This window comes from Phoenix dactylifera, chromosome 4, assembly GCF_051530095.1.
Source record: "Phoenix dactylifera cultivar Ajwa chromosome 4, Ajwa_hap1_PhDact_Kaust_v1.1, whole genome shotgun sequence".
NCBI classification, from domain to species: Eukaryota; Viridiplantae; Streptophyta; class Magnoliopsida; order Arecales; family Arecaceae; genus Phoenix; species Phoenix dactylifera.
The window spans coordinates 29,134,023-29,206,111 of NC_143193.1; the positions used below are offsets into that span (position 1 = coordinate 29,134,023).

General features: G+C 40.9%; 1 long non-coding RNA gene and 1 other non-coding gene across 2 annotated transcripts; both read right to left on the bottom strand.

Moving 5' to 3' along the window:
* Nucleotides 1-15,828: 15,828 nt before the first annotated feature.
* LOC149753773 (uncharacterized) lies at nucleotides 15,829-19,156 on the bottom strand. The gene is made up of 3 exons (XR_016400423.1): nucleotides 18,735-19,156; nucleotides 16,178-17,021; nucleotides 15,829-16,073 (listed from the first exon to the last, which is right to left on the bottom strand). It is a non-coding gene; the product is annotated as an uncharacterized LOC149753773 (long non-coding RNA).
* Nucleotides 19,157-41,078: 21,922 nt separating this feature from the next.
* LOC149753774 (small nucleolar RNA R71) lies at nucleotides 41,079-41,184 on the bottom strand. The gene has a single exon (XR_016409268.1). It is a non-coding gene; the product is annotated as a small nucleolar RNA R71 (small nucleolar RNA).
* Between the last annotated feature and the right edge of the window lie 30,905 nt (nucleotides 41,185-72,089).

Below are 72,089 nucleotides of genomic sequence, written 5' to 3' on the forward strand. Positions count from 1 at the left end.
CTCAAGGTATTCTTCTTCTCTCTATTATTTTCTCTATTGTCTCTCATATATAGTTTTCTTGCATTTTTTTACATTGAGGACAATGCAATGTTTAAGTTGGGGGGAGGAAAATATTTTGATCAAAAAAAAAAAAAAAACTTGTTTTTGCATTTGATTTATTACTTTCTTTTCTGAGCAAATGCACATGTATTTTCATATTGAGTTTGTGCAACTATTAAGGCAAGGAACACATGCATACTATGATTGATCAGAGACCTATTATTAGATCCCCACACGTGCACTTAATGATAATAGGAAGGCCTCAGGAGTTCATATTTGTTAACTGCATTTTTGTTAGCCTTATCCATAAAAGAAGTATGAGTGTCCTTGTTCGTACCATAAGGTTCATGATTTGGTTTTCATATAAAAATAGAGGTTGAATATCCCGACTAGATTACTTAGGTGCCTTATGATCCGACCTTGGTTGACCTATAGTCACAATGCAGTCACATATATAATAAAAATATCTATATGGTTCAGTCTACCATCTCTTTTCTTGCACAATAAAAAATTAATATTTAAAAAAAAAAAAAAACTTATGATGACAAGTCTGGCCTCGTGGCGTAGTCTGGTTCGAGTAATTAAGTCCGAGGGGTGTTTCACCTAATGTCTTGAGCCAACTGGATCGGGGGTCATTGACTGAAAGCTCGCTACATGGACCTTACTAGAGCCTAATGGGGTTGGATAGCTATAGTTGTCATGTGTATTGAAAAAAAAAATGAAATAAAAATAAGCATGAATGAGTTGGTTAGGCTGAACCTAGTGACAGGTGGTAATGACTGGTTTGACTCCATTGTTTTGGACCTCTATGTACCCGGGTTATTTAGTTGGGATTGATAGCTCTTTCTTTATATGCGAACCATTCTTGACAAATTTAGACAATATGTGATATTCTGAAAATTTGATGGATCAGGTTCTAATAAAATGTAGAAAATATTTGTGGACTTGAGTAGTGCACCTAAAACTCAGGCGGTGCTCTGTTGTGGTGGAGGTATTAGTACTCTGAGAAAGTCATATGATTTGATGCACACTACACTTTTATATTCCTTGCTTTGACGGTTGCCATACTTGAAAATATTTGTCAATTAATTACATGTGTATTAGCTTAGGGTTTATTTTTATTAGAATCTCATGTCATATCATTCATGATGTTTGTGGGTAGCATCCCTGAAAACCCTCACGAGACAACACTCGTCCACTAGGGTAACCTAGGGGTTTAACGGCTTGTTGCACGTGCTAAGTGCAATCGTGATTCCTACGAAAGTGAGTACTTATCTTAATTTTATGCAATTAGTTCTAATAAAACATCAAAGGACCAACCAACACTTTTTGTACTCTCATTTTATCAGTTGCTTGTTAATTGCTAGAGACTAGCAATAAGCTAGTTGGGGGGTGTGATGAGAGCACAAAAGTGCGATCTACACATTACTTAAATTAGCATTATTGCTAACAAATAATGATAACAGTGTTGCATTAATATTTTATTTTTGTTGGGTGCAGGTGATCGGAAATCAAAGTTAAAATGCACATTGGGTTCAAAAAGATGCATTATAGTAGGTGATTAGTCAACCACATGGGGTCGGTCCCAGTTGCACACTAGAAGGAGCATTAGCCGACTAGGTGCAGCCACATCCAAGCTTCAAGCTCCAGCACACCATCCAAGTCCCGACTTCATCCCAGTTTGCCTCATCCGCGAATCCCCCATCCAGCATCCGAGATCAGTCCAAGCTTCCTCCAGTTTCTCCCGAGCTCCAGCTCCCATCCCGTGTTCGTGCGATCATATCTCCCAAGCAACCTCCCGTCCGCACGTCTGCCTCCCAGCTCCGTGATCGTGATCCACCCGTGAAGCTTCCACGTCCACATCCCGTCCATCCAAGCGCCAGCAGTCCGATCCTCCTGCGACCAGCCGTCCGCATCCAAGATTCCAGCAAAGATCTCAGCTTCCTTCCGCTTCTCCCGCGTGCAATCTTCTCTGCATATGATTCAGCAGTCATCCGCGAATCTCTCCATCGCGTCCGTTTGCGAATCTCCCGCGTTCAGCCCCCAGCTCTTCCGTTCGCCAGCATCTCCACGCTTCAGCCCTTCCCAGATCCCGCAGGCGTTCGTGATCCCAGCTCCCTCATCCGTCCGCGTGTAGGTCGGCATCCCGTGATTTCAGCATCGGCGACCAAGCTTCCGCGCGAGCATCTCCGCATTCCAGCCGTCCCTCCGCGTCCGAAGATGATCAGCATCCCGGGATTTCCGCGATCAGCTCTCATCCGAGCGTCGACCCCTCATCCAGCCGTCCACGTCCGAGCTTCCTCTTCCGCATCCAGGTATCCTGCAGCTGGCATGAGAGATCCATCAAGGGGGATATATAAGGTCTCTCTCGGTGGGGGAGGGGGCTCATTCTTCCCATTGAACGAAAAAAAAACAGAGAGAAGGGAAACAGGGGATGCCCTGTTTCCGAGAATAAAAAGAAAAAAAAAAAAGAAGAAAGATGAAGAGGGGAGATTTCTTTTATGTGATGGCCGGCTAATCCCTTTGGTCTAGGGTGATGGGAGAACCCTTGACTTGTTACTTTCTTGGAGTAAACTCTAAACTATTGTTCTATTCAATTCAGATCTTTTGATATGTTTTGGTTTCTTGCTTGCCTATGTTGTAGATAGTTCTTTAATGGTTTATATCTATTGATGCATGGATTACTTTATTATTTGATTTGTCGTAGACATAACCGGCACGACGAATGCTTAGAAATTGAGTTCGTGTGTTCAAACAATATATTCCATGATTAGATCTATCCTACATTTAAACTTTTAAATCAGAAACCGTAGAGTTTATATCTTGAATGTATTATTGTCAAGGGGGATTCCGGATCCCTAACCATCTCTTTATTATCGAACTTAATCTATTAATTAGTTTCTCTAAACTTCAAAATATCATCTTAATCCACATATTTATTCAACTGAAAATTACATCTAAAAAAATTACGCTAATAATCTATAGATCGTTCCCTGAGGATTCGACCTCGGACTCCCGAGATTTTACTACTTGTACGATTCTCCTGCACTTGGGAGAACAATTTTATTTTTGCATCAGATTATACCGAAATCGTTTAAACAATTATGCTAAAACTTTATGCATGATTAACTATCAGATCTGAAAGGTAAACACTCTATTCTGATTAATCTCCGTATATCCATCGAATGGATTCTGGAGATAACTCCGTGAAGAGCCCCAAAGGAGGGTAAAACCTCGGAGAATCGGACCTAGACCCTGACTCCAAAATAAAAGATTAATATAGAATTAATACCTTTTATGATGGAAGAAACTTATGGATCTGATCCTTGACTTCGCAGCCACGCACACGAATGGCCTCTACGAGAAGTACACGCAAAGTTCTTGGAGAGATCTAATCCTGCGGAAGTGCTAGCTTGCGCAAAATTTCTTAAGGCTGAAATTTGATCTTCCCAACGCTATCAACTTTTGATCCACCTTCTTGGAAGAACATGGAGGAAAGGTTTAGAGGGATTGAAAAGGACTTAGATCTGATCTAAAAGCTCTTATCAGGGACCCCTAACACTAATGGAGTGAAGGACTTAGTGGAAGATCAAATGGCGAGTTGGAAGATGAACTAGTTTCTTCTTCCTTTCTTTTTTTTTTCTGTTTTTTTTCCTTGAATTCGACCACCATCTGATAACCCCCTCTTATACTCTAACTCCACTCCTCTTCACACGCCAACCACCAGGATTTTGGGGAGTTAAGTTACTCTAAACCATTCATCACTTCCCTCTTTCAATTTCGAAATTCCTATGCCCCAAATCAGATTAGAGGGTCACGTGGTGATTTTATGGTGATTAAATTTGAAATTCAAGCTTAATTAGAAGTGAGATAAAGATAAGGATGACATATGCCATGAAGAGAGAGAATTTAATCTTATCCAATTCTTTTCATAAATTTATCTCTCCATGTCACCCCATCTGATGATAAAAGAGACCCCTTATGTTGCCAAGTGTCCCATGGCACCATTAAATAAATTAAATTAATTTTTAATCACATTAAAAATTAATTTATGGCACCATGCATGGATATGTGACATGTGAACTTCGAGATCCGAACGGTTTCAGATCAAACCCATTTAGTTTAATTAAATCCTAACAATTAGAATGGTCCAATTACCTTGGGTTGAACCTAATCCAATTAGGTCAATCCCTAATTAAGCACAAATTTAATCTAATTTAATTTGGTCAACCTAAGCCCTCTTTTTTCAGACCTAATCCAATTAGGTCAAAAATCCTGATTGAGCCCATAATTGAATCTAATTCAATTTGGCTCATCCTTAGTCCAATTACTCAATCCAATTGAGTTCATTAGCAATTGAATTACTAATTAAACCTTTGATAATTACTTTAATTATTTTATAAGATAATTTGTCAATCGAATTGACCAAATTACCTCTGAATGATTCTTAATCATTCATCAGCCTTCTTGATCAATTAGGAAACTTCTATGCGTGTGATCTCATAGATTCAAACCTAAGCTGGTAGTATAGGAACGACTTTCTACACTAATCGATGTGACCATCTAGCAATGGTACCCAACGTTCAGATAGGCTGAATATATGCGAAGCAAATATTCTAAAACCCTAAACTATGGTTACTGTATAATTCAATCCCTTTGACTCCTAATGCCAGGATGACTTAGAGTTCACTGTCAACCCTATAATTAGTACATCCATTATGTGATTAACTTTAGATATTCCGTGACTCCTCACTAGGATTATCCTGATCAAGGTTTTGCTAAATTAATCACAAGACATTATCTCCTATTTCCAGGAGGGGTCAATTCCATCTCGACTCACAACTGAATACGCAAGTACTTGACTGCACCCAGTGACCTTCCGTCACTGAATTAGAAATTCAGGTAGTCCGGTACCAAAGTATAATGAGTTGCTTGCTAGTCACAGGTTGCGGTCTCAGGTCAGAGAGCCAAACTTATACCCATATCCACTCGAAATATCTCTTGACAGTAGAGCGTTCCGGAATTGATCACGTTCAGTGAAACGTACTCTTACACTTCACCTGTATGGCATACCAGTGTCTCCATACTCCTTGGTTAAGAGGACAACCAACGTATATATCACACAATGACCTAATCTCGATAATGCTGTTGTCCTTGTAACAACATATCATTTGGTCGCGAACTAGTTTAAGGACTCGAAGATAAATCCTCCTTTATCATTAATATATCCTAAAGACTTCATTATATAAGAGTTCATTTGAAGATGTAAAATAATGAATAATGCCAAAAAATACTTTATTGATTTGTCAATTCATTTACAAAATTCAATCATCAACATGCTGATGATTGACATTTAGGATACAATTTCCAATAGCTTGCAAGTCACCGTGACAGTCTCAGGTCTAAGAGGTACTTATGCCCATACGCTTTGCTAGCTAACTTCCGACAGTGGAGTGCTACGCAGGTGAGTCACTGTTCAGTGACGATGTATTCCTACATCTCACCTGTATGCCATACAGTGTCTCCACACTCCTTTGTTTAAGAGGACAACCAACTAAATGGCATACAACGACCTATATTTGACGTAGCTATTGTCCAATTGACAGCTCATCATTTAGTTGCGAACTGATTTAAGGACTAAATGATAAAACCTCATTTATCCACTAAATTAGTCCTAAGGACTTTATCACAATACACAGGAGTTCAATTTGAAGATGTAACACTTGTGATGAATAGAAAAATGCCAGAATAAATTTTTATTCATTTTAATAAAACATATACATACACCAATTTCTTACAATTAAAAAATTGGCTTTGGGCCACAATTCTCAGCACTTTAAATTAATCCCTAGACTTGAGCTCCTAAAATTTAGGAGCTCAAGTTTATCTCTAAGAGAGGAGGGGCGTAGCCCCTCCTTTCTTTGCTCACATAAAGCCTAGGAAGGGGCGTACGCCCCTCCCTCTTATCCCCGATAATCTCATGCCCCACTTAATCAAATTATGTGGGGTGGGGTCAATTACAAGGTGGGTCTAATCCTCTTCCAAAGAGGATTAGGTGAACCCATTGTTAGATGTATGCCCTAGAAGCCAATTTTAGCTGACACATTATTAATTCTAGGACATAATTTGTACTTGACTTTATTATTATTGAATAAATGAAAGGCATCTTTTTCATTCAAATTGTTATTGTGTCTATGAATCGTCCAAGAAATTAATAAGATGATGATGCATATTTTCAAGAGTTGAGAATTTGAGCCATGTATCATTAGTGATTAATTTCTAAACGCTCCTGATCGATGGATCATCACGAGGGCGGTGATCGATCCGATGAGATCAGTGCACACATTACTTTCCTTATGGATGGATGAGACTCGAGTCCACGGTGTGGGGACACTGAAGTAATAGTGCAGGTGCTTGTTAGAGAACAAGGATACTGAGCTTGACCAATACAAGAAGTCACTTGGATGTCTATCCACTCGTCAGTGACTTGCTTGATGTTGCAGTAGTGTGACTGGTCCTTTGACCTGCGATGCTTCGGCTACTCACAGTGAGGTTATTGTAGTTTGACTGCACACATACATGGTCTCTAGCCATATGGGTCCATGCAGTGTAGATTGGTTGCAGTAGGTTCACTGTAGGAGTAGGGTATGTACCTATAAGGAATCTATCGACCTTGATAGATAAGGAGAGATCCTATGTGATTTATAAGATTGAGTTCGTAAGACCTCGGCCGGGGCAGATTGCACAATGGAGAAAGAGTTCTCCGCTCTCGAACTTAAGTTGAATAAATCTTCACATATGACAGATGATGGGGTTTGACGAGTTATCCATGACCTCCGTCCTGTAGGGATCCACGATAGTAGGACTGTATCACATGATAACTGCACCTAGAGGTTCATCATTCTATTCTGCTGGGTAGCCACTACATGCTGCTAGGTGTCACTGGTGGATGGTGGGACTCATAGGGATTATCTTGATGATCGATAAACCCTAATGAGTAGAGTTGGAATCGTTCCGACCCATTGAAAGGAGTTTTCAATGATATTGTGATAGAGATCACAAAATATCTCACTACCAGTCAGAGTAGAACCTATGGGGTCACACACACTAGAAGTATTGACTGATCCGATGGTTGGAAAGTGATTATGAATCACGAGTAATCAATTCGATTGATAATAAGTTGAAGAAAGAATGGAAATTGATTAATTAGACTTAAAACATGAATCCTACTTCGAGTAGGATTCCTAGAGTCCTAATTGGATTAGGACTGGAAATCCTAATTGGAGTAGGATTGGGATTCCTACTTGGATTAGGATTCCTACGTTTTTGTGTATGACTTTTAACATATCATGTACAATCCTAATTAGATTAGGAGATTTGAATTAAAATTGGATTCCTACTTAGAATAGGATTCCTAGAGTCCTAATCGGATTAGGACTTCGAATTCAAATTAGAGTCCTAATTGAATTAGGACTAGAATTAAACAAGTCCTAATTGGATTAGGATTTCTTAAGTCATAATTAATTATTAATCTAATGAATCAACATGACTCCTAATTGGGTTAGGATTGAAGAGTTCAATAGAGTCATGGTTCATTCAAGTTCTAATTGGATTAGGACTAGCATAGATTGAACCCGATTGATTCATGATTTGGTTAATCCTAATTAGATTAGGACTAAACCATGAGAAGGACACCTAATCCTCCTTGGAGGAGGATTAGGTTAACCAAGTAAGAGGGGCATGAGCCCCTCTCCTCTTGATTGGTGCGGCATGAAGAGAGGGGGCCGGCGCCCCCTCTTGGAAATAAGTCAAGGGCTCCTAACTTGTAGGAGCCCTTCATGACTTTAAAAAGGGAGGTGGGCGGCTGACCTAGGGAATCATTAGAAGCCCTCCTCTTCTCCAATTCATGGCCACCCTTCTCTCCTCTTGGATCAGCCGCAAGCAAGAAGGAAAAGGGCCTTGATAGTCTTCTTCTTCCTCCTTCGTTTGGGATTCAACACAAGGAAAAGGAAAGGCTGCATCTAGCCTTTTGGATCTTCTTCCTTGATCCCTTCATCTTCTTCCTCCTCCTTCTATCATTCAAGAGTTGAAGTAAAAGGAGGTGATCAGCCATCAAAGTAATCTCTGCAAGGGAGCTAGCACCCCGGGGAGATAGAGAGCTTGGATTGGTCCTCTGCTTCGTGTGGATACCCGTAGAGGCCGGACGCTTGTGCGGCTTCAAGCGAACCTTCATCCTAAAACCACGAACTCCAGTTTGCGGTGATCATCTACCCGCACAAGGTGAAGATCTGATCTTCCTAAAGATTTTAAAAGTTTTAATCCTTATCTATCTATGAACGGTTTCTTGAAACACGTTCATGCGATAAACGTCGATCCCGCTTATGCCGATTCCGCTGCCATCTGAATTTTTTGAAATATCAGCGGCATGGGCGGGTTCCCAACATGGGCGGGTTCCCAACACCCAATGCCTTTCTTCCATATCCTAATCTAATTAGGATTCATTACTCAATTGGACTCTTCAATCCTAATCCAATTAGAAGTCATCTTAATTTATTAGGTTAAAATTAATTAGGACTTATTTAATTCTAGTCCTAATCCAATTAGAACTTTAGCAATCCTACTCCAAGTAGGAATCTAATTTAATTTGAAGTCCTAATCTAATTAGGACTCTAGGAATCCTACTCCAAGTAGGACTCGTATTTAATATGATCAAGTCCAATTAATTCAATTAAATTGCAATCCAATTGTAATTATTTCTTTTTCAATTCACTAACTCTTAGTGGGTTAGACCATAGTCAAATTGATAATTATGAAATATTTGTGATTCCAAATTACAATTCAACAATCGGATCGGTCAATATCTCTAATGTGTGTAATCCCATAGGTTGTATTCTGTCTGGTAGTGAGATATATTACGATCTCTATCATAATATCATTAAAAAAAAATTTCAATGGGTTGGAACAATTCCAACTCATCTCACCAGAAATCATCGATCGTCAAAATAGTCCCTGTGAGTCTCACCATCCACCAGTGACACCTAGCAGCATGTAGTGGCAATCCAGCAGAATGAAATGATGAACCTCTAGGTGTAGTTATCGTATGATACAGTCCTTCTATCATGGATCCCTACAGGATGGAGGTCATGGATAACTCCTCAAACCCCATCGTCTGTCATATGTCTAGATTTATTCGACTTAAGTTCGAGAGTGGAAAACTCCTTTTCCACTGTACATACTACTCCGGCCGAGATCTTATAAACTCAGTCTTATAAATCTCATAGGAACACTTCTTATCTACTAAGGTCGATAGATTCCTTGTAGGTGCATACACTACTCCTACAATGAACCTACTGCAGCCAATCTACACCACAAGGACCCATATGGCTAGAGACTATGTATACGTATAGTCAAACTATAGCATCCTCATTATGAATAGCCGAAGCACCGCAGGTCAAAGGACCAGTCATACTACTGCAACATCAAGTAAGTCACTGACGAGTGGATAGACATCCAAGTGACTTTTTGCTTTCGTCACGCTCAATACCCTTGTTCTCTAACAAACACCTGCACTATCACTTCAGTGTTCCTACACTATGGACTCGAGACTCATCCATCCATAAGAAAGGTGATCTGTGCACTGATCTCATTGGATCGATCACCGTCCTCGTGATGATCCATTGATCAGGAGTATTTAGAAATTAATCACCAATGATGCATGGCTCAAATTCTCAACTCTTGAGAATATGCATCATGATCTTATTAATTTCTTGGATGATTCATAGATACATAAACAATATAAATGAAAAATATGCTCATTTATTAATCAATAATAATACGGTCAAGTACAAAACCATGTTCCAGAATTAATAATGTGTCAGCCAGATTGGCTTCTATGGTATAAATCTAATATTCAATTCCCCTCTTGTGAACCAAGAACCCCAAGAAATTATCTGCAATAGCTCTGAAGGCACACTTCAGTGGATTCATCTTCAATCAATAAACCATCATCCTTTAGAATGATTTTTTCTGGTAAACTAAATATTCAGGTATACTATGCCGACCCTACCACCACCTCATCTATGTAAATATCTATAAATCAACCTAATTTATCATGAAAAATTGCATTTATAGTTCTCTGGTAAGTAGCTTTTGTATTTTTTGGGCCAACAGTTATCAACACCCATTCCAAGATTTCAATTGACCTTGTGCACCGGAAAGCCATTTTGTGTACATCTTCCTTAGCTATGAAGATTTGGTTCTGACCAGAATGATCATCCATAAATGATAGTATTCTATGTTGGCTTGCCGCATTGATCAACATGTCCACAATAGGAATAGCATATTCAATTTTAGAATGACCTTCTTCAAATCCTTGAAATGAATGCATGACTATAAATTTCTATTTGTTTAATGACTAGTATAATATTTGCTAGCCACTTAGTATCCCTGCCTATTCTTATAAACCCGGCTTTAAATAACCTTTCAATTTCTTCTTTTACTTTTAGGTCACCTCGACTGATATTCTTCTCTTAGATTGCTTGTATGGATTGAGCCCCTTCTTGATTGGTAGTCCGTGCTTAACCAATATTCGACATAGGCTTAGCATTTTCACATAATCCCATGCTAAATAGTCTTGGTATGTACCTTTTGAGCAGATCCACCATTTTCTTCCTATCATATGGGCTTAATAGTCCACTGATAAATGTCGATCCATCGTTGAGATTTAGTGCCTAGCTAGGTTGACTTCCTATTGGGATCCCTCGCACGCCGCAAAAAAATTCTGAATGCAGCAGAAGGCATGCGCGAGATGCTGTTCATCGCATGAGCAATATTTAAAACCGTTGTTCGTAGATAGATTAGGATTAAAAACTTTTTACACCTTTAAGAAATATCAGATCTTCACCTTATGCGGATAGATGATCACCGCAAACTGATGATCATAGTATTTGATGAAGGTTCGCTTGAAGCCGCACATACGTTCGGCCTCTATGGGCATCCACACGAAGCAGAGGACCGATCAAAGCTCTCTTGTCTTCCTGGGGTGCTAACTCCCTTGCAGAGACAACTTTTGATGGCTGAAATCCTTTCTTTGAATCAACCCTTGATTACCTTAGGAAGGAGGAAGAAGAACACAAGCACTTGTAGCCTTTTTCCTTTGCTTGGCGTTGGAGCCAAAAAAGAGAAGGAAGGATGCCGCCAAGCCTTCTTTTTCTTTTTCCCTGCTTGCGGCTGAAACAAGAGAGGAGGAGAGGAGGGGTCACAGTTGGAAGAGAGGAGTACCAATATGCCCTAGGTCCCGCCCCCTTCATCTCCTTTTAAAGGCATGTGGAGCTCCTAAAAAATAGGAGCTCCATCCTTATCTCCAAGAGGGGCGCTGACCCCTCTTTGCATGCCGCACCAAAAAACCCAAGAGAGGAGGGGCGTACGCCCCTCCTCCTTAGCTAACCTAATCCTCCTCTAAGGAGGATTAGATGGCCCCTTATGATCGAGTCCTAATCTAATTAGGCTTCTACTAAGATATGAACCAATTTGGATTTTTCATGCAAGTCCTAATCCAATTAGGACCTAATTGAATTATGACTCAATTGAACTCTTCAATCCTAATCCAATTAGGAGTCATCTTAACTCATTAGATCAATAATTAATTAGGACTTAAGAAATCCTAATCCAATTAGGATTTATTCAATCTTAGTTCTAATCCAATTAGAACTTTAGAAATCCTACTCCAAGTAGGACTCTAATTTAAATTTGAAGTCCTAATCTAATTAGGACTCTAGAAATTCTACTCCAAGTAGGACTTGTATTTAAGTTCAACTAACTAAATCCCATTATTCCTTATTCAACTCACTAACTCTTAGTGGATTAGACCAATTATCAATCAGATTGATAATTATAAATTATTTATGATTCCTAATCACATTTCAACCATTGGATCAGTCAATACTTCTAATGTGTGTGACCCAATAGGCTCTATTCCATCTGGTAGTGAGATATATTGCGATCTCTATCACAATATCATTGAAGACTTCTTTCAATGGGTTGGAACAATTCCAACTCAACTCACCAGGGATCATCGATCATCAAGATAGTCTCTGTGACTCTCACCATCCACCAGTGACACCTAGCAGCATATAGTGGCAACCCAGCAGAATAGAATGATGAACCTCTAGATGCAGTTATCGTATGATACAGTTCTTCTATCATGGATCCCTACAGAATGGAAGTCGTGGATAACTCGTCAAATCCTATCGTCTGTAATATGTCTAGATTTATTCGACTTAAGTTCGAGAGTGGAAAGCTCTTTCTCCACTATATGTATTGCCCCGGCCGAGGTCTTACGAAATTAGTTTTATAAATCATATAGGATCACTCCTTATCTAGCAAGATCGATAGATTCCTTGTAGGTGCATACCCTACTCCTACAGCCAATTTACACCACAAAGACTCATATGGATAGAGACCATGTATACGTGCAGTCAAACTGCAATAATCTCACTGTGAATAGCTGAAGCACCGCAGGTCAAAGTACTAGTCATACTATTGCAACATCAAGCAAGTCACTGACGAGTGGATAGACATCCAAGTGACCTCTTGTCTTGGTCACGCTCAGTACCCTCGTTCTCTAATAAGCACCTGCACTATCACTTCAGTTTCCCTACACTGTGAACTCGAGACTCGTCCATCCATAAGGAAAGCAATCTGTGCACTGATCTCATTGAATTGATCATCATCCTCGTGATGATCCATTGATCAGAAGCATTTAGAAATTAATCACCAATAATACATGGCTCAAATTCTCAACTCTTGAGAATATGCATCATCATCTTATTAATTTCTTGGACGATTCATAGACACATATACAATATGAATGAAAAAGATGCCCATTTATTATTCAATAATAATAAAGTCAAGTACAAAACTATGTCTCAGAATTAATAATGTGTCAGCCAGATTGGTTTCTAGGGCATAAATCTAACAATCTCCCACTTACACTAAAGCCAATCAGTCATATATCTAAGTCCCATCTTCTCAAGGTGGGCTTCCGTCTTCTGCTGACTTAGTTGCTTAGTGAACGGGTCCACCACATTGTCCGCGGAGTCTACTCTCTGCACCTCAACATATTTCTTCTCGAGGTAGTCGCGTATGAGGTAAAAACGGCGCTCTATGTGCTTGGACTTCTAATGGAACCTCGGCTCTTTAGCGAGAGCTATAGCGCCATTATTATCGCAGTAGAGTGTTATGGCATCTGATGACATTACATCCAACTCTGCAATAAATTTTTTGAAGCAGAAGACTTTCGTTGCTGCTTCAGAGGCGGCGATATATTCAGCTTTCATAGTAGAATCAGCAATGATCGATTGTTTGGAACTCTTCTAATTTACCGTACCACCATTGCACAAGAACACATATCCAGATGTAGACTTTCTATTATCAATATCGGTCATGAAGTCTGAATCTGTGTATCCTTCTACCTTTAACTCTGATGCTCCTCCAAAGACCAAGAACAAATCTTTAGTTCTTCTCAAGTACTTAAGAATGTTCTTCACAGCTGTCCATTGCTCTAAGCCTGGATTTGACTGATATCTGCTAGTGACACTCACAGCAAGGGCTATATCAGGTCGTGTACATAGCATGGCATACAAGAGGCTTCCTATTGCCGAAGCATAAGGGATCTTGCTTATGCGTCGAATCTCTTCAGATATGTTGGGGCACATCTTCTTGGAGAGATGAATCCCATGCCTAAGGGATAAAAGATCCCTTTTTGAGTTTTCAATGCTGAACCTTTTCAGCACCTTCTCTATGTACATCTTCTGTGATAGGCCAAGTATCATTTTAGATCTATCTCTATAGACCTTAATCTCCAAAATATAAGATGCTTCCCCAAGGTCTTTCATGGAGAACTCTTTTGACAACCAGACCTTGACCGAGGTTAGCATGGAAATATCATTCCCAATTAAGAGGATGTCGTCCACGTACAATACGAGAAACACGACAGCACTCCCACTAACCTTCTTGTAAACACATAGTTTCTCTTCATTCTTGATGAAATCAAACAATTTGATCGCATCATTGAAATGAGTATTCCAACTCCGAGATGCTTGCTTTAGTCCATAAATAGACCTTTGCAGCTTGCAGACCTTGTGATCTCCATCATTGGAAGTGAAACCCAAAGGCTGCTCCATATAGATATCTTCATCAAGATATCCATTTACGAAAGCAGTTTTCACATCCATCTACCATATTTCATAATCATGAAATGCTGCAATGGCAAGCAATATTCGAATAAATTTCAGCATGGCTACAGGTGAAAAGGTCTCCTAATAGTCAGTGCCTTCGCGCTGACTATACCCTTTTCCCACTAGCCTTGCCTTATAGGTCTCTACCTTTCCATCCAAACCTATCTTTTTTTTGTAGATCCATTTACATCCAATAGGTACAATATCTTCTGGTGGATCTACTAAGGTCCAGACTTGGTTGGAATGCATGGAGTCTATCTCTGACTTCATAGCTTCCAGCCATTTCTCGGAATCGATGTCTAACATCGCCTCGTTGTTAGTATTAGGATTTTGTACTTGTTTCCTATCTCCCATGAGGAACATTTTCTCGGTGTCCTTTATTAGCATGCCTAAGTATCTATCCGGAGGATGGGAGACCCAACTAGTTCTACAAGGTGGAGGAGGTACTATGTGTACTGGCTCTGTATGAATAGGTTCTATAGAATTTATGACTCGTTGCTTTTCAGGGACTCTCTCTTCAAGCTCAATTTTTCTTCCACTGCCTCTATCAAGGATAAATTATTCTTTCAAGAAGATAGCATGTCTGCTGACAAAAATATTGTGATCCTCTGAGATGTAAAAATTGTATCCTAACGACTCTTTAGGATATCCTATAAAACGACTCTTAGGATATCATATGGTCCTAGCCTCTAACTTGTGCGCTTGTAGTCGTTTGATGTGGGCCGAACATCCTCAAATCTTGAGATGACCAAGAATCAACGTCTTACCATGTCATATCTCATACAGTGTGGTAAGAATGGATTTAGAAGGAACTCTATTTAATAAGTAAATCGCAGAAAGTAAGGCATCTCCCCAAAAAAACATAGGTAAATCAGTGAAGCTCATCATGGATCGGACCATATCCAATAGAGGCCGACTTCTCCTCTCTGACACCTCATTGAGTTGAGGTGTTCCCGGAGGCATCCATTGTGAGGCTATGCCATTCTCCTTGAGATAGTCCTAGAATTTGCCACTAAGGTATTCTCTTCCTCGATCTGATTGAAGAGTCTTGAGGGGCTTTCCAGTTTGTTTTTCTACTTTATTTCTGAACTCTTTGAACTTTTTAAAAGACTCAAATTTGTGTCTCATAAGATACACATACCCATATCGTGAATAATCATCGATAAAGGTAATGAAGTACGAATAACGACCCCTGGCTAGCACATCGAATGGGCCACACATATCAGTGTGTACCAGGGTAAGTATTTCAATGGTCCTTTCCCCATGTCCAACAAAGGGTAATCTAGCCATTTTTTCTTGAAGACAGGATTTACAAACTGAATATGACTCGGAAGTCAATAAGCCTAGAAGCCTATCTTTCTCCAGTTTGTTTATCCTGTCCTCTCCAATATGGCCAAGTCTGAGCTGCCACAAATACTTCTGGTTTATCTCATCTCTGGATCTTTTGGATCCTATGACACTCACTACTTGCTCAAACACATTCACATATACATCGACATGTAAGTAATAGAGACTGTCAATCATAAAACCATGTGCAACTAATTTATTTCTAAAATAAATAGGACAACAGTCTTTATCAAATGTAAAAACATAACAGGATAATTCCTGTGCTAAACACTAAAAGAAAATCAAATTTCTGCTAGTAGCAGGTATATAATAACAGTCTCGAAGCAATAAACTAAAATAAGATGGCAGTCGTAGAGGATAGGTGCCCACAGCCACAACAGCAACTCTTGCCCCGTTGCCAACCCGAAGGGTTACTGCATCTTTCGCTAGCCTTCTATTTTCCTTTAGACCCTGCATAGTAGAGTACAAGTAAGCACTAGAACCAAAATCTATAACCCAACTGGAAGTAGAAGAAACCATAAGATTAGTTTCAATTACGAGCAAGTCTAACATACCTTCTGAAGGTGTGTCTGTCCTTTTATTTTTCAGGCTCTCGAGATATGAAGGACAATTTCTCTTTCAGTGGCCATCGACATTGCGGTGGAAACATTTTCCTTTGTCATTAGCCTTTTTCTTTTGAGCTTCCTTCTTTGGCTTCTTGTTTTTCTTTTGCTTCTTCGCAGGCTTTTTTTCCTTTCAAATAGACTTTCTCTTGGAAGCAGAAGTCAATTCAGCAGTAAAGATAGTGCATTTTGAACCTTTCAAGGCCTCCTCAGTAGTTACCAACATATTCAATAGTTCAGTCTTAGTGCATTCAATCTTATTCATGTGGTAGTTTACTATAAACTACCCAAATGAATCAGAAAGGGATTGCAGGATCAAATCGACTTGCAATTTCTTATGCATGGTCATACCGAGCTTCTCAAGCTCCTCTAGGTCCTTGATCATAATCAAACCATGATCATGGACAGATTGTTCCTCGTGCATTTTTGCCTTGAAAAGCCTCTTGGACACTTCAAAATGAGCTGTGCGACTCTGCTCACCATACAACTTTTGCAGGTGTGCCAATATCTCCCTAACAGTCTTCATATTCTCATGCTGGCATTGGAGTTCATTGGTCATAGATACCATGATGTAGCACTTGACCCTAATGTCATCATCCATCCACTTTTGATACGTCTCATGCTGATCATCAGTAGGACGTGCTGGTAACCTAGGGATATCATTATCGAGTACGTAGCCTATTTTCTCGCAACTCAGAACAATTTTCAGGTTTCTTAGCCAGTCTTTGTAATTGGTTCCGGTCAGTCGGTTGGTCTCAAGAATACAGATCAAGAGGTTCGAAGCTGACGTTGTGATCTGTAGAGAGTAAAGATTTTAGTTAGATTTTGTATTTGAACTCTATTTATTTTATGGACTTTTAAAACAAATGTACCTTCCACTATTTTGTCGAATCCCTCACACTCTTCTGGTGGAGAAACGAAAACTCTACACGACTAGAATTTCTAGTAGGTACTACGGTCCCACCGTTTTACGTCGCCTCATCTAACAGTTATTGGTGACATATAAATAGATGAGTATACAACTCTTGTACAATACTTCTCAAGCAAATTGCAGTGCTACTCAGTCTCTAAGTCATAAAGACCTCACCTAACAGTTATTGGCCCCATTCCTTAGTTAAGTCAAACCCACCGTATAACCGCAGAAATAAAGTCGTTATTGGGTCCTCACCTAATAGTTATTGGCCCCCAATCCCATCTTTATCCCTACAACATCTCATGTCTATAGAGAGGTCCAACCCCCCGATGCAACTTGCCCACTGTGTCCAGCCGAGATAAATCAACACCAAAAAGACCTTAGCAGCTCTACTACGGTGGAAGACCTATGGACTTAGTATTGCGTAATCAGGTCTTAGTGTTTACAACCTTGAGCTCTTTATAGAAGGTAATCGATCAATTGGCCAGGTAAGCAGGTGGGAGGCTCCCCTTACTTGGAGAGTAAGGTCCTAATTAAGTAACTACCTTTCATGCTTTCCTAGACACCAATTAGATTAATTAATCTAATATGATTAGCTCATTGTTGGTTCATTCTTGACTGATTGAGGAGGTTTTAATTTAGGTTTCTAACGATTGACTATCCACATCTCATGCAAATATATATCTACCCACTATGCATAAACATAAACATAAATATCCAGGCATAATCACAAAAATAAATGTAACTGATGATGATCATGGATCCAGGATGGGGTCATAGTACAAGCACATGCACGTCAATTAGTTAGATCGTCTTCAACTGTTGACTCGATCTTGATCCCTTAGGTCCAATTGCGTTCAACTTCTTGATCCTTCTTCAATCAACCCTTGATCTCGATCCGAGCAATTCGTGCTTGTAGAGGCATGCATCGATCAACCATTGATGCGCAAACACATCACAGTTACATCCCAGATAAAATTTAAAAATAAAAGAATAATTACGACCCCTTTTTTTATGAGACACGCAAGTCTCTAATACATAAATTTAAGATGCACGTAGGCATCTGAAAATCTGAATTACATGCCATCTCATAACATCACAGACGTCACAGAACATTTTAGCACATTCAAAAAGGGTTCATCCATGATCATCACCATACGCATCTCATGCATAAATATAATTTACAGATCTGAAACTTATCTAATTATGTCATCTCATGAGTTGCTGATCATGCAAAATATGATTCTAAATATTTGTAATCATATTATCAAAGCAATAGAATCATTAATCCAAGCATACAAAAATTAGCATGCAGAAAAATCAACAACCTGAAATTCTGCATGCAGAAAATTTCAGCATGCATAATATTTTAAATTTCAGATCTAATATGCCTTTAATAATTAATCCTAATCTTAATCTACATAGCCTTGGATATGATACCACTATTGGGATCCCTCGCATGCCGCAGAAAAATTCTGAACGCAGCGGAAGGCATGCGCGAGATGCCGTTCATTGCATGAACAATATTTAAAACTATCGCTCGTAGATAGATTAGGATTAAAACTTTTTACATCTTTAAGAAGATCAGATCTTCACCTTATGCAGGTAGATGATTACCGCAAACTGATGATCGTGGTATTTGATAAAGGTTCGCTTGAAGCCGCACACATGACTGGCCTCTACGGGTATCCACACGAAGCAGAGGACCGATCAAAGCTCTCTTGTCTTTCCGGGGTGTTAGCTCCCTTACAGAGATAACTTTTGATAGCTAAAATTCTTTCTTTGAATCAACCCTTGATTACCTTAGGAAGGAGGAAGAAGAAGGATGAATCTAGGAAGAAGAACACAAGCACTTGCAGCCTTTTTCCTTTGCTTGGCGTTGGAGCCAAAGGAGAGAAGGAAGGATGCCGCCAAACCTTCTTTTTCTTTTTCCTTGCTTGTAGCTGAAACAAGAGAGGAGGAGAGGAGGGGTCATGGTTGGAAGAGAGGAGAGCCAATATGCCCTAGGTGCCGCGCCCTTCATCTCCTTTTAAAGGCATGTGGAGCTCCTAAAAAATAGGAGATCCATCGTTATCTCCAAGAGGGGCGCCAGCCCCTCTTTGCATGCCGCACCAAAAAACCCAAGAGAGGAGGGGCGCACGCCCTTCCTCCTTAGCTAACCTAATCCTCCTCTAAGGAGGATTAGTTAGCCCCTTATGATCGAGTCCTAATCTAATTAGTCTTCCACCAAGATATGAACCAATTTGGGTTTTTCATGCAAGTCCTAGTCCAATTAGGACCCAATTGAATTATGACTCATTGAACTCTTCAATCCTAATCCAATTAGGACTTATTCAATTTTAGTTCTAATCCAATTAGGACTTTAGAAATCCTACTCCAAGTAAGACTCTAATTAAAAGTTGAAGTCCTAATCTAATTAGGACTCTAAAAATCCTACTTCAAGTAGGACTCTAATTTGAATTCGAAGTCCTAATCTAATTAGGACTCTAGGAATCCTACTCCAAGTAGGACTCGTGTTTAAGTCCAATTAACTAAATCTTATTATTCCTTCTTCAACTCACTAACTCTTAGTGGGTTAGACCCATTATCAATCAGATTGATAATTATAAATTATTTGTGATTGCTAATCACATTTCAACTATCGGATCAGTCAATACCTCCAATATGTGTGACCCCATAGATTCTATTCTATCTGGTAGTGAGATATACTGCGATCTCTATCACAATATCATTGAAAGTTCTTTTCAATGGGTTGGAACAATTCCAACTCAACTTACCAGGGATCATCGATCATCAAGATAGTCCCTGTGACTCTCACCATCCACCAGTGACACCTAGCAGCATGTAGTGGCAACCCAGCAGAATGGAATGATGAACTTCTAGGTGCAGTTATCGTATGATACAGTCCTTCTATCGTGGATCCTACAAAATGGAGGTTATGGATAACTCGTCAAACCCCATCGTCTGTAATATGTCTAGATTTATTTGACTTAAGTTCGAGAGTGGAAAGCTCTTTCCTCCACTATACTTACTGCCCCGGTCGAGGTCTTACGAACTCAATTTTATAAATCATATAGGATCACTCCTTATCTACCAAGGTCAATAGATTCCTTGTAGGTGCATACTCTACTCCTACATTGAGTCTACTACGGCCAATCTATACCACAAGGACTCATATGGCTAGAGACAATATATACGTGCACTCAAACTACAATAACCTCACTATGAATAACTGATAAGTGCTAAATAATGAATAAATTCATCTATTTTACATAGCACTTACTATTATTATTATGCACATATTTCATAAATTTAATTATAAAAAAAATATATTTCCCTTCAACATTGCATTCTAATAATTTATCAAAAGTAATTCAGGTTTGTTTGATTTTGAATCGAATTCAACGTATGCAGGTCGGGTCGAACCCATCATTTATCTGGCTCATAACCATGAAGACTGATCACGCTAGAGCACACGTGGCAGCCATCCCGAGTGACACATGCCTATATGCCAAAATACATGGGATTTCAAAAGTAAGAAGGATCATGAATGCTTGGATGGCAGGATTACTTTGCAAACAAATTATCCATCTAATCCTTCCACGTATCAGAGTTCCCTCTGGTTCCGGATTTTTCCCAGCATTTTCACCTCTCCGTGATACAACCCACTCCTCCCAGCCGAATCCAAACTTCCTCATCCACGGATCCCTCCACGTCCACGAACAGAGCCCATCCAAGAACAAGCCGCGTCCTCTTCTGATCCCAGCCGGATTCCCAAGTCTCTCGCGCCTGGATAAGCCCGGATAAGCTCCTCCTTCAGTTCATTTCCTTCCACATCATCTGCATCATCCGATCCTTCTCCGAATCACCCAGCTTCTTCCGCTAGATCTCACCCAGGATGACTGTCCGCGTGCATCCAGATGACTCCACGTCCTTCCTAGCTCCCGTGTCCCACGAACAAAACCAAGCCAGCAACCACCCTCTTCTTTCGGATTCCCAACTATTTCCGTGATCCACCTTCATCCCATCCGCATATGATCATCCTAGATTTCCTATCAAACCCAACCTTCATCCTTATCCTCTGCTTCAGAACAGAGTATCATCTTATCGCGGCCCAATCCCAGCAAATCTCAGCATCCCAACCTCCTGCCAGATCAACTCCATTCTCGATCGCGTCCAACTGCCCATCCTCCGCAGATCTAGCCTTCGCTCCCAGCTCTTCTCTGCGATCATCTTCTTCCCAATGTAAGGATCAGCATCCCAGCCGTATCCACCATTCGCAAGCGACCGTATGCATCTTTTTCGCATCCAGCATCATCTTCTTAGCTCACGCGTCTTCCCCGCATGCATCCCATCATCCCTTCATCACGGATCAAGCCAACCTAGGCGTCTGTTCCCAGCATCCCGAGCTTCACGGATCATCTCCCATTCCCCCTGTTCCGAGTTTTCCCCTACTTCAGCGGATCAAAGCTTGAGTCTCCCTATCGCGAGCTTCATCCCAACTGCCAGCCGAATCCAAGTCCATCCTCCCAGCTCACTACCAGCCACCTCATCCCTTCGAGATCCTCTCAAATGTCCACGCATCCTCTGCGTTGAAGCTGCATCACCAGTGTCCCATGTTCGTTCCAGCCATCCGCATGAAACCAACGCATCGAAGCTCCATTCCCAGTCGATCTCAGCATCCGTGGATGATCTTCTGAGGCCATATCCCACGATCTTCGCATCCAGCTCCATCATCTACGTGATTCCTCCATCTCAGCATTTCGGATCACTTTCTCCCAGCAGAACAGAGTCACACGGGATAAGCTCCAAATCCAACTGCATCCGCACTCATTCCGGGATGTGATCGAGATCATCACCTTCTTCAATGCGGATCAACATCTTTAGCCATCCAACCTTTCCACCGCATCTCACCCATGTCAGTTTCTTCGCCCTTATCCTCCCACGACATGGTGTGATTGTTAGAAGTATGCCCTAGAAGCCAATCTGGCTGACACATTATTAATTCTAGGACATAATTTGGTACTTGACTTTATTATTATTGATTAATAAATGGGCATTCTTTTCATTCATATGGTTTATGTGTCTATGAATCGTCCAAGAAATTAATAAGATGATGATGCATATTCTCAAGAGTTGAGAATTTGAGCCATGTATCATTGGTGATTAATTTCTAAATGCTCCTGATCAATGGATCATCACGAGGACGGTGATCGATCCGATCAGTGCACAGATCACTTTTCTTCAGGATGGACGAGACTTGAGTCCACAGTATAGGGACACTGAAGTGATAGTGCAGGTGCTTGTTAGAGAACAAGGGTACTGAGCGTGACCAAGACAAGAAGTCACTTGGATGTCTATCCACTCGTCAGTGACTTGCTTGATGTTGCAGTAGTATGACTGGTCCTTTGACCTGCGGTGCTTCAGCTACTCACAGTGAGGTTATTGTAGTTTGACTGCATGTATACATGGTCTCTAGTCATATGGGTCCTTGTAGTGTAGATTGGCTGCATTAAGTTCACTGTAGGAGTAGGGTATGCACTTACATGGAATCTATCGACCTTGATAGAAGAGGAGTGATCCTATGTGATTTGTTAGACTAAGTTCTAAGACCTTGGCCAGGGCAGTAATATAAAGTACAAAAAGAGTTTTTCACTATCGAACTCGAGTCGAATAAATCTTGACATATGACAGACGAAGGGGTTTGGCGAGTTATCCATGACCTCCGTCCTGTAGGGATCCACGATAGTAGGACTGTATCACACGATAACTGCACCTAGAGGTTCATCATTCTATTCTACTGGGTAGCCACTACATGCTGCTAGGTGTCACTGGTGGATGGTGGGACTCACAGGGATTATCTCGATGATCGATAAACCCTAAAGAGTAGAGTTGGAATTGTTCCAATCCATTGAAAGGAGTTTTCAATGATATTGTGATAGAGATCATAATATATCTCACTACCAGTCAGAGTAGAACCTATGGGGTCACACACACTAGAAGTATTGACCGATCCGATGGTTGAATCGTGATTAGGAATCACAAGTAATCAATTCGATTGATATTCAGTTGAAGAAGGAACAAAGGGAATTAATTAATTGGACTTGAAACAAGAGTCCTACTTCGAGTAGGATTCCTAGAGTCCTAATTGGATTAGGACTGAAAATCCTAGTTGGAGTAGGATTGGAATTCCTACTTGAAATTGGATTCCTACAATCCTAATTAGATTAGGAGTTTTGAATTAAAATTGGATTCCTACTTGGAGTAGGATTCCTAGAGTCCTAATCGGATTAGGACTTCAGATTCAAATTAGAGTCCTAATTGGATTAGGACTAAAATTAAATATGTCCTAATTTGGATTAGGGTTTCTTAAGTCACAATTAATTATTAATCTAATGAATCAATAAGACTCCTAATTGGATTAGGATTGAAGAGTTCAATTGAGTCGAAATTGATTTAAGTTCTAATTGGATTAGGACTTACCTAGATTGGATCCAAATTGGTTCACCCTTGGGCTAAGCCTAATTGGATTAGGGCTTGACCACATTAGGGCATTCCAAACCCTACTTAATGTGGATTAGGGTTTACCATGAGGAGGGGGATATGCCCCTCCCTTTTCCATGTGGAGAAGGGTGAAGAGAGGGGGCCGGCGCCCCCTCTTTGGAAACTTGTCTAGGGCTCCTAATTTGTAGGAGCCCTAGATGGCTATAAAAAGGGGAGCAAGGGCCGGCGCCCCCTCTTTGGAAACTTGTCTAGGGCTCCTAATTTGTAGGAGCCCTAGATGGCTATAAAAAGGGGAGCAAGGGCCGGCGCCCTAGTGACTAGAAGCCCTCTTCTTTTCAGCCGTCGCCCCCTCTTCTCCCTTGGTCTGCAGCCGCAAGCAAAGGAAGAGCAAAGGTCCAAGAGTTGGCGGGCTCCTCCCCTTCCCTTCCTTCATCCAATGCAAGGAAGAAAAGAAGGCTGCATGGGGATTCTTCTTCTTCCTCTTCTTCATCCTTCTTCTTCCTCCTCTCAAGTACATTCAAGAGTTGAAAGAAAGAGAGGAGATAAGCCATCAAAAGAAGTCTTTGCAAGGGAGCTAGCACCCCGGGAAGACTAGACAGCTTTGATCGGTCCTCTGCTTCGTATGGATACCCGTAGAGGCCGGACACTTGAACGGCTTCAAGCGAACCCTCTTCCTAAACCGCGAACTTCAGTTTGCGGTGATCATCTACCCGCACAAGGTGAAGATCTGATCTTCTAAAGGTTTTAAAAGTTTTTAATTCTTATCTATCTACGAACGGTTTTTGAACAACATTCATGCGATGAACGGTTGATCCCGCGCATGCCTCTTCCGCTGCATCTGAATTTTTTAAAATTTCAGCGGCATGATCGGGGTATTCTAACAGTGGTGTCAGAGCTTAAGCTTCGTAGATTAAGGTAAGGATTAATTATTAATAGGCTTATTAGATCTGAAAATTGAAAGATTATGCATGCTGAAAATTTTCTGCATGCAGATTTTTTCTAGGATGCTGATTTTTGCATGCTGATTTTTATATGATAAGATGATGATTCTAATTGCATTGTTAATGAGATTACAGAGTTTAGAATCATGATTAGCATGATCAGCAACCTATGTCATGAGATAATCAGTTAGTTTTCAGATCTGAAAATTATAATTGTTGCATGTGGTGATGATCATGGGATTCAAACCCTTTTGGTATCAAATGTAATGACCTACGATGTGATCTGTGATGTCATGTAATTTTTCAGATGCTTGCATGCATCTTATTTGATGTTTTGAGAGGCCTGCGTACCTCCTAAAAGGAGATGTAATTTATTTTTAATTTTTATTTTACATCTGGTTGTATTTCTGTGATGTGATGTACGTCAACGATCAAGTCGAAGATGATGCACGAGATGAGCAGGGGCCTAAGCGGTTGATCGCGATTGGATCAAGAGTTGGTCAAGGATCGGATCAAGGAGGCTTGGAACCAATTCAAGAGTTGAAGACCAGTTGATCGATTGACGTGCATGTGCTTGTAATACGACCTAACTAGAATCCATGATCATCACCTATTTAAAGTTTAGCTTTAATTATTGCTGCGATTATAACTGCCTGCAATGTGCCGTTTGCATGTGATGTGAATGAGAGTCGGGTAGATAGGTTTACATGTGATGTAGCAAATCCAATTGAGACCTAAATTAAAACCTCCTCAATCAAGTTGAGAGTGAACCAACATGAGCAAGTCATATTAGATTAATTGATCTAATTAGTGTCTAGGAAAGCATGAAAGGTGGTTACTTAATTAGGACCTTACTCTCTGAGTAAGGGGAGCCTCCCACCTGCTTACCTGGCCAATTGTTCGATTACCTCTTATGAAGAGCTCAAGTTGCAAACACTAAGACCTGATTAACCAATATTAAGTCAATAGGTCTTCCACTATAGTAAAGCTGCTAAGGCCTTTCTGATGTTGATTTGTCTCGGCTGGATACAGTGGTCAAGTTGCATCGGGGGGCTGGACCTCTCTATAGACATGAGATGTTGTAGGGTAAAGGTGGGGTTGGGCACCAATAACTATTAGGTGAGGACCCAATGACGACTTTATTCCTATGGTTATACGGTGGGTCTGACTTAACTAAGAAATGGGACCAATAACTGTTAGGTGAGGTCTTCATGGCTTAGAGACCAAGTTACACTGCAACATGCTTGAGAAGCATTGTACAAGAGTTGTACATTCATCAATCTATGTGTCACCAATAACTGTTAGGTGAGGTGCATGTAAATCGGTGGGACCGCAGTACCCACTAGAAACCCTAGTCGTGTGGGATTTCCGTTTTTCTACCAGGGGGGTGTGAGGAATTCGAGAAAATAGTGGGAGTTACATTTGTTCTAAAAGACCTTAGAACAGATTAGGATCAAGTACAAAAGTCTAACTAGAATCTTTACTCTCTGAGGATTATAAAGTCAGCTTCTAGACTCTTAACTCATATCCTATAGAACAACCGTTTGACCAAACCCAATTATAAAGATTGGCTCAGCAAATTTCAAAAATAGTTTTGAATTATGAGAAATTCGGATATATGCTAGACCATGGAATCCCCATGTTACCAATCCGTCCGATCACTGATCAGCGTAAGACGCTTGTTAAGTGGACGAACAATGACAATAAAGTTAGGTGCTGCACAATGGCATCCATGTCCAATGAATTACAATGCCGGCATGAGAACATGAGACTGCCAGGGACATATTAAATCACCTGCAAGAGTTGTATGGTGATCAGAGTCACGCAGCTCGGTTTGAAGTATCAAAGAGGCTCTTCAAAGCCAAGATGCACGATGGGCAGTCTGTCCATGATCATGGTTTGACCATGATAAAGGACTTAGAGAAGCTTGAGAAGCTTGGCATGACCATGCACAAGGAATTGCAAATGGATTTGATCCCGCAATCCCTTCCAGCTTCATATGAATAGTTTATAGTAAACTACCATATGAACAAGGTTGTATGCACTAAAATAGAATTGTTAAATAAATTGGTAACCACCTTAGGGACCTTGAAGAAGTTCAAGGAGCATCGTTTTTGCTATCAAGTTGGTTTCTACTTTCAAGAGAGAGTCTATTTGGAAGAAGAAGAAGCCTGCAAAGAAGCAGAAGACTAAGAAAACACCAAGTAAGGAAGTTCCAAGACAAAGGCCAATTGCAAGGAAAAGTGTTTCCATTGCATCATGGACGGCCATTGGAAGAGAAACTGTCCTACATACATGGAAAGCATAAAGAACATGAAGGGTGATAGACCTTCAGAAGGTTTGTCAGATATGCTCAGAATACTTAGGGACTGTTACCTATTGCTAGCAGAAATTTGATTTCTGTATTTTATTTAGCACAGAAAGATTTTTATTTATTAAATTGATTCAAAATGGTTTTATGATTGACAGTCTCTATCACATACATATGGATGTATCTGTGAATATATCTGAGCAAACAGTGAATACCATAGGATCTAATAGATCCAAAAATGAGATAAATCTAAAGTATTTATGGCACCTCAGGCTTGGCCATATAGGAGAAGACAAAATAAACAAATTGGAGAAACATGAGCTTTTGGGCTCATTGACTTTCGAGTCATATTTGATTTGTGAATTCTGCCTTCAAGAAAAGATGGCCAAATTATCCTTTGTAGGACATAGGGAGGTCCACTGAAATACTTACCCTAGTACACACTGATGTGTGTGGCCCATTCGATGTGCAGGCTAGGGGTTATAATTTTTACTTCATTTACCGATGATTACTCACGGTATGGATATGTGTATGAGACACAAATATAAAATTTTTGAAAGGTTCAAAAAGCTTAGATATGAAGTAGAAAAATAAGCACAAAAACTTATTAAGGTTCTTCGATCAGATCGAGGAAGTGAATACCTTAATGGAGAGTTCCGTGATTGTCTCAAGGAGAATGGTATAGCTTCATAATGGACTCCTCCTGGAACACCTCAGCTCAATGGAGTGTCAGAGAGGAGGAATCGGACTCTATTGATATGGTCCAGTCCATGATGAGCTTCACTGATTTACCCTTGTTTCTTTAGATAGATGCCCTATTTTCAGCTATTTACTTGTTGAATAGAGTTCCCTCTAAAGTTCATTCCTACCGCACCATATGAGATTGACATGGTAAGAAACCAAGATTTGGGAATGTCCGGCCCACGTCAAGAGACTACAGGCAGACAAGTTAGAGGCTAGGACCATAAGTGCTCGTTTTATAGGATATCCTAAAGAGTCATTAGGATACAATTCTTTCCGTCTCAGAGGATCACAATGTGTTTGTGAGCCGTCACGCCATCTTCTTGAAAAACCAGTTTATCCTTGATAGAGGCAGTGGGAGGAAAAATGAGCTTGAAGAGAAAGTCTCTGAAAAGCAACGAGTCATGGATCCTATCGAACCCATTCATACAGAGCCAGCACACGATGTCCCTCAACCATCTCGTAGATCTAGTAGGGTCTCCCATCCTCCCGATAGATACTTAGGTATACTAGAAGAGGATACCGAGGAAATATTCCTAGTGGGAGATAGGGATCACACGCAGGATCCCAAAACCTACGACGAGGTGATATCTGATATCGATTTCGAGAAATGGTTGGAAGCTATGAAGTCAGAGTTAGACTCCATGCATTCCAACCAAGTCTGGACTTTAGTGAATCCACCAGAAGGTATTATACCTATTGGATGCAAATGGATCTATAAAAGGAAGATAGGTTCGGATGGAGAGGTAGAGACCTATAAGGCAAGGCTTATGGCGAAAGGGTATAGTCAGCCCGAAGGCATTAACTATCAGGAGACCTTTTCACCTGTAGCCATGCTAAAATCCATCCGAACATTGCTTGCCATTGCAGCATTTCAAATCTGGCAGATGGATGTGAAAACTTCTTTCCTGAATGGATATCTTGATGAAGATATCTATATGGAACAGCCTTTGGGTTTCACTTCCAGTAATGGAGATCACAAGGTCTGCAAGCTGCAAAGGTCCATCTATGGACTAAAGCAAGCATCTCGGAGTTGGAACACTCGTTTCAATGACGCAATCAAAATGTTTGATTTCATCAAAAACGAAGAGGAACCGTGTGTTTACAAAAGGGTTAGTGGGAGCGCTGTCGTATTTCTCGTACTGTACGTGGACGACATCCTACTGATAGGGAATGATATTTCCATACTAACCTCGGTCAAGGTCTGGTTGTCAAAAGAATTCTCCATGAAAAACCTTGGGGAAGCATCCTATATTTTGGGAATAAAGGTCTACAGAGATAGATCTAAAAGGATGCTTGGCCTATCACAGAAGATGTACATAGAGGAAGTGCTGAAAAGGTTCAGCATGGAAAACTCTAAAAGGGGTCTCTTACCCCTAAGGCATGGAATTAATCTCTCCAAGAAGATGTGCCCCAACACATCTGAAGAGATTCAATGCATGAGCAAGATCCCCTATGCATCAGCAATAGGGAGCCTCATGTATGCCATGCTATGTACATGACTTGATATAGTACATGCTGTGAATGTCACGAGCATATGTTAATCAGATCCAGGCAAAAAGCACTGGATAGCTGTGAAGAACAATCTTAAGTACTTGAGAAGAACTAAGGACATGTTCTTGGTCTTTGGGAGAAGATCAGAGTTGAAGGTAGAAGGATGCACACATATTGATGATAGAAAGTCTACATCAGAATATGTGCAATGGTGGAGTTCCAAACAACCGATCATTATAGATTCTACCTTAGAAGCTGAATGTTAAGCCGTCTCTAAAGGTGCAGTGGAAATCTTTTGGTTTAAAAGGTTCATTGCAGAGTTAGGAGTAATGTCATCAGATGTCATAACACTCTACTGCGAGAACAAAGGCACCATAGCACTAGCTAAGGAGCCAAAGGTCTCACCAGAAATCGAAGCACTTAGAGCGGCAGTTTAACCTAATAAGCGACTACCTCGAAAGAAAATAAGTAGAGGATCAGAGAGTAGACTCCACAAGAAATGTGGCGGACCCATTCACTAAGCAGCTAAGTCAGCAGAAAACTAAAACGCATCTTGAGAAGATGGGGCTTAGGTTTATGGCTGATTGGCTTTAGTGCAAGTGGGAGATTGTTAGAAGTATGCCCTAGAAGCCAATCTGGCTGACACATTATTAATTCTAGGACATAATTTGGTACTTGACTTTATTATTATTGATTAATAAATGGGCATTCTTTTCATTCATATGGTTTATGTGTCTATGAATCGTCCAAGAAATTAATAAGATGATGATGCATATTCTCAAAAGTTGAGAATTTGAGCCATGTATCATTAGTGATTAATTTCTAAATGCTCCTGATCAATGGATCATCACGAGGACGGTGATCGATCCGATCAGTGCACAGATCACTTTCCTTCAGGATGGACGAGACTTGAGTCCACAGTGTAGGAACACTGAAGTGATAGTGCAGGTGCTTGTTAGAGACCAAGACAAGAAGTCACTTGGATGTCTATCCACTCGTCAGTGATTTGCTTGATGTTGCAGTAGTATGACTGGTCCTTTGACCTGCGGTGCTTCAGCTACTCACAGTTAGGTTATTGTAGTTTGACTGCACGTATACATGGTCTCTAGTCATATGGGTCCTTGTAGTGTAGATTGGCTGCATTAAGTTCACTGTAGGAGTAGGATATGCACTTACATGGAATCTATCGACCTTGATAGAAGAGGAGTGATCCTATGTGATTTGTTAGACTAAGTTCTAAGACCTTGGCCAGGGCAGTAATATAAAGTGGAAAAAGAGTTTTCCACTATCGAACTCGAGTCGAATAAATCTTGACATATGACAGACGAAGGGGTTTGGCGAGTTATCCATGACCTCCGTCCTGTAGGGATCCACGATAGTAGGACTGTATCACACGATAACTGCACCTAGAGGTTCATCATTCTATTCTACTGGGTAGCCACTACATGCTGCTAGGTGTCACTGGTGGATGGTGGGACTCATAGGGATTATCTCGATGATCGATAAACCCTAAAGAGTAGAGTTGGAATTGTTCCAATCCATTGAAAGGAGTTTTCAATGATATTGTGATAGAGATCATAATATATCTCACTACCAGTCAGAGTAGAACCTATGGGGTCACACACACTAGAAGTATTGACCGATTCGATGGTTGAATCGTGATTAGGAATCACAAGTAATCAATTCGATTGATATTCAGTTGAAGAAGGAACAAAGGAAATTAATTAATTGGACTTGAAACAAGAGTCCTACTTCGAGTAGGATTCCTAGAGTCCTAATTGGATTAGGACTGGAAATCCTAGTTGGAGTAGGATTGGGATTCCTACTTGGAATAGGATTCCTACAATCCTAATTAGATTAGGAGTTTTGAATTAAAATTGAATTCCTACTTGGAGTAGGATTCCTAGAGTCCTAATCGGATTAGGACTTCGGATTCAAATTAGAGTCCTAATTGGATTAGGACTAAAATTAAATATGTCCTAATTTGGATTAGGATTTCTTAAGTCACAATTAATTATTAATCTAATGAATCAATAAGACTCCTAATTAGATTAGGATTGAAGAGTTCAATTGAGTCAAAATTGATTTAAGTTCTAATTGGATTAGGACTTACCTAGATTGGATCCAAATTGGTTCACCCTTGGGCTAAGCCTAATTGGATTAGGGCTTGACCACATTAGGGCATTCCAAACCCTACTTAATGTGGATTAGGGTTTACCATGAGAAGGGGGATATGCCCCTCCCTTTTCCATGTGGAGAAGGGTGAAGAGAGGGGGCCGGCGCCCCCTCTTTGGAAACTTGTCTAGGGCTCCTAATTTGTAGGAGCCCTAGATGGCCATAAAAAGGGGAGCAAGGGCCGGCGCCCTAGTGACTAGAAGCCCTCTTCTTTTCAGCCGTCGCCCCCTCTTCTCCCTTGGTCTGCAGCCGCAAGCAAAGGAAGAGCAAAGGTCCAAGAGTTGGCGGGCTCCTCCCCTTCCCTTCCTTCATCCAATGCAAGGAAGAAAAGAAGGCTGCGTGGGGATTCTTCTTCTTCCTCTTCTTCATCCTTCTTCTTCCTCCTCTCAAGTACATTCAAGAGTTGAAAGAAAGAGAGGAGATAAGCCATCAAAAGAAGTCTTTGCAAGGGAGCTAGCACCCCGGGAAGACTAGACAGCTTTGATCGGTCCTCTGCTTCGTGTGGATACCCGTAGAGGCCGGACACTTGAACGGCTTCAAGCGAACCCTCTTCCTAAACCACGAACTTCAGTTTGCGGTGATCATCTACCCGCACAAGGTGAAGATCTGATCTTCTAAAGGTTTTAAAAGTTTTTAATTCTTATCTATCTACGAACGGTTTTTGAACAACGTTCATGCGATGAACGGTTGATCCCGCGCATGCCTCTTCCGCTGCATCTGAATTTTTTAAAATTTCAGCAGCATGATCGGGGTATTCTAACAGTGATAACAGGGTCCAGCAAAAGCTATAAAAGGAAGGAGTTCTTCTCTTCCAGGGGCATTGACTCTTCCTATTGATTCACACCCAATAATTCTTCTGGTGCTGGAGTAGTCCGAGAGTGGAGCAGACGTGGAAGGGAGGGAGAGCCGATCGTCATGGAGTCCCACTGTGTTGCTGCTACCGTCCACTACTGCATGGAAGCTTAATTCCTTTATTAGGGCTGGATGAAGCTCTAACAGAGAAATAAGGGTTTTGTATCTTTAAGTTTGTTCTTGGAGTTGTATGAATCCTCTTATTCTTAAATGAATACTTTTCTTTTATCTCATATTTAATTTCTACGATTTTAAGTATGATGTTCATTCAATTATTTTTCATGATCACTGAGTAAGTATAAAGATAATCCATGCTTAAGAAAGATGCAGTGTCCTGCCATCTTAGTTTAGGGTAGACATTTCATACCAACTGAAGATGGATTTTCCTAAAATTACTTTTGTGATATTTTATTCAAATGCTTATAAGGATTGTAGCCAATTTGCATGTTAATTCAAGAACGAATTAAAATATAAATAATCCTTGTTACTATGTTAGAAGTGAATTTCTTACCCTAGGTTCTCTCAACTGATATCATTTTAATTGCATTTCTTATTAAATTGCATAGCTTAATTTTTTTTCCTACAAACTCTTTTTTCAATTATTTTTAAGAAAATAATTGTACCCCAATCTCTGTGGATCGATATCCGTAATTACTATCCTACAAGATACGTGCTATTACGTGGTCTTTAAAGTTGACTATCAATTTTTTGGCGCCATTGCCGGAGATTGATAGCACGGTTGTTTTCTTTTTGTTCATTTATTTTTATTTGTTTCTTTTTAGCGATTGGATACATCTACTTCCTTATATTGCTATATTTTTGAGATGTACTAATCATTATTTATTTTGTTAGGACTATCGGAAAAAAAAGAAAGAAGGAACAAATTTTAGACGACTAGAGGACACATACTGAAGAGGTTTGATCAATTAGCTTGCCGCAATTTTTGCTTGGTAACCTCTAAACCTCTCTTGTTTTTTCGTGCATCAGCTTGCAAACGTAGTGGGAAAGCTCGGCACGTATGTCTCGGCATATGTGTGTCTAGTCTGTCTCCCCCTTTAAACTACGAATGCTCAAATAGATATTATTTAGGTTGCTCATGCATTTGAATCATTGTTGTGATTGTTTAATTTAATTTGAGTAAGGCGTGCATGACTGCTTGACACACCACTTAATATATCACACACCTAGTAAGGGCAATCACCCCAACAAGATAAGAACTGGACTTCATCACCAGATTCTTGCCCAAATTAGGTGAATCAATTCTCACATAGATATCATTTTAATTAAAATCAATTAGACGTTAGCCTCTAGGGATATTCGAGCTCAATAGGATGAAGATCACTGAGAGTTGCACCAATTTTGCTATGTGGCTTAGTTGATGTCTAGGCAAGCTTTGTCCCTATAAGGAAGATAGTTCATCTGTTCGAGGCGAGTGGTTTTTAAGTGGGACCTTTGCGAACGCATCGTAACCCCCCCACTTACCTGGGAGCTTACCTGGTCAACTCAGTTCATTAGACCAGATTGGAGGCTTAAGTGCCCTCTTCAAACCAGTTAGGAGCTGTCTAGCAATTTTAGGGCAAACACAAGGATTTGATGTGTTATTTTTTTTATTGCATGCTTGATTGTGCCCAATTAATCAGAAGAGTTTAGTGTATGCAAGGGTGTCATCATAGATCTCCTGAACTAGTACCTTTTGACCCTGAAATAGAGCGTTCTATTAGGGCCCTTCGAGCCGAAATCCGCACCTATGGAACCATAGGATCTGCTCTACCTATCGAGATGGCTGAAGAACAACCCAAGCTATTAAAGAAGTACTTCACTCCTATTTACACCTCTCCATCTTGTATTCGACTACCTGATACCACGGCTGCTGTACAGTTTGAAATTAAGTCTAATATCATCCAAATGCTTTCCTCTTTTTATGGACTCAACAATGAAGACCCATACAAATATTTAGATGAGTTCCTTGAGATCTGCACTACTGTCAAAATTCAGAACTTTACTGATGATACTTTGAAACTTAGGTTGTTTTCTTTTTTCCGTAAGGATAGAGCTAGGCAGTGGCTCCATTCATTAGAAGCCCATTCTATTCTTTCATGGGTCCAATGCAACATGAATTTCTAAAGAAATATTTTTCCATAGGAAGAACAAACTAATTTAGGCATGCTATCACGAGCTTCTCCCAATCTGATGGGGAAGAATTTCATGAAACTTGGAAAAAATTTAGAGACCTACTCCGAAAATGCCCGCATCATTAAATACCCAAATGGCAATTAGTGCAATGCTTTTATGATGGGTTGTCTGAACGAAACCGTCAGATGGTTGATGCTTCTTGTGGAAGAATTTTCATGCTTAAGAGTGAGCATGAGGCATGGCAATTGTTTGAAAATATCAATAAAAATTCCCTCCACCATGCCTCCTCCGCTCGTCAAGCACCCCCAAGTTCTCAAAGAAAAGGGACCATATATAAAGTTAGCCAGTCCATAGGTCTATCTGAGAAAGTAGATGCATTGTCCCACAAGATTGACCAATTAATGTCTAGAGAACAGCTTCCAAACCCTCCCCAAGCCCAAGTGTGTGCCCTCTGTTCTAGCCCGTCTCACCCTGTTTATGAGTGCCCTTCGGCAGCTCAATTTTCTGAATTTATGCAAGAACAAGTTAATGCTGCCCAAACACAGTTCCGATCGGGTAATGATCCATATTCCATTACTTATAATCCGGGATGGTGCAACCATCCAAACTTCTCTTAGAAGCAGCAGACTCCCAATACCTTCCAACCTTATTTCCAACCCTTCCAAAATATTCATCCAAACCGTCCTCCTACTCACTATTCACAATTCCAACATATCTCTCCTCCACCACCCCAAAGAGAGATGGTTTTTGAGCAAAAAGTATTGACTGCCCTTCAATGACTAGAAGCCAATACACAATTGTTGCACTCCCATACCCAATCTATTTCCAAATTAGAAACTCAGCTAGGGCAGCTAGCTAGTGCACTGAATAAGAGAGAGAAAGGCAAGCTTCCAAGTCAACCAGTGAATAACCAAAGGGGGCAATACATGGCTCAAAAGACTCACCCGAATGATATTCACCATGAACAAGCTAATGCCATGACTACCTTAAGAAGCGGGCGTATAGTGGACAATAAGGTTGGAGAAACATAACATAAGAAAAATAAAGGCAGGAGTATGACTGTGCCTAAAGAGAACCCAAACTCTTCTTTGTCACCATCTAGTCCAGTATCGACCACACCTTTTACACCGAAGGCCCTTTTCCCTCAATGTCTGAATGCATCTTCTTCCTTTGGCATGAAAGGAACTTCATTAGAAGAAATAATGGAGGTTTTTTTAAACAAGTCAAAATCAACCTCCCTTGGACTCTTCATGGAGATATTTTCAGAACCTATTTCATAGGTATTCGAAATTTGGTCAAACATTCCTCATTTCAATATTAATAATTCAAAAAAAAAATTATCAAATTATTATAGGTTGTATCATTAAGGGGGAGGATCACAAACAAATTCACTCTAAGTTTATCAAAAGAGATCATATTGACTAGGGTAATTAAACAAAATTGGGAGAAGATAGAATACAGTCTGAAATTTTTCAGTGCCGGAGACGTCTCTGGCAAATCGCAGAGACGTCCCCCCAAGGGGAGACGTCTCCCTTAGTCGCGGAGATGTCTCGGGGACCGAATGAGGGCTTTTTAAATAGGTCGAAATCGCTCGAGCCGACTCGAGCTTTCTCCCTCATTCCCGACCAAAACGGAAAACCCTAGCCTCCATTTGCTCTCCACCTCAAATCCCAGCCTCCGTTTGCTCTAAATCACAAACCCTAGCATCCATGGCACCAAAGAAAGCTAGGACAACCCGTGGGAGGCGACCTAGAGTAGCGGCCGACGGTGAGGAACGGCGGGAAGAACCCTCCGCGCCTTCTCCTCCGGTTGCTCCGCCGACCACGACGATTTCCTGTGCAAATCGCACAGTCACGACTGGTAGGTACATCGATTTCTCCTTTTTAGATCATGAGGGGTTCTCTATTGGAGAGAGCTTTCGAGCTCAAGGGTGGGAGCACCTTTGCACACTAAATACCTCGACCTATCCCGGCCTAGTTAGAGAGTTTTTTAGCAATATGGCATTAGGGGACCAAGGGTACACTGGATGTGTCCGGGGGACATTAGTGGAAGTAAATGAAGATGTCCTATCCACTGTCCTACAAATCCCTAAGGACGGTGAGGCTCCAACCTCACTTCCCCAAAGGGAATTAGCCCTAAATCTGCTGTTAGGACAAGAGGACTGCGGCCCTCTTGATGTTATCAACTCCCAAGACCTAAACGCCGAAATGAGATTACTTTTAAGTATTGTCAACCGGGTCTTGTTTCCCAAAACCGGTCGCTTCGATTTTGTTTCGGAGCGAGACTTAGCTATTATGCATCATATCCTACAAGGGATCCCTCTAAACCTTCCTAGACTCATGCTAAATTACATTGCCCTATGTCATAGGTATTCTAGGTTTAGTATACCCTATGGCATGATCTTTACCTTAATCTTTAAACACTTCAAGGTTCCCATTCCAACAAATGAACCTGCAAAGGCCTTGAGAAACACCGACTACTATAATGAGGGCACAATGAGAAGAATGGAGTTTCATAAGATAGATGGGTCGTGGGTCAAGGTTCCAAAAAGAAAAGCACAAACCATAGAGCCTGAAATCCCACATCATGAGTCTGACCATCACTCTCCTCCACCTAGCCACATGAACATCCCTGATATTCCCTCCAGCTCAGCTGGACCTTCCACGTCCATGCCACCACCTCCTCCAGTCAGTGGGCCCTCCTTCCTATCAGAAGATCAGATGCGCACCTTAGCATCTGTCATTTGCCAGCAGATGAGGGAGGAGATGAGATCCATGATCTCCACAGAGTTGGCCCCCATCAGAGCTTCACATGAAGGGCTTCTACAAGAGATGAAGGATATTAGAAGTCAGATTGAAGCTACAACACAAGAGATAATTGGTATGGGTGCCACCCAAACCATCAGATCATTAGAGCTCAAGGACAGCTTGAAGAGCATTTCCAAGAGTCTCAAAGAGCTGACAAAACCAGATGGCAACGTGGGCACCTTGGTTGCCCAACTCAGAGGGAGAATTGAAATGGCAACCATAGAATTTGAAGCACTTGTGGCAGGTTTCCACAAGTCACAGGGAGATCAATTTAAGACCCTCATGGATTCCATCAATGCATTCATAGATGCAGCTTGTAAGGCTTATGCACAAAGTACATCTAGTAGGCCCCATGAGCAACGTCGCCGATGATGGATATCTTGTAGGATCTTCTTTTTGTAAATCCTAGGCTATTTTGAAACACCTTTTGGATTAGAAATCAATACTTGTAATGATTTCTTCTTTTGACTATGTACTGACTTCAAAGGTTTATGATGACATATGAATGAATACAATCTCTTTTGAACACTTTGTGTACATTGCCAATTCTGCGTATGTGTTTCTGTGATTGTGTATGTGATTGTATGATATGCCATAAAAATCTTACCACATACCTTGAGTGTTCAAATTTGATACAAAGAAACAATGCACATAAAAAAAGGGGGAGCACATCTTGTGATAACTATGTTAAATTAAAAGATAAGTCTGAAATGAATTCCAAAACAAAGGGGGAGTGATATGAATACATTAATAGAAATGACTTGGACAGGGGGAGCACAACTTGAATATCCTTGAGTAAAATGAATGCTGAATTCCACTATAAATTGAGTCTTAAGCACCTAAGGATAATTTGTCCCCTTCATGTTGCTGACAAAAAGGGGGAGTAGATAGTATATGGAATGCAAAATTTATAATAGATATTGAATATGGAGATATTGAAAGGGGGAGTATGAAAGGGGGAGTAGACATGGATATTGAATATGGAATGCAAATTTTTTAATCATACTCCAAAGTTGAATTAGGAAAGATAAAATTGAAGAATATTGATTTTAAGATAATTGCCCTTCTGGAAAAGAAAGGGGGAGTCAAAAAGAATCTAGCTTTCAATTATCTTCAGCATCAATATTTCATTTTAACTTGATTCAAACTCAGTCCATATGCCAAAATCATTTAAGAACTATAAAGATCAATCTTATGCACAAGAAAAGAACTGAATTGAGTGATGCACATTGTATCTAGGCCAAAATATTATACTTGTACATCCGATCAAATACTGTGTATATGTTTAAATTTCAAATTTTGCATATACTCAGTGTTTTGTCATCATCAAAAAGGGGGAGATTGTTGACCCCCTAATGGATTTTGATGAATACAAAACACTAGAGCATAATTCCATTATATCTTAATAATTTAATTAAGGAATTCATGTGTTTTATCTAGAATATTGTTGAGAAATGTCTAGGCAAGTTTCCATAATTTTTATGAATTCATTGAAGAACATTTTGAGTTAATGAAAAAGTTCAGGGACAGCCGAGACGTCTCCTGATAGTTTCAGAGACGTCTCTGGCACAAACAGGAAGAACTGGCACACTTGGAGACGTCCCCGGCACCTGCCGAGTCGTCCCCGCGTTAGCGGAGTCGACTCTCTCAGTAGCGGAGTCGACTCTCTCAGTGGCGGCAGAAAGGCAGTTTTCAAGAGATATACGCGAGATGTCCCCACTGTACGCCGAGTCGTCCCCGCAGGTAAAAAGGAGAGTTCCCGAGTCATCCCCAAGATAGCCGAGACGGCTCTCTCAGGGTTTTCCAGAGAATGGTTTTTTCGGTGATAAGGCAGCGGAGTCGACCCTGAGACAGCGGAGCCGTCCCCATGCATAAAGTGCAGACGAGCCGAGACGTCCCCTGAAAGAGCGGAGTCGACTCTCTCAGGGAATTCCAGAGGACATGTCTTTCGGAGATAAAGAAGCGGAGTCGTCCCCAAGGCAGCGGAGTCGTCCCCACTCAAAAAGTGCAGACAAGCCGAGACGTCCCCGTAAAGTGCCGAGTCGACCCCAGACAACATAAAAAGTAAAATCCTGTAGGCGAGACGTCCCTCGTTGTAGCGGAGACGTCCCCAGAGCGCCTGGGACGCGACTGACAGCTTTTCAGATTTGGTTTGAATTTCAAATCCTTCTCTTTTTGTTTCTAACGGCTATATTTACTTTTTGGGCTATAAAAAGGGACCTCTTAAGTGGTTCTCAACAACTCTTCACCAACCAAAAAGCTAGATCATTCAAGAGAGAAGTTAGAAAGAAAAGCTCAAGGGAGTGAGTGCATTCAAGGAAGGAAATCAAGTATTCTCAAGTCTCCCAAGCGATTTCAAGCTCAACCACTCTTGTGCGCTCGGGATTTGAAGCTCACACTCAACCCTACGCGCTCCACCTCGGAAGAATCAACATTTCCCACGCTTCCAACGGCAAAAGGATTCTTCCGGGTTACATTATTCATAATTGTTATATTTGCTTCTTAGAGCTTTTATTTCCTTTTGTAAACTCTTTTATTGTGGTGCTTGTTCCAGTCAAGGGACTTGGAACAAGGAAAAGGCGTCCCAAGCCTAAGAGAAATTGGGGGTTTTAGGGTTTGTTGTGAGCCCGGTGTAAAACAACGAGTTGGGTAGTGAACTCGCAAAACTACCGTACTGTAATCTTGGATTATAGTGGAAATTTCCAAAGGCGCTTTGGGGAGTGGATGTAGGAGCGGTGAAGGCTCCGAACCACTATAAAACCGTGTGTTTGTGGTTGTCTTTTCTTATCTCTTTATCTTTATTTTAGTTCATATATTTGTGTGTTTTATTTTTAATTAGGCAAAAAATTTTTAAAACACCCAATTCACCCCCCTCTTGGGTGACCATCTCTGGGCAACACTGGGGAAATTCCCTTTGGTAACCTCTAAACTTTTCTTATTTAAATTAATTATTGGTTTGAAATTTTGTGGTGATTGTTTGATTTTAATTATAGCAAAATTGTGAATGCATGCTTGATACACATACACAAATCAATTTGCACATAGTAAGGGCAATCACCCCAACAAGATAAGAGCCGGATTTCATCACCGGACTCTTGAGGTGAACTCAATCTCACATAGTGTCATCTTTAATTAAAATCAATTAGACGTTGGCTCCTAGAGACATTCGAGCTCAATAGGACGAAGATCACCGAAAGTTGCACCAATTTCGCTCTGTGGCTTAGTTGATGTCTAGGCAAGCTTTGTCCCTATAAGGGAGATAGTTCATCTGTTCGAGGCAAGTGGGTTTTAAGTGAGACCTTTGCGAACGCATCGTGACCCCTCCACTTACCTGGGAGCTTACCTGGTCAACTCGGTTCATTAGACCGGATTGGAGGCTTAGGTGCCCTCTTCAAACCAGTTAGGAGCTGTCTAGTGATTTTAGGTCAAAGACTAGGATTGATATGCTTTTCTCTTTTATTGCATGCTTGATTGATCGAGTACTAGTGTATGCACGGTAGTCGTTCTAGAGTACAAAACCTATTACCTTTTGACCCTGAAATAGAACGAACCCTTAGGAACATTCGAGCTAAGATCAAAACATTAGGATCATCCCCACCTCTTAAGATGGCTGAAGAACAACCCAAACTCCTGAGGGAATACTTTACTCTCACTATTTACACTTCCCCATCTTGCATTCGATTACCTGAGGTAGCAGCTGTACAATATGAAATAAAGTCTAGCGTGATCCAAATGCTTCCATCTTTTTATGGGCTCACCAATGAAGATCCATATAAACACCTAGATGAATTTCTTGAAATTTGCACCACTGTCAAGATTCAGAATTTCACTGATGATGCTCTGAAACTTAGATTATTCCCCTTCTCCCTTAAAGATAGAGCCAAACAATGGCTGAATTCTTTAGAAGCTAACTCAATTCGTTCTTGGGATCAAATGCAACAAGAATTCCTTAAAAAATACTTTCCCATAGGAAGAACGAACCAGTTTAGACGTGCTATTACAAGCTTCTCCCAAACTGAGGGAGAAGAATTTCATGAAACTTGGGAGAGATTTAGGGACCTAATCCGTAAATGCCCTCATCATCAAATACCTAAGTGGCAACTAGTGCAATGTTTTTATGACGGATTGATAGAACGAAACCGTCAGATGATCGATGCTGCATGCGGGGGCACTTTTATGCTTCAAAATGAGCATGAAGCATGGAAATTATTTGAAAATCTTAATGAAAACTCCCTCCACCATGCTTCATGTTCTCGTCAAGCACCCCCGAGTTCTCAAAGAAAAGGGACCATTTGTGAAATAAGTCATTCTATGGACCTGTCTAGCAAGGTAGATGCATTGTCCCATAAGATTGACCAACTGATGATAGGTGGGCATTACATGAACTCTTCCCAAGCACAAGTGTGTACTATTTGTTCTAGCCCATCCCACCCTATTCATGAGTGCCCCTCAGCACCCCAATATCCCGAACTCGTGCAAGAACACATCAATGCTGCTCAAACACAGCCCAGACAGGGTAATGACCCATTTTCCAATACATATAATCCGGGATGGCGAAATCATCCAAACTTTTCTTGGAAGCAGCAAGCTTCGAATACTGCCCAACCTTATTCCCAAAACTTTCCAAACCCTCAGAATTTTCAAACCCCACAAAATATTCATTCCTACCGTCCCTCGACTCAATTTCAACACACTCCTCCTCCACCCCAAAGAAACACAGCCTTTGAGGAGAAAGTGTTGAACGCCCTTCAAGGTTTGGAAACCATTACACAATTAGTGCACTCTCATACGCAATCAATCGCCAAGCTAGAATCCCAAATGGGTCAACTAGCTAATGCACTAAACAAGCGAGAGGAAGGAAAGCTTCCAAGCCAACCACTAAGTAATCCTAGGGGACAATACATGGCTCAAGAAAATCAACTAAATGCAATTCATCATGAACAAGCCAATGCTTTGACTACCCTAAGAAGTGGACGTGTAGTAGACAATAAGATTGGGGAGGACAACTGTTGGGAACCCGCCCATGCCGCTGATATTTCAAAAATAAATCAGATGGCAGCGGAAAGGGGGCATGTGCGGGATCGACGTTCATCGCATGAACGTTGTTTCGAGACCTTTCGTAATTAGGTAAGAATTAAAACTTTTAAAACTAATAGGAAGATCAAATCTTCACCTTGCGCGGGTAGATGATCACCGCAAATCTGAATTCGTGGTTTTTGGAAGAGGGTTCGCTTGAAGCCGTTCAAACGTCCGGCCTCTACGGGTATCCACACGAAGTAGGATCCGATCCAAGCTCTCTATCTCACCGGGGTGCTAGCTCCCTTGCAGAGATAGCTTTGATGGCTGATCTCCTCTCTTTCTTTCAACTCTTGAAAGTGCTTGAGAGGAGGAAGAAGAAGAAGGAAGAAGAGGAAGAAGATGAGCCCCTACGCAGCCTTCTTCTGTTGTTTGCGCTGGATGAAGGAAGGGAAGGGGAGGAGGCCGCCAACACTTGGAGAGCTTCTACCCTTGCTTGCGGCTGCAACTAAGAGAGGAAGAGGGTGGCCACGGCACAAGAGGAAGAGGATTCCAATACTCTAGGGCGTCGGCCTCATGGTCCTTTTTATAAGCATCAAGGGCTCCTCCAAAGTAGGAGCCCTAGATGATTTTCCAAAGAGGGAGGGCGCCGGCCCTTCTTCATGCCGCACACAAGGAGAGGAGGAGAGGCGTGATCCCTCCTTCTTGTGATGCCCTAATCCTCTTCTAAAGAGGATTGGGTGCCTCTCTTTTGGTTTGATCCCAATCCAATTAGGATTAGCCAAATTTGGTTCAATCTATGCTAGTCCTAATCCAATTAGGACTTGAATGAACCATGACTCAATTGAACTCTTCAATCCTAATCCAATTAGGAGTCATGTTGATTCATTAGATTATTAATTAATTTAGACTTAAGAAATCCTAATCCAATTAGGATTTGTTTAATTCTAGTCCTATCCAATTAGGACTCTAATTTGAATCCAAAGTCCTAATCCAATTAGGATTTCTAGGAATCCTACTCCAAGTAGGAATCCAATTTTGATTCAAAACTCCTAATCTCATTAGTATTGAGGAATCCTATTCCAAGTAGGAATCCCAGTCCTACTCCAACTAGGATTCCCAGTCCTAATCCAATTAGGACTCTAGGAATCCTACCCGAAGTAGGATTTGTGTTTAAGTCCAATTAATTAATTCCCTTTGTTCCTTCTTCAACTTCTTATCAATCAAATTGATTTCTTGTGATTCCTAATCATGATTTCAACCATCGGATCGGTCAATACTTCTATTGTGTGTGACCCCATAGGTTCTATTCTGACTGGTAGTGAGATATATTGTGATCTCTATCACTATATCATTGAAAACTCCTTTCAATGGGTTGGAACGATTCCAACTCTACTCATTAGGGTTTAACGATCATCAAGATAATCCCTATGAGTCCCACCATCCACCAGTGACACCTAGCAGCATGTAGTGGCTACCCAGCAGAATGGAATGATGAACCTCTAGGTGCAGTTAACGTGTGATACAATCCTACTATCGTGGATCCCTACAGGACGGAGGTCATGGACAACTCGTCAAACCCCATCGTCTGTCATATGTCAAGATTTATTCGACTTGAGTTCGATAGTGGAAAACTCTTTTTCCACTTTATATCACTGCCCTGGCCAAGGTCTTAGAACTCAGTCTAACAAATCACACAAGATCACTCCTCTCCTATCAAGGTCGATAGATTCCTTATAGGTGCATACCCTACTCCTACAGTGAACCTACTGCAGCCAATCTACACTGCATGGACCCATATGGCTAGAGACCATGTATGTGTGCAGTCAAACTACAATAACCTCACTGTGAGTAACCGAAGCACCGCAGGTCAAAGGACCAGTCACACTACTGCAACATCAAGCAAGTCACTGACGAGTGGATAGACATCCAAGTGACTTCTTGTCTTGGTCACGCTCAGTACCCTTGTTCTCTAACAAGCACCTGCACTATCACTTCAGTGTCCCTACACTGTGGACTCAAGTCTCGTCCATCCAGAAGGAAAGTGATCTGTGCACTGATCGGATCGATCACCATCCTCGTGATGATCCATTGATCAGGAGCATTTAGAAATTAATCACCAATGATATGACTCAAATTCTCAACTCTTGAGAATATGTATCATCATCTTATTAATTCCTTGGACGATTCATAGACACATAAACAATATGAATGAGAAGATGCCTTTTATTTATTCAATAATAAATAGTCAAGTACAAAATTATGTCCCCAGAATTAATAATGTATTAGCCAGATTGGCTTCTAGGGCATACATCTAACAATCTCCCACTTGCACTAAAGCCAATCAGTCATATATCTAAGCCCCATCTTCTCAAGGTGGGCTTCAGTCTTTTGCTGATTTAGCTGCTTAGTGAACGGGTCTGCCACGTTATCCGCGGAGTCTACTCTCTGCACCTCTACATCATAGTCGCGTATGAAATGGAAGCGCCGCTCTATGTGCTTGGACTTCTGATGAGACCATGGCTCCATAGCTAGTGCTATGGTGCCAATGTTATCGCAGTAAAGTGTTATGGCATCTAATGACATTACACCTAACTCTGCAATTAACTTTTAATCAGAAGGTTTCCACTGCACCCTTAGATACGGCTTAACATTCAGCTTCTAAGGTAGAATCTATAATGATCGGTTGTTTGGAACTCTTCCAATTTACTGAACCACAATTGCACATATTCTGATGTAGACTTTCTATCATCAATATGTGTGCATCCTTCTACCTTCAACTCTGATCTTCTTCCAAAGACCAAGAACATGTCCTTAGTTATTCTCAAGTACTTAAGACTGTTCTTCACAGCTATCCAGTGCTTCTTGCCTGGATCCGACTGATATCTGCTTGTGACACTCACAGTAAGAGCTGTATCAGGTCGTGTACACAGCATGGCATACATGAGGCTTCCTATTGCCGATGCATAGGAAATCTTGCTCATGCGTTGAATCTCTTCAGATGTGTTGGGGCACATCTTCTTGGAGAGATGAATTCCATGTCTTAGGGATAAGAGACCCCTCTTGGAGTTTTCCATGCTGAACCTCTTCAGCACCTCCTCTATGTACATTTTCTGTGAAAGGCCAAGCATCCTTTTAGATCTATCTCTATAGACCTTTATTCCCAAAATATAGGTGTTGGGAACCCGCCCATGCCGCTGATATTTCAAAAATTAAATCAGATGGCAGCGGAATCAGCATGCACGGGTTCGACGTTCATCGCATGAACGTTGTTTCGAGACCTTTCGTAATTAGGTAAGAATTAAAACTTTTGAAACTATTAGGAAGATCAAATCTTCACCTTGCGCGGGTAGATGATCACCGCAAATCTGAATTCGTGGTTTTGGAAGAGGGTTCGCTTGAAGCCGTTCAAACGTCCGGCCTCTACGGGTATCCACACGAAGCAGAGGACCGATCAAAGCTTTCTTGTCTTCCCGGGGTGCTAGCTCCCTTGCAAAGACTTCTTTTGATGGCTGATCTCCTCTCTTTCAATCAACTCTTGATTGCACTTGAGAGGAGGAAGAAGAAGGATGAAGAAAAGGAAGAAGATCAAAGCCCTTCGCAGCCTTCTTCTTCTCTTTGCGTTGGATGACGGAAGGGAAGGGGAGGAAGCCGCCAACTCTTAGAGTCCTTCTTCCCTTGCTTGCGGCTGAACCAAGAGGAGTTGAGAGGGGAGGCCACGGCTTGAAGAGGAGTTCAAGATACATCTAGGGCGCCGGCCCTAGTGCCTCTCTTATAGCCATCAAGGGCTCCTCCAAAGTAGGAGCCCTAGATGACTTTCCAAAGAGGGGGGGGGCGCCGGCCCCCTCTCTTGTGCCGCACCAACCAAGATGAGAGGGGCTTATGCCCCTCTTACTTGGTTAACCTAATCCTCTTCCAAAGAGGATTGGGTGCCTCTCTCATGGTTTAATCCTAATCTAATTAGGATTAGCCAAATTGGGTTCAATCTATGCTAGTCCTAATCCAACTAGGACTTGAATGAACCATGACTCAATTGAACTCTTCAATCCTAATCTAATTAGGAGTCATGTTGATTCATTAGATTAATAATTAATTAAGACTTAAGGAATCCTAATCCAATTAGGATGTATTTAATTTTAGTCCTAATCCAATTAGGACTCTATTTGAATTCGAAGTCCTAATCCAATTAGGATTTCTAGGAATCCTACTCCAAGTAGGAATCCAATTTTAATTCAAAACTCCTAATCTCATTAGGATTTTAGGAATCCTATTCCAAGTAGGAATTCCAGTCCTACTCCAACTAGGATTCCCAGTCCTAATCCAATTAGGACTCTAGGAATCCTACCCGAAGTAGGACTCTTGTTTCAAGTCCAATTAATTAATCCCCTTTCCTTCTTCAACTTCTTTATCAATCAAATTGATTACTCGTGATTCATAATCACTTTTCAACCATTGGATCGGTCAATACTTCTAGTGTGTGTGACCCCATAGGTTCTATTCTGACTGGTAGTGAGATATATATTGTGATCTCTATCACTATATCATTGAAAACTCCTTTCAATGGGTTGGAACGATTCCAACTCAACTCATTAGGGTTTATCGATCATCAAGATAATCCCTATGAGTCCCACCATCCACCAGTGACACCTAGCAGCATGTAGTGGCTACCCAGCAGAATGGAATGATGAACCTCTAGGTGCAGTTAACATGTGATACACTCCTACTATCGTGGATCCCTACAGGACGGAGGTCATGGACAACTCGTCAAACCCCATCGTCTGTCATATGTCAAGATTTGTTCGACTTGAGTTCGATAGTGGAAAACTCTTTTTCACTTTATATTACTGCCCTGGCCAAGGTTTTAGAACTCAGTCTAACAAATCACATAGGATCACTCCTTTTCTATCAAGGTCGATAGATTCCTTATAGGTGCATACCCTACTCCTACAGTGAACCTACTGCAGCCAATCTACACTGCATGGACCCATATGGCTAGAGACCATGTATGTGTGCAGTCAAACTACAATAACCTCACTGTGAGTTGCCGAAGCACCGCAGGTCAAAGGACCAGTCACACTACTGCAACATCAAGCAAGTCACTGACGAGTGGATAGACATCCAAGTGACTTCTTGTCTTGGTCACGCTCAGTACCCTTATTCTCTAACAAGCACCTGCACTATCACTTCAGTGTCCCTACACTGTGGACTCAAGTCTCGTCCATCCAGAAGGAAAGTGATCTGTGCACTGATCGGATCGATCACCGTCCTCGTGATGATCCATTGATCAGGAGCATTTAGAAATTAATCACCAATGATACATGGCTCAAATTCTCAACTCTTGAGAATATGTATCATCATCTTATTAATTTCTTGGACGATTCATAGACACATAAATAATATGAATGAAAAGATGCCTTTTATTTATTCAATAATAAACAGTCAAGTACAAAATTATGTCCCTAGAATCAACAATGTGTCAGCCAAATTGGCTTCTAGGGCATACATCTAACAATAGGATGCTTCCCCAAGGTCTTTCATGGAGAATTCTTTTGACAACCAGACCTTGACCGAGGTTAGCATGGGAATATCATTCCCAATCAGGAGAATGTCATCTACGTACAACACGAGAAAAACGACAGAACTCCCACTAACCTTTTTGTAAACACACGGTTCCTCTTCGTTTTCGATGAAATCAAACGTTTTGATTGCGTCATCGAACCGAGTGTTCCAACTCCGAGATGCTTGTTTTAGTCCAAAGATGGACCTTTGCAGCTTGCAGACCTTGTGATCTCCATCACTGGAAGTGAAACCCAAAGGCTGTTCCATATAGATATCTTCATCAAGATATCCATTCAGGAAAGCAGTTTTCACATCCATCTGCCAGATTTCATAATCATGAAATGCTGCAATGGCAAGCAATGTTCGGATGGATTTTAGCATGGCTACAGGTGAAAAGGTCTCCTGATAGTCAATGCCTTCGCGCTGACTATACCCTTTCGCCACAAGCCTTGCCTTATAGGTCTCTACCTCTCCATCCGAATCTATCTTCCTTTTGTAGATCCATTTGCATCCAATAGGTACAATACCTTCTGGTGGGTCTACTAAGGTCCAGACTTGGTTGGAATGCATGGAGTCTAACTCTGACTTCATAGCTTCCAGACTTTCTCGGAATCGATATCAGATATCGCCTCGTTGTAGGTTTTGGGATCCTGTATGTGATCCCTATCTCCCACTAGGAACATTTTCTCGGTATCCTCTTCTAGTATACCTAAGTATCTATCGGGAGGATGGGAGACCCTACTTGATCTGCGAGGTGGTTGAGGGACATCGTGTACTGGCTCTGTATTAATGGGTTCGATAGGATCCATGACTCGTTGCTTTTCAGAGACTTTCTCTGCAAGCTCAATTTTCCTCCCACTGCCTCTATCAAGGATAAACTGTTTTTCCAAGAAGATGGCATGACGGGTCACAAACACATTGTGATCCTCTGAGACGTAAAAATTGTATCCTAATGACTCTTTAGGATATCATATAAAACGAGCACTTATGATCCTAGCCTCTAGCTTGTCCGCCTGTAGTCTCTTGACGTGGGCCGGACATCCCCAAATCTTGAGATGACCCAGACTTGGTTTCTTACCATGCCATATCTCATACGGTGTGGTAGGAACGGATTTAGAGGGAACTCTATTCAATAAATAAATCGCTGAAAATAGGGCATCTATCTAAAGAGACAAGGGTAAATCAGTGAAGCTCATCATGGATCGGACCATATCCAATAGAGTCCGATTCCTCCTCTCCGACACTCCGTTGAACTGAGGTGTACCAGGAGGAGTCCATTATAAAACTATACCATTCTCCTTGAGATAATCACGGAACTCTCAACTAAGGTATTTACCTCTTCGATCTGATCGAAGAACCTTAGTGAGTTTTTATATATGTTTTTCTACTTCATATTTAAACTCTTTGAACCTTTCAAAAGTTTCATATTTGTGTCTCATACACATATCCATACCGTGAATAATCATCGGTAAATTGAAGTAAAAAATTACAATCCCTAGCCTGCACATCGAATGGGCCACACACATCAGTGTGTACTAGGGTAAGTATTTCAGTGAACCTCCCTATGTCCTACAAAGGATAATTTGGCCATCTTTCCTTGAAGGCAGAATTCACAAATCAAATATGACTCGAAAGTCAATGAGCCCAAAAGCTCATGTTTCTCCAATTTGTTTATTCTGTCTTCTCCTATATGGCCAAGCCTGAGGTGCCTTAAATACTTTAGATTTATCTCATTTTTGGATCTATTAGATCCTATGGTATTCACTGTTTGCTCAGATATATTCACAGATACATCCATATGTATGTGATAGAGACTGTCAATCTTAAAACCATGTTAAATCAATTTAATTTTTCAAATAAATAAAAATCTTTCTATGCTAAATAAAATACAGAAATCAAATTTCTGCTAGCAATAGGTCACAGTCCCTAAGTATCCTGAGCATATCTGAAAAACCTTCTGAAGGTCTGTCACCCTTCATGTACTTTATGCTTCCCATGTATGTAGGACAGTTCCTCTTCCAATGGCCGTCCATGATGCAATGGAAACACTTTTCCTTGCAATTGGCTTTTTTCTTGGAACTTCCTTACTTGGTGTTTTCTTAGTCTTCTGCTTCTTCGCAGGCTTCTTCTTCTTCCAAATAGACTCTCTCTTGAAAGTAGAAACCAACTTGACAGCGAAAACGATGCCCCTTGAACTTCTTCAAGGTTCCTAAGGTAGTTACCAATTTATTTAACAATTCTATTTTAGTGCATACAACCTTGTTCATATGGTAGTTTACTATAAACTATTCATATGAAGCTGGAAGGGATTGCGAGATCAAATCCGTTTGCAATTCCTTGTGCATGGTCATGCCAAGCTTCTCAAGCTTCTCTAAGTCCTTTATCATGGTCAAACCATGATCATGGACAGACTGCCCATCGTGCATCTTGGCTTTGAAGAGCCTCTTGGACACTTCAAACCGGGCTGCGTGACTCTGATCACCATACAACTTTTGCAGGTGATTTAATATGTCCCTGGCAATCTTTATGTTCTCATGCTGGCATTGTAATGCATTGGACATGGATGCCTTTGTGCAGCACCTAACTTTATTGTTATTGTTCGTCCACTTAACAAGCGTCTTACGCTGATCAGTGATCGGACGGATTGGTAACATGGGGATTCCATGGTCTAGCATATACCCAAATTTCTCACAATTCAAAACTATTTTTGAAATTTGCTGAGCCAATCTTTATAATTGGGTTTGGTCAAACGGTTGTTCTATAGGATATGAGTTAAGAGTCTAGAAGCTGACTTTATAATCCTCAGAGAGTAAAAATTCTAGTTAGACTTTTGTACTTGATCCTAATCTGTTCTAAGGTCTTTTAGAACAAATGTAACTCCCACTATTTTCTCGAATCCCTCACACTCCCCTGGTAGGAAAACGGAAATCCCACACGACTAGGGTTTCTAGTGGGTACTGCGGTCCCACCGATTTACATGCCACCTCACCTAACAGTTATTGGTGACACATAGATGGATGAGTGTACAACTCTTGTACAATGCTTCTCAAGCATGTAGCAGTGTAACTTGGTCTCTAAGCCATGAAAACCTCACCTAACAGTTATTGGCCCCATCGCTTAGTTAAGTCAGACCCACCGTATAACCGTAGGAATAAAGTCGTCATTGGGTCCTCACCTAACAGTTATTGGTGCCCAACCCCACCTTTACCCTACAACATCTCATGTCTATAGAGAGGTCCAGCCCCCCGATGCAACTTGATCACTGTGTCCAGCCGAGACAAATCAACATCAGAAAGGCCTTAGCAGCTCTACTACAGTGGAAGACCTATTGACTTAATATTGGTTAATCAGGTCTTAGTGTTTGCAACTTGAGCCCTTCATAAGAGGTAATCGAACAATTGGCCAGGTAAGCAGGTGGGAGGCTCCCCTTACTCAGAGAGTAAGGTCCTAATTAAGTAACCACCTTTCATGCTTTCCTAGACACCAATTAGATCAATTAATCTAATATGACTTGCTCATGTCGGTTCACTCTCGACTTGATTGAGGAGGTTTTGATTTAGGTCTCAATTGGGTTTGCTACATCACATGTAAACCTATCTACCCGACTCGCATTCACATCACATGCAAACGGTACATCACAGGCAGTTATAATCGCAGCATCAAATTAAAGCTAAACTTTAACTAGGTGATGATCATGGATTCTAATTAGGTCGTATTACAAGCACATGCACATCAATCGATCAAGTGGTCTTCAACTCTTGAATTGGTTCCAAGCCTCCTTGATTCGATCCTTGATCAACCCTTGATCCCATCGCCATCAACCGCTTGGATCACCTTTCATCTCATGCTTTTGCTTCAGCTTGATCGTTGATGTACATCACATCACAGAAATACAACCAGATGTAAAATAAAAATAAAAATAAATTACACCTCCTTTTAGGAGGCACGCAGGCCTCTCAAAACATCAAATAAGATGCATGCAAGCATCTGAAAAATTACATGACATCGCAGATCACATCGCAGGTCATTACATTTGATACCAAAAGGGGTTGAATCCTATGATCATCACCGTATGCAACAATTATAATTTTCAGATCTGAAAACTAACTGATTATATCATGACATAGGTCGCTGATCATGCTAATCATGATTCTAAACTTTGTAATCCCATTAACAATGCAATTAGAATCATCTTTTTATCACATAAAAATCAGCATGTAAAAAATCAGCACCCCTGGAAAATCTGCATGCAGAATTTTTCAGCATGCATGATCAATCAATTTTCAGATCTAATAAGCCTTTAGATATTTAATTCTTACCTTAATCTACGAAGCCTAGGCTCTGATACCACTGTTGGGAACCCGCCCATGCCGCTGATATTTCAAAAATAAATCAGATGGCAGCGGAAAGGGGGCATGTGCGGGATCGACGTTCATCGCATGAACGTTGTTCCGAGACCTTTCGTAATTAGGTAAGAATTAAAACTTTTAAAACTAATAGGAAGATCAAATCTTCACCTTGCGCGGGTAGATGATCACCGCAAATCTGAATTCGTGGTTTTTGGAAGAGGGTTCGCTTGAAGCCGTTCAAACATCCGGCCTCTACGGGTATCCACACGAAGTAGAATCCGATCCAAGCTCTCTATCTCACCGGGGTGCTAGCTCCCTTGCAGAGATAGCTTTGATGGCTGATCTCCTCTCTTTCTTTCAACTCTTGAAAGTGCTTGAGAGGAGGAAGAAGAAGAAGGAAGAAGAGGAAGAAGATGAGCCCCTACGCAGCCTTCTTCTGTTGCTTGCGCTGGATGAAGGAAGGGAAGGGGAGGAGGCCGCCAACACTTGGAGAGCTTCTACCCTTGCTTGCGGCTGCAACTAAGAGAGGAAGAGGGTGGCCACGGCACAAGAGGAGGAGGATTCCAATACTCTAGGGCGTCGGCCTCATGGTCCTTTTTATAACCATCAAGGGCTCCTCCAAAGTAGGAGCCCTAGATGATTTTCCAAAGAGGGAGGGCGCCGGCCCTTCGTCATGCCGCACACAAGGAGAGGAGGAGGGGCGTGATCCCTCCTTCTTGTGATGCCCTAATCCTCTTCTAAAGAGGATTGGGTGCCTCTCTTTTGGTTTGATCCCAATCCAATTAGGATTAGCCAAATTTGGTTCAATCTATGCTAGTCCTAATCCAATTAGGACTTGAATGAACCATGACTCAATTGAACTCTTCAATCCTAATCCAATTAGGAGTCATGTTGATTCATTAGATTATTAATTAATTTAGACTTAAGGAATCCTAATCCAATTAGGATTTGTTTAATTCTAGTCCTATCCAATTAGGACTCTAATTTGAATCCAAAGTCCTAATCCAATTAGGATTTCTAGGAATCCTACTCCAAGTAGGAATCCAATTTTGATTCAAAACTCCTAATCTCATTAGGATTGAGGAATCCTATTCCAAGTAGGAATCCCAGTCCTACTCCAACTAGGATTCCCAGTCCTAATCCAATTAGGACTCTAGGAATCCTACCCGAAGTAGGATTTGTGTTTAAGTCCAATTAATTAATTCCCTTTGTTCTTTCTTCAACTTCTTATCAATCAAATTGATTTCTTGTGATTCCTAATCACGATTTCAACCATCGGATCGGTCAATACTTCTATTGTGTGTGACCCCATAGGTTCTATTCTGACTGGTAGTGAGATATATTGTGATCTCTATCACTATATCATTGAAAACTCCTTTCAATGGGTTGGAACGATTCCAACTCTACTCATTAGGGTTTATCGATCATCAAGCTAATCCCTATAAGTCCCACCATCCACCAGTGACACCTAGCAACATGTAGTGGCTACCCAGCAGAATGGAATGATGAACCTCTAGGTGCAGTTAACGTGTGATACAATCCTACTATCGTGGATCCCTACAGGACGGAGGTCATGGACAACTCGTCAAACCCCATCGTCTGTCATATGTCAAGATTTATTCGACTTGAGTTCGATAGTGGAAAACTCTTTTTCCACTTTATATCACTGCCCTGGCCAAGGTCTTAGAACTCAGTCTAACAAATCACACAGGATCACTCCTCTCCTATCAAGGTCGATAGATTCCTTATAGGTGCATACCCTACTCCTACAGTGAACCTACTGCAGCCAATCTACACTGCATGGACCCATATGGCTAGAGACCATGTATGTGTGCAGTCAAACTATAATAACCTCACTGTGAGTAGCCGAAGCACCGCAGGTCAAAGGACCAGTCACACTACTGCAACATCAAGCAAGTCACTGACGAGTGGATAGACATCCAAGTGACTTCTTGTCTTGGTCACGCTCAGTACCCTTGTTCTCTAACAAGCACCTGCACTATCACTTCAGTGTCCCTACACTGTGGACTCAAGTCTCGTCCATCCAGAAGGAAAGTGATCTGTGCACTGATCGGATCGATCACCATCCTCGTGATGATCCATTGATCAGGAGCATTTAGAAATTAATCACCAATGATACATGACTCAAATTCTCAACTCTTGAGAATATGTATCATCATCTTATTAATTCCTTGGACGATTCATAGACACATAAACAATATGAATGAGAAGATGCCTTTTATTTATTCAATAATAAATAGTCAAGTACAAAAATATGTCCCCAGAATTAATAATGTGTCAGCCAGATTGGCTTCTAGGGCATACATCTAACAACAACAATAAGGAAGATGAAGAAGAGGATAGAAATGTGTCAAATGAAAAACCTTCTTCTTCTTCTTCACCTAGTCCACCTTCTGCCAAAACTCACATCCCAAAGGCCCCATTTCCTGAAGCTCTTACTTCACCCTCTCCATTTGGCAAAAAGGGAACTTCACTAGAGGAGATGATGGAGGTTTTCAAACAAGTGAAGTTCAACCTTCCACTCCTTGATGCCATCAGACAAGTTCCCTCCTATGCCAAACTTCTCAAAGACCTTTGTACACAAAAGCGAAAATCTAGGACACATGTGCCTAAAAAGGTCTTCCTAACTGAGCAAGTGAGTTCTATTCTCCAACACAACACCCCTCCAAAATTCAAAGATCCTGGTGCTCCCACGATCTCCTGTGTCTTAGAAAATAATTTCATTGATCGAGCACTCTTAGATCTAGGGGCAAGTGTCAACCTTTTACCTTATTCAGTTTATGAGAAACTTGGGTTAGGTGAGTTAAAACCAACCTCGGTATCCCTTCAATTGGCTGATCGATCTGTAAAAACACCACGTGGGATAATTGAAGATGTTCTTGTCAAGGTAGACAAATTCTATTTTCCAGTAGATTTCATTGTCTTTGATATGGAACATGAACCTAATCCTAAGAAACAAATCCTCGTTATCCTTGGGCGGCCCTTTTTAGCAACAGCCAATGCGTGCATCAATTGTAGAACAGGGGTAATGAACATATCATTTGGAAATATGAAGGTAAAATTAAATGTGTTCAATGCGGCCGACCAACCCGCAAAGGAAATTGAGTATTTTATGATAGACAAAATAGATGACCTCATAGAAGGAGATGCAAAAACTATCTCACTATGTCTGGTTGAAGACAATAAACTTAGCGCTTGTTGGGAGGCAACCCAATTCTCTTAGATTATTTCTTAACATTGAGGACAATGTTAGGTTTAGGTTTGGGGGTATTCATCTTGATTTTCATCCAAAAAAAAATAAAAAATAAAAAATAAAAAATAATAAAAAATAAAAAATAATAATTAAAAAAATCATTTTTTTAAAAAAAAGAAAAAAAAATAAAAATATTTTTTTTAAAAAAATGTGTTTATTTTTATAAAATAATAATAAAAAAAAGTTATTAAAAAAAAGTTTTTGTTAAAAAAAAACCCTAATTTGTATACATTTATGCGAGAATGATAAACACACAAGGTATATAAAATCTAAAAAGCCCAATGACTAGTGGGAAGTAATACAAATTTAAGTTCTTTTTATTAAGTCTCTCTTAGGGAGTTGTAAGCTAATTAATACTTTGGAATTTCACTATACACTGGCCGACTCTTCTAAGGTCTAGGCTCGACATTATGTTGAGAGTATGGTAGCAACCTTGGACCCTGATGAATCATACTTATCTAATCTAAAAAAAAAAAAAAACATCAATAAAAATGGATTTAGTCAGGAACATCGAAAAGGGCTACCTATTGTCAAAAATCAAGTGGGCTTGTGATGAGGACTCCGAGCATAAGTCCGTAGGGGAGTCTTGATGCCCGACACCTTATGCCAACTGGTGTGAGAGTTGTCGACTGATTGCTCGTTACACGGAGAAATCACCACAAGAGTAAAAGTGCACAATTTATATCTTTAAAAAAAAAGAAAAAAAAATGTTGTATTGACCGAAAAGACAATAGTGTGAAAGCCGTCGTTGTAAAAATTCGAGTAAACTGGAATATTACAGATAAAGCCCGTGAGGTACTAAAGTAAACATCCACAACTCTCGAAATCCTGCAGATAAGATGATTTTGAATCAGTGAGTAGGTCTTTTCGACCAATCCTTGGAAACTACTAGTATTAACAATATTTTGGAGATCCGAACCCTTAGCTTGTGTACGGTCCAGATTTCACCGAGCACACCAGTATAAATAAGTCTTACAACTCCCTAAACGGAAACTTAATGATTTTAACTTAGATTGCATACTAACCTAGAATTTGGGCTGACTTAGTAAATAAAACCATGTGTGCTTTGAAATTCTTATCATTTATGTATCTTTTATTATATTAAAAAAAAAGAAAAGAAATTAATAATAACAATAATGATAAATGATTTATTGAAGTTTGTGGGTATCTTCACTGAAAATCCTTACGAGACTACAACTCGTCCACTAGGATAACCTAGGGGTTTAAAGCCTTGTTACATATGGTAAATGTAACCGCGATGCCTGCGAAAGTGAGTTAAAATTCTTCTTTTCTAGTTTTATTTTGCTCGAGGACTAGCAAAACATAGGTTTGGGGGTGTGATAAGTGCTTAATAATCTACAATTTAGTTATCTTTCCATAGCACTTATCAATGTTTTTAAACTGATAAATATATATTTTACCATAAAATTAAATAAACATTGAAATGAATTTAAAATATGGTAAGAGGTAAATAATTCTTTTCTCAAAACAGACTCTAAACTTGTCTCTCTCCTGGTTATAATCTTTCATGAAAACATATAAGGAGGAGATTGTGTTGACCCGAATTATTAACCTGATGGAGTTGCAATCAAGCTAAGGGTATAATTCAATGGGCTTTGGTCCTGGTTAGATTGAAAGTTATAATTATATGGAAAAATATTTGATTAACCCTTGTTATTAAGTCACGGTCCTGCTTTTAGCCTTGTTGAGTCCGGTCTGAAGTTGAATTAAATTTAAACAACATTGGGCTCGAGAGTAAGTTCACGCCAATCAACGATCATGACCCACCTTAAACCCAAAGTCAATTCCCAACCAATTCCTTACCTGCCTTCATATAAAATTTATAATTTTAAAACAAAAATAATAATAATAATAATAATTGAATATCCATGATTCACTATTCATATGAACAGTGTCCCGTGAAAACACTGTTCATATGAACAGTGTTAAAAAAAAAAATAATAATAATAAAACTAATCCCATTGTTCATCTTCTTCCTCCCTCCTTGCATCAGGGCCGTCCACCTTCCTCCCGTTGATCCCGCCTCACAGAGCAACCGCGTGCCACCGCATCCATGCTGTCTTCATCCAAATCCAAATCCCCAGCAGCGGAGATCAAGCTCCTCCGCCATCAACCGCGTGCGGCATCTCCTCTCTCGGACTTCCGACTCCACGCCGTGATCAACACCTCCCACGCATCGCGCCCCAACCGCTCGTGAAACCTTCCGCATCAGCCCTCTTCCTCCTCTCCCGCAACTCCTTTCCGTTTACAGCCGCAGCATCCCGGACCGGCCGCTCGTCCCAACACGTTCACAGATCTCCACTGTTCATCTTCTTCCTCTCGCAGCGGATCACGGCCGAGATTCGAGTCACCACCCGTCGATTCCCCCGTTCCAGCCACGAGTCCCACATGGTGCAGCCGGCAACCAGATCCTTCGCCGCTTCTGCCGCCCGTGACGCCCTCGGATCAGCGCCTCCATCCTGCAGTCAGCTTCCGATCCCATGGATTCCGCCCAACAATCAACCATGCGTTCTTCCTCCTCTTCACACGAAATCAAGGATCCACCGCTGGCTAATCCTTAGTGGGGAGCTATAAAAGGAGGAAGAATCATGAGGCAAAGGGAGGGAGAGCTCGGTTGAGAAGAAAGAAAACAGGGGAGAACCCCTGTTTCGGTGAAGAAGAAGAAGAAGAAAGCCGAGAGAAAGAAATAAAAAAAAAAGAAAAGAGAAGAGTTTGTGTTATTCTGGGAAGAATGAGAGGTGAAGGCTTTCATTTGAAGATGGAAGGACATCCGGCCACCATGCGCGGCTGAACACCTAGTCTAGGGCTGGATGAAGCCCTAGCAATGTAACAGAGCATTGTAGTTCTTACTCTTTTAATCTTTTTGGAGTTTGTTTAAATTCTCATTCTCAATGAAAAATTATTTTATGATGTTTAAACCTTGAGCATGCCATTTACTATTCATATTGCTAAAGTAGTCTAAGATGATCCATGCCTAGGAAGATGAGATGTGCTACACCCTAGATTAGCATACTTAGGTAGACACTTCATGCTATACCGAAGATGGATCTTCCTAAAACTCTTTATGCTTTTATTTTATAAGGCTTGTAGCCAAAATTGCATGCCTCTCCAAAAGATAAGATTAAGAACACAATCCTTGATGCAATGCTATGTGGTGGATTCCAAATCCTAGATCTATTTACTTTGATAAAATTTCAATCCGTACTCATAGTTTGATTTAGTTAAATCAAGTTAGCAAATCCTTCTTGTTGATTTATTTTTAAAAGAAAAATAACTTATTCTTCAATCCCTGTGGACCGACACCCGTAATCACTATTGTTGCCCAGATAGACAACCCAAGAGGGGGGGTGAATTGGGTTTTAAAATAATCTTACAATTTAAAACGATGTGGATGACTAATTAAAGCTATTGCAAGTTGTTCGATTAATTGCTATGTGCTGTGAGTGATATGAGAGTAAGAGAAAGAGAGACAATCAATCACAAACACCAAGTTTTATAGTGGTTCGGAGCTAACCCTTGCTCCTATGTCCACTCCCCAAGTCTCACTTGGGAATTCACTATAACCCCTTGGATTACAGCCGGTTGTTTTCCTAGCTCACAACCAAACTTGTTGTTTTACGAGCTCACAACGAACTCGGTCGGTTTTTCCAGGCTCACCGACTAGAACCAACCCCGATTGTTTTCCCGGGATCACAATCGAACCCTTACACGTTGGTTTTACACTCGGCTCACCAACCAACCTCTATACCCTTGATTCAATCCCCCGATTGAACCAAGCAAAGACAATGTGTAGATGAAAATAACAAACAGAAAAATACAGCTTCTCAAAAGCAGATAAATGGCAATATGAACAATAACGAAGTTAAGAGCCCTCAAACGCTTTTAAGTTGGAGAAGAGGAAGGGCTTCTTGAACTTCGGGTCTCCTCTTGAATGTGTAGTCGACTTGAATGCAGGAGGAGGCTCTTTCAATGTTGGGAAGAAGTAGGTGGATGCAGTTAATGCTGCTCTTCCCTCTTTTTCGTTGAAGAACAAGTTGCAGAGATTGAAAGCTTGATTACTTGGAGTGGAATGGTTGTTCTCTTCTTTGCTACAGTCCTCTGTGGCTATTTAAACCAACCCCCACGGAAACTAGCCGTTAGAGAGCTTTTTCTGCCCGTTCTGCACACTCTGTACACCCTGACAATGTGTCCGTTGGTGGGTTGGAGTCGACTCGCGCGATCAGGAGTCGACTCGGCTGTAGCGGGAGTCGACTCATGCTTTTCTGGAGTCGACTCGGCAACTATTTCGGATTTGAATTAAAGTAGCCTCTTAGACTGGGAGTCGACTCATCTTGACCTGGAGTCGACTCGCCAACTTCTGGAGCTGACTTGGCTTTCTCGGAGTCGGCTCATCCCATGGAGTCCGTGGATCTATTTTTGAATTTGGTCCACTCGAGTCGACTCGACAATCCTGGGAGTCGACTCGGCGCTCAGAGCCCGAACTCCCTATCTTCTATCTTTTGCCTCGTCCAGTCTTGGAGTCGACTCGAACTTCCCCGGAGTCGACTCGGCTCTCAGTTTCCGAAACACTGTCTTCTGTCTTTTTGATGTAGAGCTGCCTTGGAGTCGACTCTAGCTGTCTGGGAGTCGACTCGAATCTCAGAGACAGTAAATTGGTCTTCTGTCTTCTTTGTGGTCGCGGAGTCTCGGAGTCGACTCGCGTATTGCGGGAGTCGACTCGAATCTCAGAGTTCGAAAAACGTTTTCTGACTTTTTTTTTGTGTTCCTCTGAGAGTCGACTCTCACTTTCTTTGAAGTCGACTTGCCAACCATCGGAGTCGACTCGCGTTCCACTGGAGTCGACTCGAATCTCAGACCCGAAAACTGCTCTCTGACTTTTCTGCCTGTGGCTCCTTGGAGTCGACTCTTGCTACCCTGGAGTCGACTCGGTGAACATCGGAGTCGACTCGCGCACTTCAGGAGTCGACTCGCTGACAGGTTTTGAGTTGATGCTTTCTGTTCGTCTGTCTGTTCTAAGTCGGAGTCGACTCGTACTTATCCGGAGTCGACTCGAGCCCGTGCCAGTGAACTTGATACGCTTGGAGTCGACTCGTGATACTCTGGAGTTGACTCGAGTCTCAGACTTTGGTTCAGGCTGACTTCTTAACTTATCCAAAATATTATGAACTAAGTCTAGAGACACTTAGACAAGATTTTCACTGAAACACTTAATTGAATTCATTAGTAAACAAGAGATATACTCAAATGCTTTGAGCTCATCAAAATCAAATAGGGTTTTAATCAATCACTCCACAACTATCCTACAGGATACGTGCTATTGCGTGGTTTATTTTTGAAATTGAAATAACCGATCAATATGTTGCTACTAGGACGATAACATTATCGAGATTAGGTCGTTGTGTGACATATACGTTGGTTGTCCTCTTAACCAAGGAGTGTGGAGACACTGGTATGCCATACAGGTGAAGTGTAGGAGTACATTTCACTGAACATGACCAATTTCGGAATGCTCTACTATCGAGAGATGTTTCGAGTAGATATGGGTATAAGTTTGGCCCTCTGACCTGAGATCGCAACCTGTGACTAGCAAGCAACTCACTATACTTTGGTACCGGACTACCTGAATTTCTAATTCAGTGACGGAGGTCACTGGGTGCAGTCAAGTACTTGCGTAGTCAATTGTGAGTCGAGATGGAATTGACGCCTCCTGGAAACAGAAGATAATGTCTTGTGATTAATTTAGCAAAACCTTGGCCAGGGTAATCCCAGTGAGGAGTCACGGAATATCTAAAGTTAATCACATAATGGATGTACTAATTATAGGGTTGATAGTGAGCTCTAAGTCATCCTGGCATTAGGAGTCAAAGGGATTGAATTATACAGTAACCATAGTCCAGGGTTCCAGAATATTTGCTTCGCATATATTCGGCCTATCCGGACGTCGGGTACCATTGCTAGATGGTCACATCGATTAGTATAGGAAGACGTTCCTATACTACCGGTTTAGGTTCAAACCTATGAGGTCACACGCATAGAAGTTTCTAGGTTGATCAAATGGCTGATTGATGATTAAGAATCATTCAGAGATAATTTGGTCAATTCGATTGACAAATTATCCTAAGCAAAAGTTGCATTAAAATAATTATTGAATTATTGGAGGATTAATTAGCAATTAGATTGCTAATGAACTCAATTTGATTGAGTAATTGGACTTAGGTTGAGCCAAATTGAATAGGATTCAATTTGGGCTGCATCAGGGTTTGACCTAATTGGATTGGGTTCAACCCAAGTAGATTGAGCTTGACCCAATTGATGGAACTTGACCCAATTGGATTGGGATTGATCCAAATCAATTAGAAAACCTTATTTGATGAGGATTATGAGTCCAAATAATCAGAATTGGATAAGGAGAAGAATCCCTAAATTTTAGGAACCCATCCTTATCTTCTTGGAGAAGAATGACACCTTAATTTATCCCCAATATTTTCTATGCCTATCCTCTTTATTTTTGGACAAAAATTGGCGTGAGAAGAGAGGAGGCATGGGGCTATATTTTCTATAAAAATGGCGCCTTAAATCTTTCTAGAAAGATTTAGATGAATTTCCTAATTTGTAGGGATTGAACGGTGCATGAAATAGGGTGGTCTGCGGCTGAACTTTGGATGCATGAATTCCTATCTTTTAGGGATTCAAAATGCACGAAATTTGGATATGTTTATCTCCTCTTAGCTGCCAAACCACCAGAATTTTTTGGAAATTTTATCAGCCAAATTAGTTGGCTAAATTAGGTGTGAGGCGTGGGGTGGTCTTTTGGCTATAAAAGACCCCCATGCCTTGGGTTCAAGATATACCATATTTAGAGGTTTCAAAAAATTCTGAAAAAATTCTCTGAGGGCCTCCATCCATTCTTATCCTTCTTCCTCACGTCCATCCTCCATCTTCTTGAAGAACAATCAAAGGTTGAGTGTTTAGAAGGAGAAAGCTTCAGCCATTGCTGCGTTCCTGTGCAAGCTAGCACTCCCGCGGAAGACGATCTACCTAGGGCTTTGCGTGTACTTCTCATAGAGGCCATTCGTGTGCGTGGCTGCGAAGTCAAGGATCAGATCCATAAGTTTCTTCCATCATAAAATGTATTAATTTTACATCAATATTTTATTTTGGAGTCAGGGTCTAGGTCTGATTCTCCGAGGTTTTACCCTCCTTTGGGGCTCCTCACGGAGTTATCTCCAGAATCCATTCAATGGATATTCGGAGATTAATCGGAATAGAGTTCTTAAGTTTCAAATCTGATAGTTAATCATGCATGAAAATTTTAGCAAAATTGTTTAAACGATTCCGGCATAATCCTATGTGTTCTTAAGGTGCTGATTTCTAGATTTGATCTTGTAAGCATGCATGAATTAAATTATTTGATTCGGTTTTTTCGCTGTGTTTTAAAACTTAAAAAGAACTACGTATGGCTTGATCTCCCTTATGAAGGGGTACGTAGGCAACCCGATCAGGTTCAGCCATAGTGTTGCCCAGAGATGGTCACCCAAGAGGGGGGTGAATTGGGTGTCTTAAAGCTTTTTGTCTAATAAAACACGCAAATGTATGAGCTAAAGTAAAAATAAAGGTATGAAAACAGACAATCGCAAACACAAGCTTTTATAGTGGTTCGGAGCTTCCACTGCTCCTACATCCACTCTCCAAAGCACCTTTGGGAATTTCCACTATAATCCAAGATTACAGTACGGTAGTTTTGCGAGTGCACTACCCAACTCGTTGTTTTACACCGGGCTAACAACGAACCCTAAAACCCCCAATTTCACCTAGGCTTGGGATGCCTTTCCCTTGTTCCAAGTCCCTTGACTGGAACAAGCACAATATTGAAAAAGTTTTACAAAAGATTTGAAAGCTCTAAATAAGCAAATATAACAATGATAAACAATGAAACCCGGAAGAACCCTTTTAGCCGTTGGAAGCGTGGAAAATGGTGGTTCTTCCGATGTGGATCGCGTTGGCTTGAATATGAGCTTTGAATGCCTAGCAGAAGAGAGTAGTTGAGCACGAAATCACTTGGGAAGCTTGAAGGCACTTGATTTCTTCACTTGAATGCACTAACTCCCTTGAACCTCTTTTTCTTTCTTCTCTCTTGAATGATCTTGTGTTGGGTTTTTGAGAAGTTGTTGGAAAGCACTTAAGAGCTCCCTTTTATAGCCCAAAAAGCAAATATAGCCGTTAGAGATAAAGTTAAAGAGATTTGAAATTCAAACCAAACCTGCAAAAGTTGTCAGTCGCGTCCCAGGCGCTCCGGAGACGTCTCCGCTTCATCGCGAGACGTCTCGGCTATAAGATTTTACTTTTGACGATGTTTGGGGTCGACTCGGCGCTTTACGGGGGCGACTCCGATGATGAACGGTTTGAATCCTTGTTTTTCTGTTTTTCTGAGAGGGTCGCCTCGGCGCTTTACGGGGACGTCTCGGCTTGTTTGCGCTTTTTGCATGGGGACGACTCCGCTGCCTTGGGGACGACTCCGCCGTTATATCTCCGAAAAATATGTCTTCTGGAATTCTCTAAGAGAGTCGACTCCGCTCTTTCAGGGGACGTCTCCGCTGCCTTATCACTGAAAAAGACATCCTCTGGAATACCCTGAGAGAGCTGACTCCGCTACCTCGGGGACGACTCGGAAAGTCTGCTTTTTACTTGCGGGGACGACTCCTCGTCCTGTGGAGACGGCTCGCGCGCATCTCTTGAAATCAGCCTTTCTGCCGCCACTGAGAGAGTCGACTCCGACCCTGCGAGACGCCTCGCCAGGTGCCGGGGACGTCTCCCGACGTGCCAGTTCTTCCTGTTTGTGCCAGAGACGTCTCTGGGACAAACCGGAGACGTCTCGGCTGTCCCTGATCTGTTTTCTTCAACTTAAAAAAATTCTTCAATAAATTCATAAAAATTATGGGAACTTGCCTAGACATTTCTTAACAATATTCTTAATTAAACACCTAAAATTCTCAAGTAAATTGTTAAGATAAATGGAATTATACTCTAGTGTTTTGTATTCATCAAAATCCATTAGGGGGTCAACAATCTCCCCCTTTTTGATGATGACAAAACACTGAGTATATGCAAAATTCAAAATTTAAACATATACACAGTATTTGATCAGATGTACAAGTCTAATGTTTTGATTAGAGCTAGATACAATGTGCATAATTCAAAATAGTCAATTTTCAGTTCTATCCTTATGCATAAAATTGATCTTAATAGCTCTTAGGCAATTTTAGCATATCTACTGAATTTTAATCAAGTTAAAATGTAGATGGATGCTAAAGACAATTGAGAGCTAAGTTCCTTTTTGACTCCCCCTTTCTTTTCCAGAAGGGCAATTATCTTAAAGCCAATATTCTTCAATTTTAACTCTTCTAATTCAACTTTCGAGTATGATTGTAAATTTTGTATTTTGTATTTCATATATTGGTTCTACAAATGTGTTTTTCTACTCCCCCTTTTTGTCATCAACAATGAAGGGGACAAATTATCCTTAGGTGCTTAAAGCATACTTTCTAGTAAAATTCAGCATAGTACCATGAACCACTCAAGGGTATTCAAGTTATTGCTCCCCCTGTCCAAGTTATTTTTATTAATGAATTCAGTCATTCATACCACTCCCCCTTTGTTCTGGAATTCATTTCAGACTTCTCTTTTTGTTTAAAATAGTTACCACAAGATGTGCTCCCCCTATTTTGTATGCATTCATAAATTGTGTCAAATTTGAGCACTTAAGGTATGTTATGAGATCTTTAAGGCACATCATAGAATCACATACATAGAGTCAGAAATGTACACAAGGTTTCAAAAGAAATTGTATGTCATTCATATATCATTGTAAACCTTTGAAGTCATTACAAAGTTAAAAGAGGAGATCATTACAAGTATTCATTTCTAATACAAAAAGTGTTTCAAAATGAGCCTAGGGTTTACAAAAGAAGAACCCTAGATGTCTACAAAATGTCCCTCATCGGCGACGTTGCTCATAAGCCCTACAAGCTGCATCTATAAATGCATTGATGGAATCTAGTAATGTTTTGAACTGCTCTCCCTGGGACTGATGAAAGGCTGCCACTAGTGCTTCAAATTCAATGCTTGCCCTTTCAATTCTTCCTCGAAGTTGGGCAACCACAGTGCCCACATTACCTCCAGGGCTTGTCAGTTCTTGAAGGCTATTTGAAATGGTCCTCAAGCTGTCTTGTAGCTCAATTGATCTGAAGGCTTGGGTGGCATTCACACTAACTAGTTCTTGCGCTGTAGCTTCTATCTGAGCTCTAATTTCCTTCAGCTCTTGTAGAATCCCTTCATGTGAGGCTCTGATGAGGGCCAACTCAGTAGAGATCATCGATCTCATCTCCTCCCTCATCTGCTGGCAAATAACAGATGCTAAAGTGCGCATCTGGTCTTCTGATAGGGAGTAGGGCCCACTGACTGGAGGAGGTGGTGGCATGTATGTGGAAGGTCCAGCTGAGCTGGAGGGTACATCAGGAAAGTCCATGTGGCTATGTGGAGGAGAGTGGTGATCAGGCTCCTGAAGTGGGATCTCAGGCTCTAGGGTTTGAGCTTTTCTCTTTGGTACTTTGACCCATGACCCATCTACCTTGTGAAACTCCATTCTTCGCATTGTGCTCTCATTATAATAGTCGGTGTTTCTCAAGGGTTTTGCAGGCTCATTTTCTGGAATGGGTACTTTGAAATGTTTGAAGAGTAGGGTAAGGATCATCCCATAAGGTATGCTAAACCTAGAATACCTATGACATGTAGCAATGTAGTTCAACATAAGTCTAGGGAGGTTTAGGGGAATCCCTAGTAGGATGTGGTGCATGATAACTAGGTCTCGCTCCGAAACAAAATCAAAGCGGCCGGTTTTAGGAAATAAGACTCGGTTGACAATACTCAAAAGGAGTCTCATCTCGGCATTCAGGTCTTGGGAGTTAACCACATCGAGAGGGCCGCAGTCCTCTCGTCCTAAAAGCAAGTTTAGGGCTATTTCCCTTTGGGGATGTGAGGTCGGAGCCTCACCGTCTTTAGGAATTTGCAAGACACTAGATAGGACATCCTCATTAATTTCTACCAATGTCCCCCGGACATATGCAGTGTACCCTAAGTCCCCTAAGGCCATATTGCTAAATAGTTCTCTAACCAGGCCGGGGTAGGTCGATGTATTGAGTGTACAAAGGTGTTCCCAACCTTGGGCACGGAGTCTCTCTCCAATAGAGAACCCCTCACTATCTAGAAAATAAAAATCTATGTACCTTCCAGTGGTTACTGTGCGATTCGCACAGAAAATGGTCGCGGTTGGCGGAGCAACCGGAGGAGACGGCGCGGAAGGCTCTTCCCTCCGTTCCTCACCGTCGGTCGCTGCCCTAGGACGCCTCCCACCAGTCCTCCTAGCTCTTTTAGGTGCCATTGAATGGAAAACCTAGGGAAATGAGGAGAAAGAGGCTAGGGTTTGTGTTGGAGAGAAAATGGAGGCTAGGGTTTTTGTTTTTGTCGGGAATGAAGGGGATAGCTCGGGTCGGCTCGAGCTGTTTCGACCTATTTTAAAAATTCTCGTTCGGTCCCCGAGACGTCTCCGCGACTAAGGCGAGACGTCTCGCCGGGGGGACGTCTCTGCGATTTGCCAGAGACGTCTCCGGCACTGAAAAATTTCAGACTGATTTTTATCTTTTCCTAATTTGTTTCATTTAATCACACTAATCAATATGATTTCTTTTGGTGAATACAGAATGAGTTTGTTTGTGATCCTCCCCCTTAATAATACATCCTATAGAGGTTTGATAATGATTTTTGAATTATTAATGTTGAAATGAGGAATGTTTGACCAAATTTCGAATACCTATGAAATAGGCTCTGAAAATATCTCTATGAAGAGTCCAAGGGAGGGTAACCATCCTCCGGAAAGTCAAACAGTTCGTCATTTAGCTTAGATGGATTCATGCTTTCACTTATGTTGACCTTGAGGTGGATTACTAGCTTGAGTAGCAAAGCATTGCAATACAAGTTGAATTTATTTGCTAGGACCATACAAGCTCAAAGCATTCCTTAAGAAGTTGAACCTATCTTTACAAAGGGGCTTTGTAAAAATATCGGCCAATTGATTTTCAGCACATACATATTCAATCATCACATCATTTTTCAGCACATGATTCCTAATAAAGTGATGCCTAATTTCTATATGCTTTGATTTAGAGTGTTGGACAGGATTTTTTGTTAAATTGATTGCACTTGTATTATCACATTTAATTAGTATGTTGTCCATTTTGATACCGAAGTCTTCAAGTTGTTGCTTAATCCAAAGAACTTGGGCACAACAGCTTCCAGCTGCAATGTACTCAGCCTCAACTGTGGACAAGGCGACTGAATTCTGTTTCTTGCTAAACCAAGAAACCAAATTAGCACCCAAGAATTGACATGTGCCACTTGTGCTTTTTCTGTCGAGTTTGCACCCGGCAAAATCAGCATCGGAATAAGCAATTAAATTTATGTCAGATTGTTTAGAATACCATAAGCCTACATTAGATGTCCCTACTAGATATCTAAAAATTCTTTTAACAGCTTGCAAGTGTGATTCCTTAGGACATGCTTGGTATCTAGCACACATGCAAACACTGAATAATATATCTGGCCTACTAGCAGTAAGGTAAAGTAAAGAGCCTATCATACCTCTGTACAATTTGCAGTCTATACTTTTACCTTTTTCATCTTTGTCAAGCTTGCAACTTGAGCCCATGGGTGTGCTAATTTCCTTTGCATCCTTCATCTTGAATTTTTCCAACATTTCCTTGATATATTTGGATTGACTGATGAAGATGCCTTCCTCTGATTGTTTTATTTGTAGCCCAAGGAAGAAGTTGAGCTCACCCATCATGCTCATTTCAAATTCTCCCTGCATAAGCTTGGCAAACTCTTGACAAAGACTATCATTAGTAGCACCAAAAATTATATCATCCACATAAATTTGCACAAGCAATAAGTCATTTCCTTTTCTTTTAATGAAGAGGGTTTTGTCTACATTTCCTCTCTTAAATTTATTTTCAATTAGGAAATTACTTAATCTTTCATACCATGCCCTAGGAGCTTGCTTAAGCCCATACAATGCTTTATGCAATTTATAAACGTAATCTGGATGTAAGTGGTTTTCAAAGCCTCGAGGTTGTCCTACATAAACTTCCTCCATTATATAACCATTTAGAAATGCACTTTTTACATCCATTTGATAGAGTTTAAAGTCCATGAAGCATGCATATGCCAAAAGTAGTCTAATAGCCTCTAACCTAGCAACAGGAGCAAAAGTTTCATCAAAATCTATTCCTTCCTTCTGATTATAGCCTTTGGCCACTAGCCTAGCTTTTATTTCTTATTACTACTCCATCTTCATCTAGTTTATTTCTATATACCCATTTGGTGCCTATAATTGAAACATTAGGGGGTCTTTTCATTAAAGTCCAAAATTGATTTCTTTCAAATTGATTTAATTCCTCTTGCATAGCATTCATTCAATTATCATCTTTTTCGGCTTCTTCTAGTGATTTAGGCTCTATTTGTGAAACGAAAGCAAGATAATTACTAGTATTTCTTAGAGAGGATCTTGTTCTTACCCCTTGCGAGGGATCACCAAGGATTAGATCCCTTGGATGACCATGTGCATACCTCCATTCCCTCGGAAGATCTTGATTTGTTGCTTGGGGTTGATCTTCTTCATCTTGCTGAATTGTATCTTCCTTGACTTCATCCTCAAGTTGTTTGTCTTGTATGGAGAACTCCTTCATTCTGTCTTCAAGTATACCTGCATCATTATCTTCTTTTCTAGAAGAATCTCCATTAGCTTCATCAAAGACAACATGTATGGATTCTTCAACAACGAGAGTTCTCTTGTTGAAGACCCTGTATGCTCTACTAGATGAGGAATAACCTAAGAAGATCCCCTCATCTGATTTGGCACTAAATTTACTTAGATTGTCCTTTCCATTGTTTAAAATAAAACACCTACAATCGAACACATGAAAGTAGCTTATATTGGGCTTCTTATTTTTCATTAACTCATAGGGTGTTTTCTTTAAAATAGATCTAACTAATGCACGGTTTAAAATGTGACATGCAGTATTTATTGCTTCAGCCCAAAAGTATTTTGGTAGATCCGATTCGCACAACATGGTACGAGCCATATCTGCTAGTGTGCGATTCTTCCTTTCTACCACCCCATTTTGTTGGGGTGTCCTAGGGGCCGAGAAATTGTGATTGATACCATTTTCGTCACAAAACTTTTCAAAGTGCTGATTTTCAAACTCGGTACCATGATCACTCCTAATTGCTTTTAGTTTAAGATTGAGTTCATTCGAAATTCTATTATGAAACTTGATAAAAGCGGAAAAGGACTCATCTTTATGTGCAAAAAATGAAACCCATGTAAAACGTGAAAAATCATCAACAATTACAAGACCAAATTTCTTACCCCCTAGACTAGCAGTTCTAGTGGGTCCAAACAAATCCATGTGAATTAGTTCTAGGGGTTTTGATGTTGAGACTATGTTCTTAGACTTGAAAGAACTTCTTGTTTGTTTCCCTAATTGGCATGCAGCACAAATTTTGTTCTTTTCAAAGTCTATTTTTGGTAGTCCTTTGACTAGATCTTTTGTAATCAATTTAGAAATTAAATCCATGCTAGCATGCCCTAACCTACGATGCCATAACCAACTAGTCTCATTAACTTTGGGATCCATGGCTACAAGACATTGGCCATCCTTCATGGTGAGATCATCAAGATCTACCATGTAAACATTTCCATGCCTATGTCCCGTAAGTATGATCTCATTGTCAACTGGACTACTAATTATGCATAGTGAAGATTCAAATGACACTTTAAAACCCTTGTCACAAAATTGACTTATACTTAATAAATTATGTTTTAGTCCATTAACTAACAATACATTGTCAATAAATGAGGAGGGTGATATGGAGATTTTACCAACACCAATGATTTGACCTTTTGCATTGTCTCCAAATGTGACTACTCCTCCTTCTTTTGATTTCAAGGTGACGAAGAGACTCTTGTCACCGGTCATATGCCTTGAGCAACCACTATCAAGATACCACATTCTCTTTTTATTCTCGGCTGCAAGGCATACCTGCAAAATGATCATGTGAAGCTCTTAGGTACCCAAGTTTTCTTGGGTCCTTCGTGGTTAGTGTAGTTGGTTCCCTTAGGCACCTATACTTTAGTTATGTTTTTAGCTTTTACAAATGTACTCTTGTTTGTTTGGATCTTTCTTTGAATACAAGAGTAAGCTTTATGTCCACTTTTTCCACAATGAAAGCATGTAGGTTTTTCAGTTTTGACATCTTTTGCTTTCACAAAGAAATTCTTTAGATACTTTTGTTGCTTGTTAGTTTTATATCTTAATCCGGCTTTATTAAAAACAGCTCTTTGATTTGAAAGAATAAGACTTAATTTTTCAGAGCTTTGTGTAAATTTTTCAACAATTGGTTTGTACTTATGTACCTCATTCTTAAGATTCAAATTTTCTTTAACTAGTTCTTCCTTATCCTTTTTAAGGGATTCAACATGTTGTGCAAGTGAGGTATTATTATCGAGTAGGAATTTTACTTTTAGATTTAATTCCTTAATTAGTGTTTTTGCCGTTTCATTTTCAATGCTAAGTTTTAAATTTTTATTTTCTAGATCAATGGTGTTAACATTTTCAACGCTCTCTTTCTCAATCAATAGATTTTTAATATCATCCTTTAGTTTTAGATTGGAGGCTTTTAATTCTTTATTCTTTGCTCCTAACATACTACAATCACTCATAAGTTCTTGAAAAGCTTCATACAATTCTTCTAAAGTAAAATTTATAGTTGAGTTTTGACATACCTCGTCATCTTCGAATGCCATGAAGCACAAGTTGGCAGTTTCTTCCTTCTCTTCCTCGGAGGATGATGTGTCACTATCATCCCACGTTGCTTTCAATGCCTTCTTCTTCTTCTTTCCAAAGTGCTTCTTTTGTTGAGGGCATTCGGAACAAATGTGTCCCGGTCTCTTGCAATCATAGTGTTGCTGGTGGTCCAAACCGAGAACGATTGACACGACGGTGTGAACGGGGTTCCGCCTGAGTTGTCTTGGTTGGTGCTGGTTGCGCTCCACCTTCCGCCAAGGAACCTGCAAACAAGCCTTGCACCACCACCAGGGTGGTGATGGCCCTCCGACGGTCAAGTCAGAGGAGATTGGAGGAGGAGAGATGATAATCACAAGTGGGAGAGAGTGCACTGGGAGGTATTGCTTACCCCCCCTTCTCCCCCCAGCCGCATATATACCTGGCTGGGAGGTCTCTCAGGGGGGTTTGTCGTCGTGGGGCACGATAGAATGGCCACTGACATGGCCGTTACGGGGCGTCGTGGAGCAGCGCTGGGTACGGTCATGGCAGGGCGTAGTGGAGCTCCGCTTTGTACGGTTGATACAGGAGATCGTGGGCAGCATCGGGTACAGCCGTTGCAGGGAGTAGTGGAGCAGGAGGCCGCGGCGTGCCTCTGGAGAATAGCCTGTCGTTATCAAAAGATCTCCGACTCGGGGTCGGAATGCTGGATCATAGGGCAGCCGACCCGGGGTCGGGCTGCGAAGCCGAGGAGGTCCGACTCGGGGTCGGAGTGCTGGATCATAGGGCAGCCGACCCGGGGTCGGGCTGCGGAGCCGAGGAGGTCCGACTCGGAGTCGGAGTGCTGGATCATAGGGCAGCCGACCCGGGGTCGGGCT